This window comes from Cydia splendana, chromosome 13 (genome assembly GCF_910591565.1).
Source record: "Cydia splendana chromosome 13, ilCydSple1.2, whole genome shotgun sequence".
Taxonomy (NCBI): Eukaryota; Metazoa; Arthropoda; class Insecta; order Lepidoptera; family Tortricidae; genus Cydia; species Cydia splendana.
This window is the reverse complement of record NC_085972.1, coordinates 7,064,355-7,136,443: the sequence shown is the minus strand read 5'-3', so window position 1 is coordinate 7,136,443 and position 72,089 is coordinate 7,064,355. Positions and strand designations below refer to the sequence as shown.

The window sequence follows — 72,089 nt, the reverse complement described above, 5'->3', positions numbered from 1 at the left end:
TACATTACTTTTCATGCGGTTTTTCATGTATGTATGTATAAACTCTTTATTGTACAAAACAAAAAATTATGGCACAGGGTAGACAGTACAAAGGCGAACTTATCCCTTTAAGGGATTTCTTTCAGTTAACCTTTAAGTAGATGAGAATTGATGAAGAACGGAACGGAAACTTGAAATTAATTTGTCTCAATGTAAATTATCAAATCATTAAGTATGGGCTCGAAACTGCAAATCTTTATATCAATATCGTTCATGTAGCCCTGCGGTCGGCAACCTGCGGCCCGCGGGCCGCATGCGGCTCGTGAAACTGTCACTTGCGGCCTGCGAGCCTCTCTGGCTATGTAATATTGAGAAACGACAATGTCTGATAAAGTCATAAATATTAACAAAGTGCGGCCCGCGTCAACTTACTCATCGTTAACTACGCTACTAAAACTACGCAAAAAAAGGTTGCCGACCGCTGATGTAGCCAATGAAAGTTAAACAGGAATCGCAATGAAAAAAATTGAGAAGTCAAAATATCTTCTTTAGTTCTTTTGAAGCTCAAATAGTTGACATGACACTTCGGACAGGTAAGTAATCTCCTACTGAACGTTTTCTACAAAAAATTACATTTTAGTGTTTTTCCATCGACACGTGTTAAAATAGGCGCCAATATACATGGCCCCTTATCCAAACAACCAAAACCATTCGATATCAAAATAATCTAGTGTTAGCGCCGCTGACATCGGACACGTTTTTCGTTTCCAAACAAACCTGCCCTTTGAAATAATAATAGCGACCCTTATTTATGTTAGGGTAAGGTGTCGCTTTAAAAATTAACACGTAGTGATGTCAGGCTTCTAGCTTAACTTTTGTCTGGATATATTATTTCCAGTCTGATAAAAAAAGATAAAAAGGATGAATACATTTCATAGTAAAAACAATTTTATTCTTATTGACTAACCAACGTAGCCTTGTAGACATACTTATAGATTAATATACTCCTTTCCGTAAAGTAGGAGAAAGGAATAGTATTAAGAGAATAGTAGAATATTAAGAGAGGAGGATGAGTTTGTTAAGAACTATAGATAACAGAAGAGGAAAGATCCTTGGGCACCAGTTACGACACGACGAATTTATCAAAAACATCATAGAAGGGCAAAGGTCAGTTGGACGGAGAAGAAAACAAACGAAGAGGTTTTACGCATGGTAGGAGAGAAGAGGAGGAGTTTGTTGAGAACCATTGAAAACAGAAGAGGAATGATGCTTGGACACCTGATACGACACGACGAATTTATCAAAAATATCATTGAAGGGAGAGTTGAGGCAACGAGGTGGAGGGGGAGACCAAGGAGAACGTACATAAATCAAGTAAAGGAAAAGCTCAACGTCGTGTCGTATCAGGCTGTCAAGGAGAAGGCAGAGGACCGACATGCATGGAAATCGCTCCACCGACAAGAGTCTAACTCTTAAATAGATGATGATGATGATCATAGAAGGGAAAGTTGAAGCAAAGAGGAAGAAGGGATGACCAAGGAGAGCGTACATGAATCAAATAAAGGAAAAATTCAACGTCACCGCCAAACATGGGAATCGCTCCACCGACTGCCTTACTCTTAAATATAATTATGATGATAATGACCCATATAACCATTCCAGTCGCAGAATCACAAAGTGGTAACTAAATGTCAGATGTGTCGTAACAGAGTCCACACAATGTGTCTAGAATTGTTTCGAAACAAAGTGTCGTCGCCGTGTCTACACTTTTCCGTAACAAGGTGTCGACACATTTGTGTGCACTTTGCGTGCGGTTTGCGACTAAATCTGACAGCAAATTTGTGACAGCAAATGTCAATATAAAATACCTCTTGAAAACCAAGGTTTGTCAAACTACTATTAGTGTCTCGTGTGCTCGTAATTCTAGTAAGTCATCATGGGCAATGCAAATGATAATAATCGACCGAAACCATATAAACACAGAACACCCGTCAACCCTTTACAGAAAAGTTTTTAAAGAAATTCAATAAGCTACTTAGGTCAGGCAACGAATGCTCCAAAAGTTGTAGAGGGAAATGCTCGGAACACAATTTTTGACTCCGTAACTCGGTTTGACAAGTTAGGAGGTGAACATATCAAAAGTCCCCGGCCGTAGCCCTTGAGCGGGGGGGGGGGGGGGGGGGGGGCTTTGAAGGTCCCATTTTCCCGTTTTTCGATTATATCTCGGAAACTATGCATCTCAGCGACATGGCCACTTATACAAAATGAAAGTTAATTTCATTTGTTACAAGTTTATTCCGTCAATTTTTTCGATATGTTGAATAGTTTTTGAGATATCCGCTCTTGAAAGTTTATTTAGGGCTCTCAATTTTATCTTGATATATCTATATCAGTGAAGGTGCTAGGCCGTGTTTGGTATCGTTTTCATATAAATCTGGGGTGCTGAATCCATTTAAGATATCACATTGACACCATTCCACAAAATAAAAATAAATCTTTTTAGGGTTCCGTACCTCAAAAGGAAAAAACGGAACCCTTATAGGATCACTCGTGCGTCTGTATGTATGTCCGTCTGAATACACAAAATAGTTCTTTACCTATAGATGACAGGAAAACTTATTAGAAATGTGCAGTCAAGCGCGAGTCGGACTTAATGTACGGAACCCTTAATACGCGAGTCCGACTCGCACTTGGCCGGTTTTTTGAAACTCTTCTTGACGCTTAACCGCTGAACCGATTTCGTTGAAATTTGGTATAGAAATAGTTTGCGTCCCGGAACAGGACATAGGATAGATCTTATAACCAAAATCATCTTTTGAAGGTGTGAAAAGTGGCGTGGAAATTTTTACGGGAAATCAATAACCGCTGAACCGATTTATATGAAATTTGGGATGGTCTACATCTTTGATTTAGTTAAAAATGATGAAAAAACATGACTTCAAACCTAAACTTAAACAGTATTAACTTCAAGAAGTCAATTCTGAATTCCCCCCTACACCTCATTTCACACCTTTAAAGGATGATTTTTGAGATAACTTATTATATCCTGTCTCGGGACTCAAAATATATGTGTACCAAATTTAAATTAAAACTGTTCAGCAGTTTAAGAGTGAAGAAGAGTTTAAAAGAAAGTATTTTAATAAGTTTATATGTTTTTACTTCGGAATGGTGTCAATGTGATAAGTACCTTAACTAAATTTGGTACTGCGAATTAATACGAAAACGATACCAAACATGGCCTCGTAGCTTTACTGTTGCAGAAGTCAAAATAAAATTGAGAGCCCTAAATTCTTATTACTTGGCCAAACTTGTGTAGAAGGAAAAGGTAAAATAAAAGTCTTCGGCAGGAATATAAGACACAAATATTTTTTTTTTTGCGTTACTATTTCATTCATCAAATATAAACATACCTTGATTATACTATTCTAGTGAGATCCTCATAGATAAACAAAAACATTTACTTAAAAAATTACAAGGTCGAAATGTCACGGAACTTGTGAGAGTAATATGTGAAAAATATAAACTTTTATGACAAAAAAAATCTGGACACAATTTAAGAATCACCCAATTGCGTCGAGGAATCATCTGTATTTTTGCTTGTTTCATTACCTCCTCGCTTCTTTTTTGTCCTTTGTATTCTGTAGCAATTTGTTAGATCTGAAAATAAAGATAACTTGCGTCGTCACGGATGTCGATTTATAGGTTATAGGGAGTGCAGAATTCGAAAACGATGATCATTTTATAATCCAAGATGGCGGCTACGTCTTTTGTCATAAAAGTGGAATCCAAAATAGTCATCATTTTCGAAATCTGCGCCCCCTAAAACCTATAAAACGACATCCATGACGACTTTTATGACATAGTGCATGGCCGCCATCTTGGAATCCAAAATAGTCATCATTTTAGAAATCTGCGCCCCCTAAAACCTATAAAACGATATCCATGACGACTTTTATGACATAGTGCATTGCCGCCATTTTTAAATTGAAAATGTTATCATTTTCGAAATCTGCGCCCCCCAAAACCTATAAAACGACACCCATGACGACTTTTATGACATAGTGCATGGCCGCCATTTTGGATTCCAAAATGGTCATCATTTTCGAAAGCGGGGCCCCCTAAAACCTATAAAACGACACCCATGACCACTTTTATGGCATAGTGCATGGCCGCCATTTTGGATTCCAAAATGGTCATCATTTTCAAAATTGGGGCCCCCTAAAACGTATAAAACGACATCCATGACGACTTTTATGACACAGTGCATGGCCGCCATTTCGGATTCCAAAATGGTCATTATTTTGGAAATCGGCACTCCCTAAAACCTATAATATATCGACACCCATCTCGACTTTTATGACAAAGTGTTTTGCTACCATCTGCATGGAAGACATTTCTATTATTTTTACGTACAAAAATGGCCCCCTGTCAACTTTCAATCGAGATTTAATCGATAATTTATTCGATTAATATTCAGATTAATTCAATTTCAATCTATGTTAGGTCGACTAAACTAATCGCGATTAAAATTTGAGAATTAACTTTTTTTATTCCATTAATTAGTCGAATAAACAGTTAATCGATTAATGCCCATCTCTGACCACGGCATTTTTACACTTTGAGAATATCTGAAAACAAATCAACACAAGGAGCCATTTTGCAAATCCAGTAACATACCAGTAACTTTGTTATTACTTTTGACAGCGCGTGTCATGTGTCAACACAGAGTCGACACAAAGTCGAAACATTGCAACTACTTTGTGACTGCAATATTTTTCAGCCTTAAACCATATTTATACATCATAATTAACAAGTTTCGTAGTATGTAAAGCGTTATTTCTGTTATTTAAGTATAGTATACGCATCGAAGTACTAAAAATGCTTCAAATAATATAGTTATGAACACAGGCACTGAGAAGTAAACAATTTCATTTCCGGCTAAACTAAAACAATGTGGTGGCGCGTTGATTATATTACACTTAGTTTATCAAATCACTCGAGCAGTTTAATTCCCCATAATAATTTAAGTCATATTGTAATATAAATGCAAACAATATATAATTACGTCTTGTAATCCGTTTTAGAGATGGCGTATTAATGTCACTTATTTTTATTTAAGTATTTTTCCATCTGACAGTTTCCATTTGACAGGAACAAAATGAACGAATGAACGAATGATTTTGGCATAAAGTAGTCGCAAACCCGAAACAATGTGTGCACACGGCGACCACACTTTATGTCACTTTGTGTCATGTGTCGACCCTTCCCCATTTCTGGTAACTGTGTCGACACGGCGACGACTCTGCGACTGGAATTGTGACCGAAACAGACGGTGTCGACACAAGATGTGTCAACACCGCGTCGTAACGGCGACTGGAAATGGTTGTATGGGGAGTGTTCCAGATAGGATGAGACAGAATTAAAAATATTAATGCAAACTTTAGAATACAGTTCAATTAATAATATGTCCCCTATACAAACAGTTATAAAGAAAATATCGAAGAAGGAAATATTTGGAATTAAGTATAGTTATACATATATAGACATAAAAGTTAGATTAGAAGAAATTCATTTCTAGAATTCTTATCATTAAATAAATAAATAATAAATAAATAGATAAATATTAAAGGACATTCTTACACAGATTGACTAAGTCCCACAGTTAGCTCAAGAAGGCTTGTGTTGTGGGTACTCAGACAACGATATATATAATATGTATATAAATACTTAAATACATAGAAAACAACCATGACTCAGGAACATATATCTGTGTCATCACACAAATAAATGCCCTTACTGGGATTAGAACCCAGGACCATCAGCTTCACAGGCAGGGTCACTATCCACTAGGCCAGACCGGTCGTTATCATTATTTCTAAGGTTATAAATACATAAGTCAAAAAGTCAGAATAATTATTTTATTAACTAATTCAGGCTTGTAGCACGTTTATGAATAACGCCATTAGAAGTTATTACATATTACATTCTGGCGACAAAGTGTGTGGCGTGGTGTGATGGTGCCACTCTGACTTAAGTTCTGAATAAAATTTGTAAAATTAAAACGAAGGTCCAATTCATTTAAAAGTCAATTCTAGTTGATGATTAAAATAATTAATTGAAAATAAAGTTTCTTTCCCTTTTGCTTACTAAATAATGCGACACCAAATTTCTACGGAGTTTTCTCTTTCAGTAGGGATTTATTTCTTAAATATTTAATTGATTTTGATATTTATACACGAGTTTTTATCTATTTATTTCTGTGTCACTTGGACAGCATGAAGAGCCTTTACACCTTCATCTTATTAGTATTAGTACTCTGACATTGGGGAACTTTTATATCTCCAATAGGTACATGCCAATCCTTCATCTCATCATCACTCTCTCTGGCCAGTGTCGCTGAATCTGTAAACGTTTGGCCTTAATATATCAAAAGTATTTAAATGTCACACTGAAACAGAATAATAAAAGACTGTCACCTTCACTTTAAAGATGGGACCCTGGACAAACACTATATAAGGCTCGGGACACGTGTACTCATGAAAATTTAAAATGCATTAAGCTTAGTGGACACAGAGGCGACAAAATGTACGACACCCTGTGGGCCGAGCACATGATTGGCGTGACAGTATCTCGCGGCGGCGAGATAGACTACCCATCTTTTTCAAACTATGTTGATTAAAGATAGACGGGTAGTCTATCTCGCCGCGTGATACTGTCGCGCCAATCATGTGCTAGCCCGGCTGTATAAATATTTTAAATTTTACCTAATTCTTGTAAAGAAAAACTGCTCTAATAAGTTATTTGAATAACGCAGCGTACTACGTTATGGCTCCTCTACACGATGGGCCAACGTCGGCCAATCCAAGGGACGCATTTATACGTTAGAGGGAGCAAGTGATATTGCTATCTCATTCTACCGCATAGCTGCCTCCCTTGGATTGGCCGACGTTGGCGCATCATATAGAGGAGCCATTAGGCGAACAACACGCGAACGCGAAGCGAAGTGATGCGGCGCAGGGTGAATCAATCCTTTGATACCTATTATAGAAGTGTCCTATGTGGGCGATCACGTTGCGAACGCGAACGCCTTGGGCCCGCCGCGCCGCGACGCGTCGCGTTCGCGAGTTGTTCGCTTACGTAAGACGCAGCGTTACAAAAATACGGAAGAATAGTTAGGCTAATATGGACAAAGTTAAAGGTTTTTACTAAAGATTTTTACTTTGAAGCTAAATAATTTATATACCTAATAAATATCATTTAAGAAGTGAAAAGTTACTTACACGAAAATCCGTTCGTCCAAACAGCGCCTATCAATAAAGCTTCGACCGCTTCAGGCGTTGGCAACAAATATTCATTCAGCATTTAAAGCTCGTACCAATAGGGGCGTAAATTGGAGGTTATGAACGATACCTTTTACACCAATTACTAGGGTAGGTACCTTTTCCTCGTTCAGGATGATCAGTTTTGATTTCAAAACTTTTGAAATTAGACACGATATTTACAATCATCAGATTAGGTTACGACTATTGGCATGCAAGAAAAGGTTGTTTGGGATTGTAGAAACCTGTTAAGGATGAAAGTCTCGATAGACCGGGATTTCCATAGAAAGCGAAGCGCCGGAAGCTCCGACCCAGCCCGGGCCCGGTCTAGCGTGAGTCATCCTTTAATTGTGTGTGTCCACCGTACCGTGAATACTAAATACTGAGCCGAATGGAATGAATGAATTGTCAATCGATTTGTTTATGTGACTACACTTATAACGTCCAAAATAAATGGAGCTCTATTTGACCTGTAAGCATTACAGGAGTGAATATCCAGTATGTGGCCTCATATAATACTGATAGTAAACATGTAGTCACTTTACACTCTTTGTTTGTTGTGTTTATGGTTTATTTAGTTTAGTTTAGGTTTTAGTTTTTACAGAACTATCAGACAGCGTTTGAGCGGAAATACTGGATTTGGTATTCTTTGTGAAAAATTGCTAACATTATAATTTACAAATAATAAACGCGAGTTTTTTTTATTATTATTCAAGAATAATAGTTTTATTCATAAGAGCAAAGTTTAAAAAACCGGACAAGTGCGAGTCGGACTCGCCCACCGAGGGTTTCGTACTTTTTAGTACCTATTTGTTGTTATAGCGGCAACAGAAATATATATTACATAATCTATGAAAATTTCAACTGTGTAGCTATCATCGTTCATGAGATGCAGCCTGGTGACAGACAGACGGACAGTGGAGTATTAGTAGTAGGGTCCGGTTTTACCCTTAAAAAAACAGCAATACATTTTCAAGACATTCCTTAGGAATATTTTTTTATTTTACTTATTTGTTCTTAAGTTCAATTTACTATTATTTTGTTTTCACGTAAACCACATTGTTTTCACGTAAATCACTTTTGACATGAAGTCGTAGGTAGAAAAGGTTACAAACAGCGTAGCACTGCGTGTGAAATAAAAGCGACATTTTCCTCTGTTTATATTTCTCTATTGATTTGGCAAACCTATTATTCTTGTTTATTTGATAGGTACCTATCGCAGAATAGATTGTGGTAAATTTTATGAGGAATTATTATTTTTTGTTAAACGTTAGCAACGACAAACACACGGGCAATGTACTACCTATTTAATTTTATTTTCTGAATACAGTAAAATCTTATGACGATAAATTACGATAAGTAAGTAAACTTAAAGATAAAAATAAAAATATTTAAAATAAAAATCTGTCTAACTTGTTTTGGTACCTATTGTCTATGTCATGCCAATAGAGATAGAGAGAGAGAAGTAGATTTAAAGCGTATTATAGGTACGCGTATTGTTTGCCACCCTTTCAAAGGCAGCACGGTATAAGTATTGAGATTTATCATTAATTTTTGTTGCAAAGAGTTTAATGTCATATAAAGTTTGTCAAAGGACTGTCTCATTTCAATAATAGACAGAGATAATCATACTATCTTTGTCTTATACTAGTACTAGCACTAGGGTGGTTCAAAAAACATATTTTTTTATTTTCCTACGGGGCACCCCCTTATTTTGTTACACTTATTTTGCTGATAAAATACACCAAGTTTCGTAATTTTATCTCAACTACAAGGGGGTGCTACAACACTATGAAATTTTTCAAAGTTGTATGAAATCCAAAAAAAAAAGTTTTTATTATTCAGAATTTTATTTAAGTATCTGGTTTCACACTATTTGCACATGTGATTTATAAGTTTTTAAGTAGAAAAACATTTTTATTTCTATTTTTTATAATTTTTCAAAAGTAAGATTTTTTGAATTTCACCTAAAAAAATCATAAAAACTAGAAATAAAAAAATTTTTTTACTTAATAACTTTTAAATCACACTTTCAAATAATGTGAAAACCACTACTTACATAAAAATCTTAAAAAAAATAAAAATCTTACTTTTGAAACATTATAAAAAATAGAAATAAAAATGTTTTTCTACTCAAAAACTTATAAATCACATGTGCAAATAGTGTGAAACCAGATACTTAAATAAAATTCTGAATAATAAATACTTTTTTTTTTGGATTTCATACAACTTTGAAAAATTTCAAAGTGTTGTAGCACCCCCTTGTAGTTCAGATAAGATTACAAAACTTGGCGTATTTTGTCAACATAACAAGTGTAACAAAATGAGGGGGTGCCGCTTCTTCTAACTAGAGTTTGAATTTTTCCCATACAAACGTGAACCACCCTAACTAGCACCCAAAAGAAAAGGATGAGTAGGTATAGTTTTCCTGGTTCTTACTGACAGACAAATTGGTCTGACCAACTATAATAATAATTACAAGTGTATCACACAAAGCGCCTTTTACATCTTAGTCTCACAAATTATTATTTAATAACCTGGCGGGTAACGATAAAATGTTGTAACTGTTCTACTCTATGGCACCTTTTAGTATTCAAGTCGCGAGATGTATTAGGGTCCCTCCACTGAAGTCTGCACCAGTTCGGAGATAATAGAAACACTGGCGAATATCATAACTCAGGACACGACGGGGACGTGTGACACAATTACATAGTAACACGTCTTATATGTCCTCTGCCCTAGTCAATTCCCATGATAATATTATGTTCGAAACTTGAGGGACAAATATATAAAAGAAATAAAAATAGCATAAAATTAATTTATTTAGGACAATGGAATCCATATAATGTATAACTAGTTACACTGCCCTCCTAACGAAAAGTGCAATAACTAGAGTCAAGCTACTTTCGAGAAAAACGCGGTAATAGATTTTAAATTTGTTTAGTTGATATCTCCAATATTACACATCCTATTGACTTGAAACTTTGAAAAAAAAATAGATAATATTATTGAGTTTATTTGTATGTACCTAATAATTATTTATTTATTTATTAATACTATAAAAAATGAGCAAACGCACTTATACTTAGGATGGTCCAATACAGACATGATATAATTACAAGCCATAACTGCAATAAGTAGTCTACTTATCGCACTTATCGTAAGTAAATCAAGATATTACGATTATTTTAAGCAATTATAGTATGGTGCTGTACTGTATGCTTAAGTCTTAAGTACAATAAGTAATTTACTTATTGCAGTTTTAATTAGTAAGACAATGTGTTTAATTTTTTTTTTCTATTATGATTGTTGCAAAACCGTACGCTGACGACATTGCACTGACAGATGAGGACAAACAGAAACTGGAGCATAAAGTGAACCAATGGAAGGGTGCGCTAGAGAACGGCGGTCTGAAACTAAATGTTGCGAAGACCGAGTACATGGCATGTGGCGGCACGGACCCCGACCCCATAAAGGTAGGAGACGAATTTGTCGTGAAAACTAATAAATTCAAATACCTTGGGTCCGTGCTGCACGAATCGGGTGAAATCGATCACGACGTCTAAGCCCGAATTAGCGCTGCTTGGGCAAAATGGCGAGAAGTAACCGGTGTCCTCTGCGACCCCAGGATACCGGTGAAGCTAAAGGGCCTTGTGTACAAGAGCATCATCCGACCAGTACTACAATATGGTAGCGAACCCTGGCCTGTCCTCGGAAGGAATGTCCAGCAGCTTCACGTCACGGAGATGAAGATGTTGCGATGGATGTGTGGCGTTACGCGACTAGATCGCATACGTAACGAACACATGCGTGGCAGCCTCGGAATCCGTGACGTAGCGGATAAGCTGCAGGAAAGTCGCCTCCGATGGTATGGCCGTATACGCCGCAGACCGGTAGACTACGTCGGAAATAGATGCCTCAATATCACTGTCCAAGGCCCTAGATCACGCGGCCGCGGTAGGCCTAAGAACCGCTGGCTGTACGTCGTGACAGCGGACATGTGAGAGAACAATCTCACACCTGAGGATGCCGAAGACCGGGCAAAGTGGAGAAGACTGAGCAGGAAAGCGGACCCTGGCGCTAGGCCGGGAAAACGCTAGGTTTAAGAAGAAGAGGTTGTTGCAAAAGTGTATTTTATGACACTTGTACCATTGTTCTGTGTTTGAGCATTAACTTCCCGGACGCTTCGGGCCTTCGGCCCTACGCTGAGGTCGGCCTTCGGCCTTCGCATTTAGACACTTGTACCATTGTTCTTTGTTTGAGCACTAACCCGGATGCATCGGGCCTTCAGCCTTACGCGGAGCTCGGCCTTCAGCCTTCGCATTTAGACACTTATACTTTAGTTCTGTATTTGAGTATTGACTTTCCGGACGCTTCGGGCCATTGGCTCTACGCGGAACTCGGCCTTCGGCCTTCGCAATAAAGACACTCTTGTACCATTGTTCTGTGTTTGAGCACTAACCTTCCGGACGCTTCGGGCTTTCGGCCCTACGCGGAGGTCGGCCTTCGGCCTTCGCAATTAAGACACTTGTATCATTGACGACCGGTCTGGCCTAGTGGATAGTGACCCTGCCTACGAAGCCGATGGTCCTGGGTTCGAATCCCAGTAAGGGCATTTATTTGTGTGATGAACACTAATATTTGTTTCTGAGTCATGGGTGTTTTCTATGTATATAAGTATCTATTTATCTATATAAGTATGTATATCGTCGCCTAGCACCCATAGTACGAGCTTTGCTTAGTTTGGGGCTAGGTTGATCTGTGTAATGAATGATGTCCCCTAATATTTATATTTATTTATTGTTCTTTGTTGAGCACTAACGTCCCGGACGCTTCGGGCCATTGGCTCTACGCGGAACTCGGCCTTCGGCCTTCGCAATAAAGACACTTGTACCATTGTTCTGTGTTTGAGCACTAACCTTCCGGACGCTTCGGGCCTTCGGCCCTACGCGGAGGTCGGCCTTCGGCCTTCGCAATTAAGACACTTGTACCATTGTTCTTTGTTTGAGCACTAACGTCCCGGACGCTTCGGGCCTTCGGCCCTACACGGAGCTCGGCCCTCGGCCTTCGCATTTAGTCACTTATACTATAGTACTGTGTTGAGTATTCACCTCCCGGACGCTTCAGGGCTTCGGCCTTCAGACACTTGTACTATTGTTCTGTGTTTGAGTAATAACCTTCCGGACGCTTAGGGCCTTCGGCCCTACGCGGAGCTCGGCCTTCGCAATTAAGACACTTGTACCATTGTTCTGTGTCTGAGCACTAACCTTCCGGACGCTTCGGGCCTTCGGCCCTACACGCAGCTCCGCCCTCGGCCTTCGCATTTAGACACTTATACTATAGTTCTGTGTTGAGTATTCACCTCCCGGACGCTTCAGGGCTTCGGCCTTCAGACACTTGTACTATTGTTCTGTGTTTGAGTAATAACCTTCCGGACGCTTAGGGCCTTCTGCCCTACGCGGAGCTCGGCCTCCGCAATTAAGACACTTGTACCATTGTTCTGTGTCTGAGCACTAACCTTCCGGACGCTTCGGGCCTTCGGCCCTACGCGGAGCTCGGCCTTCAGCCTTCGCATCTAGACACTGGTACTATTGTTTTTTGTGTTGGCGCACTAACCTCCCGGACGCTTCGGGCCTTTGACCTTACGCGGAACTGATATAATTATATATGTTGCAGTCAAAAGTGTGAACTGGTCAAAAGAACTTTTAACCGACAAAAACAGGCAAAACTGCTTTTGACTGAGCATGTTGGTCAAAAGTAGTTTTACCTGAAAATCATACCTATTTCTGGCAGCAGTTTCGTTTTTTGGGCGTAGCAAAAAAAAATAACCCTAACCTACCTATCTCTGGGAACAGTTTCATTTTTAGGGCGTAGCAAAAAAAAAATAACCCTAACCTACCTATTTCTGCGAGTACTTTTGACTGATAGTAACAGTCACAATTACTATTAACCAATGATTTTCAGGTAAAACTACTTTTGACCAACATGCTCAGTCAAAAGCAGTTTTGCCTGTTTTTGTCGGTTAAAAGTTCTTTTGACCAGTTCACACTTTTGACTGCGACATATATACTGATACAGCCTAACCCCATTTTTTTCCACCACACCACCGCCAAGAAAATACTAACTGTAAATCAAATCCGATTTTGCCCCCTAGTAAGATAAATAACTATTGTCATCTTGCAGCGGGGGCGCAATCTAATATGTTTATTAACTCGTAATGCTACTAAAGTAAAAATTTAAAAATAAAATTAAGTAAAACAGTTTTATTTTAATCAGAAAGTGTACCAAAAACTAGCAAATAAAAATTATTATACTAATCGGAATCCTATATACTTCCTATGCTCCTTTCTCGACAGTAATCATGCAAGACGGGTAGCATAGCAATGTAGTCTTCTCGAGTCGGATTCTAAACGCCACTTTTCGACACTATGTCAGTGATTTAAGTATTAATCGTTTTTTTTTCTCAGACTAAATTAAAAACGTGGGGCGTTAGTATTTAAAAATGTTGAGAAAGATCTAAAAATATAAGAATATACAATGCAACGTGGAGTTTTAGTTAAGATTTTCTTTTACAAATATATAAATGTATTATATTTTCCTTCTAACGCCGCACGTTTTTATTTTAGTCTGACAAAAAAAAATCGATACATAGTGTCGAAAAGTGGCGTTTAGGACTCCGATTAGTATAATTATTTTTATTTTCTAGTTTTTGGTACACTTTCTGATTAAAATAAAACCATTTAACTTAAAACTTTTTTACTTATTATATTATGCTCTATTTTATACTACTCATAAATGCGATAACTTGACATCATATTGCACCGTGATTGGTAAAACTATACTGTCTGTGCCCCATCGTCCTAAACATAAGTGCAGTAACTTAGTTGTATTGCCTTGTTATTAAGTAAACTTATCATTAAAATTTCGACAATCCTAAACATAAGTGTAACAACTTCACTTATTGCGTTTATGATTAGTTATTGGACTAACATTTGTTATCACAATTTTACTAAGCATAAGAGCGATAACTATTCTTATTACACTTTTTACTAGTAACATGCTAATAAAAATAATATGCCCTACCAATCATATTCGTAATAACTATATTTATTGCAGTTTTTGTAAGTAAGTGATATTGAAGTATTTTATTAATCCTACTTACTAAAAGTGTAATATCTATAGTTATTGCGGATATTGTTAGTAATGTTGCTTAAAAGTATTACTAATCCAAGAATAACTACAGTTATGGCGTTCTTCATAAGTAAATCACAAGTCGTTGCCTCAGATATTGCAGTATTGATTAATAAAAAACATGTTTACGTTACAGATACCTTAAAACTGTCTAAGAAGAAAATATAGAACTCGTTATGCTCAATCCAAATATGTATATAACTCAATTTGACCCAAAACTCGTGTTATTGCACTTTTCGTTAGGAGGGCAGTACAATCTTATAATTAAAGTACATTAAATTTAAAATTAATAGCTATTTTCCTTCATTTTGTAACGGAAAAACACAAATCCTAATTGATTGTTAAATTTCCAGGCCCCATTCGTGGTAGGTATTATCGATTCGATATATGTAATCGTGTTACCTAGATATTGAAAAACTATTTCGGAACAACAACTAAAAATAATTATAAGTACCTATGTATTTTTTTCTAACAAAAATACACAAAAGTACAGTAAATATAAAATAAGTTTTTTCTGTTGGGTGTTTTATTGCCTCTTTGGCGTACTACTAGTAAACTAGCCGGTTAAATATGAAGATAAATGCAGCCTTTACATAGTTTATGTCCTTCGTATCTTAACGGTCAAGTCTATATTTCAACCAGAGCTTAAATGTAATGCAAAAATATAGCGCTTTACAAAGTGCAGTTACTTTAACAGAAAACGTTGTAAGCGCCGTGATATTCGTATTACTACAAGACATTTTGTGCTGCGCCGCACGCATAGAGCAATGGCGAAGTGCAAACTTGTGTCCTTGCTGTATATTCCCGTTGGTTATTTAGCTCGGAGAGTCCCACCAAGGATTAATATATATACAGAGAAACCTCAAGCCTCCTTGCGTCCAAGCCGTTGTTGGCATCATTGGCTTATATATTACTTCGCAAAAGACGGACCTTACGGGCACTAAGAATGGTGCCAGACTGCCAGTACCTACAGCGGTGCCACGCACACGAATTCGAGCTAATCGCACGCAAACGCAAACGCGATTGATTGACATCATATTATTAAGGCCTGTCTTTATATATAAGTCAATGTTGGCATTTCACGATAATTTAGTGAGGCTGTGACCGAGATTCTAATAAAACCTACCCCTGTATTTCCGAGCATTTGAATCTTAAAACTCCTGTGAAACTCGAACGGGTCTCTATTGTTTCCCATAAAGTTTTAAGTCATAATTTGTATTGTTTGTCCGCATTTTCGTTCGTGACATTCGTTTTTTTTTCAGAAACGCGTAAATTTTTAGGATTTGTATAAAACAAATCTAACCTAATCTAACCTATCGATGAGATAATCTTACGAAAATCCTGGAAAGTTAACGGTTTGAGAATTAGGACTAATGATAATATGGCAAAAAATACAATGTGATATTAAACATTATGTCAAACAAAGGGACCCCCACTTGAACATAATATTAAAATTATTTTAAACGTGTTACTATTCACGTATTATTAAGCCGAATAAACGTTCGACATTTTTATTCGTGATTCTTCTGATTTTATTATATCTGTTTTTGTTAATCGGGGCACAGACGATAAATTGTTTCGCACCTAATGTTTAGAATACTTTGAAAAACGCGTCCTCCCTTATTTCATGGACCTTATCAGCATTATATTATTATATGAAAAGGATAACCCTATTTGTCCCCGAAGGGACAAGTACAGTTTGCTTTTAACGGCTAAACCAGCATTATTTTTGGCAGCTAAATTGACATGTGTTCTATTTTAAAAATATACGTATAACCAGACAAGTGAATTAATCCGGATATTTTACGTTCATATTAAGACATGAATATGAAGAATTCGGATGTTTCCTCCTCTTAAAATAAATTATTTCACACCATGCACAAAATAAAGCACCAGATCAGTGGTGGGCAAAGTACGGCCCTCGGGCCAGCTCCGGCCCGCGAATGGATGTTATCCGGCCCGCCGCCGGTCCTATGAAATAATTATTGTAGGCATTGACCCACGATTATCGTAAATAAAATAAATGTTGGCTACAATTCTGGCCCTCCACTTAAATTTCCTAAACTTTCTGGCCCCCCGTGAAGAAAGTTTGCCCACCACTGCACCAGATAATTATTAGAAAAACATAGATAGCAGTTATTTTTAAACACAATTTAATAAAAATAAATCGGATTGAGATATAAAATAGTAGGTGAGTTGATCGTGACGGCACTATTCTCGTTTTAATATAAATTCCATACTAGTAAATCGTTTTGACAGTTCTAAAAATTAAGCTGATTAGGCAAGTAGAAAAGTATATAAGTATACTCGAATTCAGCGCGTTGCTTGCTATATAGCCAGCAAATCACTCAAAGGGATTCCACTTGAGACGGTCATTAGGCGTAAACAACACGAGTAGTGACAACAAAAGCTACCCGGTATACTTTTTTGTCACCACATGCTGACTTTGAAGAGCAGAGCTCGTAAATCAATTGTTAAACAATAGATCAACATTATGGTTCTCTTTGTAGGTACAGTTTTAATTGGAATCCCGTCATGGTAAATGAAATGGGGTAGGTATAACGCTGCGTCTTACGTAAGCGAACAACTCGCGAACGCGACGCGGCGAGCGCGGCGGGCCCAAGGCGTTCGCGTTCGCAACGAGATCGCTCACGTAGGACACTTCTATCTAGGTATCAAAGGATTGATTCACCCCGCGCCGCATCGCTTCGCTTCGCGTTCGCGTGTTGTTTGCCTACGTAAGTAGTACGCTGCGTAACTGACTCATCTGTACCTTCCCGCTTCGGAGGTCACCCGTTCTATATCGCGAACCATTTGCTTGTAAGACCCTTTCCGTCGTCGCCACAAAGCTATTGTGGTACCCTTAGGAATCTATTACCAGTACTAAACCTACTCTGATTCATAAAGTCCGTTTGGTGAAAAGATCAAAAGTGGCGATAAAAAATATATTCATTTCTGCGTTTTCAATGCGGCCTGGCGCGTTTTATTGTTATTTCTTTTTTTATGAACTATAAAAGGTTATCGAATGGTCAGAATTTTAAAGCGATGCCTATTGAGTTTTATATTTTTGTACCTACATGAGAGTTAGGACAGTTTGTAATGTTGATCATATTTTTGTCACCTTCCGACATGTGCGATATCTGATATGTGCGAGAGGTTGGCAAATTAATAAAACCCACTAAAAATACGCCAGCAGGTTTAACTCCTATAAATCGGGTCCAAATCGTAAATATGGCTGGAGGTGAAAGCCATAAATCAGTGCTTTAGTATAGAAAATATGCGCGAAATTTGATAAATGTGCAGTTTATGCATCTCCAGCAGAGTTATATCGTAATTTCTTTTTTAATTACTCGTATAAAAGCTTCATGAAGAACCAAATTTCATTACTCGGAACACCAGGGTGCCTCTTATTTGTAAATTCGGGCTGTGAATTAATTTCATAAATTGAAATTAATTTTGAAGTTAAATAAAACGTAGAAATTAGTCAACACACGTCACGTAAGGGTACGTTATCTCATTTGTAGTTTTAAATGTAGGTATATACATTATATTCAAATCGGGTGACTTTGAGTTCGAAAATTTAAAATAAGCATCAACATTATAGTTACCTACAATTGGTAAGGAATCCACCATTAGATAGGTACTGGATATAATTATGATTTTTAGTTGTTAAGAGTATAACGTAGATATGTGTGTACTAATAGTCGCTAGATTAGCATAATGGAAACTGCCTTTACTACCATAACAGCAAATACTAATTACATAAAAGCATTTATTTTATTTTAGTAGTGTGTGGTCCAGAAACTGTGAAGTCTATTTATACGTACAATATCCCATCACTGTGTACAGCTTACTGTAAGTATCCAGAAATAAAATTAAACTGTAATAAGTATACCTACTTTAAAAGCTTGAGTCGGTCCACCAAAAAAATATTTTAAAATAGTTGCTAAACGGGCGAGGTGTTAAAACCGGACAAGTGCGAGTCGGACTCGCCCACCGAGGGTTCCGTACTTTTTAGTATTTGTTGTTATAGCGGCAACAGAAATACATCATCTGTGAAAATTTCAACTGTCTAGCTATCACGGTTCGTGAAATACAGCCTGGTGACAGACGGACGGACGGACAGTGGAGTCTTAGTAATAGGGTCCCGTTTTACCCTTTGGGTACGGAACCCTAAAAAGAAGTAGGTAGTGTGACGACTGACGAGTCTCGTAAACCGTCGATGCGTGGGCCTGTGCATGTGCATTGTTAGGGTTCCGTACCTCAAAAAGAAAAAACGGAACCCTTATAGGATCACTCGTGCGTCTGTCTGTCTGTCCGCCTGTCACAGGCTATTTTCTCGGAAACTACTGGATCAATTAAGTTGAAATTTGGTACATATATGTAAATGAGTGACCCAAAAGATGGACATGTTTTTTTATAATTTTAAAATACATAGGTTCGACGTTATTTAAGAAAATAGCCAAAAAATGACCTTCCCCCCCCCCCTTTATCTCCGAAACTTGGTCTAAAATTTTGAAAAAAATACACAAAATAGTTCTTTACCTATAGATGACAGGAAAACCTATTACAAATTTGCAATCAAGCGTGAGTCGGACTTATGTACGGAACCCTAGAAACGCGAGTCCGACTCGCACTTGGCCGGTTTTTTTTTTATAGTCGCAATTTTCTAAATCAGTTCTAACAATATTTACGGACGCTTATAACGCATATATATTTATGAACGCGATATATCGCTTTCCTTTAGTATTGAACCGCTATAATCGACCCCTCGTTGGGTTTTATAACATCGCCGTGATTCCAACCCCGTTCAGGGTTCCTTTGTGCAAAATTATCTTAACCTAGGGCACAGAGGAATGTTATATCGCTCAAATCTGGAGCAGCTTAACTGGGAAAGTACCTCCACTCTTTGCCTGCCTCTGTAATTTCTAAAAGAGTCTTTGTATTGGCCTAGTAGGAATTCAAATTATTCCATTAACTAGGTACTTCACTATTTCTTACTAGTTGTACGTACGTAAGCTTCCTCACTTAAATTGATATTAAGTACCATTAAACTTAAAATGCTTTGTTTCTCATGGACTCAGCCTTAGGTAATGTGTCTATTTTCGATGAGTTCAGCATCAGAAAAGGCCATCTATTGTTTGCATCCAACGTCACCTAAGCATATCAGATCTGGACTAAACAGCCTGAGGGCCTATCGCGAACCACGTTCGACGTGTTGCCTCTCTGTCACACTTGTAAATTCGAACGTAAGTGTACCAGGGAGGCCCTTTGGTTAAAAAGTCTGCCCACAGTCATCACTGGCCGGAAACATTAGGATACGATAAAGAAAAATAATTACCTACTTATTGACTACAGCAAGGTATGTAAGTAAGCTCTCTGAATTCATGGTCCGTTCCTGGGGGCCTACCGCGAAAACCGAAATTCGCAAATTGCGAGCATCTTTCTCTTTTACTCCAATTAGAAGGCGTAATTAAAGTGTCAGAGAAAGATTCCCGGACGTTGTTAGGGCCGAGGACGTTAGCCGATAACGACATAACATCGGCAATCATTTATTCAAACGCGTGCGGCAGCGGACTTCAAATGATTCCAGAGTACCTACGTTCGACGTGTTGCCTCCCTGTCATACTTACGTACGAATTTACAAGTGCGACAGAAATGCAACACGTCAACCGAGTTCGCGGTAGGCCCTCAGGATTGGAACATAAATAAAAAGTCGGAAGGTGTCGAGCCCTATGGACGTCCATTAGATATACTCGTATAAACGTGATATCACTATTTTGGCGGAACACAACCATATTATGACCTGCCTGATCTTTCTGGAGACTAGGTATCCTATGGATGCATGCCAAGTCAAATGGCTGACGATACATTTATACACAATTAGCATTGGAAGATTAAATTGAATACGAGACAATTTATTAGTAAGATTGTATTGCTTTTGATTACTTGTCATTTTTGCTATCTGATTATCTAAGGGCCGCTCTAAGGAGCTCAGAATCTGCTTAGCCACTTAATCCCAATAATTGGATTTTTACGAAAGAGCCTGCCATCTGACCTTCCGACTCTGATGGAAAAGTAAGTCTTATTGGGATTAGTCTTCACTATGTTTTCCTTCACTACATCCACCACAAGACACCTTTTTTCCTTATAAATATATTATATACAGCTGCGGTACGTAGATATATGTTTAAGTCAAATTTAATTGTTTAAGTAATTTATTCAAAGGGTCGTTTAAGTTATAATAATGTGACCTTGACATGACGCAGCAAAGATTTAATGCTAAATATTTTACGAAAACAATCCGATCAACTTAAAAAAAATAGGTACCACATTAAAAGGCAACAAGTATAAATTAGATATAAAATGGTAGGTACCATCGCCATCAGATATATGGGAGCGGCTAAGGCGCTCACAAATATCTGAACTCACCTTTATTTTTAGGGCGTTAGAGTGCGTGTTCCTAGTGTTTTCAATTTTTCTCTACGGCTCGGAGTCAAGGTCAATACGGGCAATAGACAGGAAATAGTAGTTTGTGTTACAAGGGATCAAAATGATATATTTCCGTCAAGGGCGTACATTGAATCCTGAGCGTAATGAGGGATTCAAGTGTTAACGCCCAAGACGAAATAATTTGGATACCGTGTGACACATACTGCTTTTCACATCAACTATGAGGAAAATAAAAAAATATTAGTGTTGACACAATCTGATGCTTAAACAGATTATTTAAGCTAAAAAAATAATGTGCAAAAAAATGTAAAAATAGTGTGCTAGAACAGAAAAGTGCTACTTTGATCCCTCCTAGCAGGGAGGAAAAGTGCCACTTTGATCCCTCCTAGCAGGGAAGAAAAACCTCTTTTCCGATAAGTGGTGTGAAAAGAATTGAGGCATTTGAGATGTGGTGTTGGAGGAGAATGTTGCGCATACCGTGGACAGCAAAACGAACCAACAAATCCATTCTCAACCAACTCAGGATCAAATCTAGACTATCCACAATCTGTTACCAACGAGTCCTCGGCTATTTTGGACATATTGCTCGAAGGCAGCCAGATAACCTAGAAAAACTGGTTGTTGTTGGAAAAGTGGATGGCAAGAGGCCGAGAGGACGGTCACCCACCCGTTGGTCCGATCAAGTAAGGAACATTACAGGACTTACTGTCACTACTGCCCTTAGACAAGCCGAAGACAGGGTGAAATGGAAGCAGCTCGTCGAGGCCTCGGTGAAGGCATTTCAAGACAGGCACGACCTTCAGTAATGAAGAATACGAGGAAGAAGAAGAAGAGAGTGCGTGTTCAGATATTGTGAACACCTAGGCTGCTCCGATATATCTGATGGCGACTGTACAGTCACAATAAAAATATGTTTATCAATAAGGTAACTCTAGTTTTTATGTGTTATATTATTTTCCTTAAGTTGCCTCATACTAATAATCGTTTGTTTTGTAAATATTATGTTGAAGATGATAAGTTAAACGTCCAAATATTTACCTACTCGACATGCTAAGGCGCAATACCTTAACTTTTTTAAACATTGCCCACCATGACAAACATTGCCTGGCTTGAAAAAACAGTGATTCCCCATCAAATAGCTGTGTCATATTCCCTTTTCCAGGCATAGTACGATTTATCGACCACATACGCGCCAACAGAATTTTCACTTTATCATTCTGATTTAAGTTTCAAATTAGATTGCACTTTCGGGAAATGTGACTTGACTTCGAATGTATCATCAAAGCTGGATTAATTGGAAAATATTTGGAATTTTTGGCAAAACCTTATTGATTGGTGATTTGGTGCGGCCTTGAAAAGAGTTAACGGTCACACTTTTCCCATTATTAGAAATTATAGATATCTATTGTAGATAGAGCATCACTATTTATCAAGCCAGATAATCTTTGGCGTGGTAGGCAATGTTGAAGAAATGTATGGTATGACCCCCTGCTGTCACCTCTGTTGAAAATAACCTAAGTTTAAAGATGACATGTATGCACTGGGACAGTGAAGAAAAAGCAATTGGATGTCCACCTTGTATCCAGAATATAAAAAATAGGTACAATCTCCCTTCGGGCCTTTAGGGCGATACTCGTTTGAACGCTTTGCAGGTAACCGGTAGTAAGGATAAGGCAAATTTTCTTAACTGGAACACCGCGAGTGCAGGCGAGTTTACATCTAAAAAAAAGTATAAAATAACAATGATTATTCTAGGTACGTGACAAAACAGAGTCAGTGAAAGCAGCAATGCAACGCTCGTTAATTTTCAGACCGTCTTTTATTTAATAATCCTTATTAATGAGACTTTACGGGTTTACCACACTTATGATTATGACTAAACTATGAAATTTTATTATTATTTCATTTCATTTACTACATCATTGTGAAGTCATGTAAAGCCTGACGAGTTGACAGTTCAGTATAGTATGAAAAAATTAGTTCCAGTGAAATTCCGCATCATGGCGCGTGAATATATAATTCCTGGTTAGGTTTTATGTTAAATACTCACACTACACTAATAATAATTGCTCATGATGTTGGGTGTTTATTGTTGCACATGTGAACGGGTTCCAGCAGGCGTTCTACATGACATTAGAGCTCTACAAAGGCCTTATACGTGTTGGATCTATATCCCAACGCAAGCCTATAAAAAGACCGGGATTTATAGGCCCGTAAAAGCCGAAATGGGATTACTTATGATGTTATAAGTAGTAGAAAAGTAGAAAACCCGCTACTCTAAAGACGTTGATGCATCGCTTATAAAATACCCCATGACAAAAACGCCACGCCAGTATAAAACACGTTACCTAGGTACTGCGTGTACTGTACGTTGGGCACATGCGGCGTCAACTTTTGGTGTAGTCGGCTCCTTTTTTCCAACATAATCTTAGTAGTTTTTTGAAGTGTATATGTACTTGTTATTAGATTTTTTTTATACATAATTACATACTTTGTACAGTTAGTTAAATGTCCATTAAAACAAAAAGTGGTTTAAATCAGAAGAAGAATCCAATTTCGTGGACTACTGCCTTTTGAACAAAGAAATAACGACTTTTAAAAATAAACAAGCGACATGATCAAACAAACAAAAAAATAAACATTTAAAAAAATATGGAAATCATAACCGGGGAACTCTAAATAACATGTTCTTTCACCGAAAAACAACAAGAAAATGACATGTGATATTTCGTAGTCAACAATACATAAATATTGGTACCTACAATCAATGGTATGAACTCACTCAAGTCACACACCTTATCACCCAGCGCTTTGATAAATCAAATAGCGCTGTAAGGTAAAACCTATCATATTTTACCGCCTAATTAATAATCATCGCAGGTATTGGCAGTTTCCTCTCGTTATCCTTCAACAGCCATACATTAGGTCACAGGATAACAGGCAGGAAAATATTAGGATTGACATTGTTTTACTTCCTGCCCTCGTTGTCTTCCTCGCCTAGCAATGACTAGAATTATGGTATGTACAGGTAATTTGAACCATTTAATTGGGCAAATTCAATTTTTTCTCACAGTTTTTGTCCCGTAAATTAGAATTTAGTGCTATTATTTGGGATTACTATGTATATTTTTTTTACATTGTTTTTCAGCTGTTACTTACTTGTAGTTATTCTGTCAGTTAGGGGATTCATAAATCTGGTTAGAAAAAAACTAATATGTATTGCACAAAAAAAGAAAATTATGTGTATAAATGTGAAATGGCATTTTCTACCATTACCAGTCAAATAGGCAAATGTCAGATAAGTACCTACTTATAAGGAATTTATTAATATTGGAAATAAAAGCCTATTAGGTACCTCATCATAATTTTAAGAGCCTTGTTGTTGGAATACCTAGTCGCCATTCAGTTCTCGTCTCTGCCACTGTTTTGAGTTCCCCTACTTATTAAAAAAAAAAAACAAATTGTTATGGATGTACTTGTATATAGTTTTGATACTATTTACATTATTAGTCTAGTTTAAATTTCTTTTTCTACTATTCGATTTTTAAATACTGAAGTATTTGTCTATTTTATGTTTTTACGTCAGTGCGCAATAATATCTTGCATTCAACAATTCAACTGCTTGAGTTATTAATTTTCCACTCTTATCTATCGAAGCCCCTCCTTTATACAAATCGATGCTCAAATCCCCTCTTATGTGCTATTTATAAACTTGAGTAGGTATGTAATAAACCAAAATTATAATATTGAATAATTGGAGATACGTGAGATAGGACAGATTAGGTATACATATCAGAAGCCAGGCCATGCGCTCAGGGGCCCATATCTCAAAAGCTTGTAACTTGTAATACAAGCGGATGTCACTTTTTGACAGCTTGTGTTAGAAAGGGACTTCCACTTGTATTACAAGTTACAAGCTTTTGAGAAACGGTCCCCAGAAAGCGTTGAGAATAGCATGCCGGCCCTTTTCAAGATGGCCCTCTTGTATAATTGGGAGTAATTAAGTTTGCTAAAACAAAATTTAGTGATAAACGTCTTTACCTAGCCGTTCGGGGCTCGGCTGAGCCTGAACTCACATACAACCCTAGTAGCATTTTCGTTGGGGCCCACGGTGCCAACGGTAGGGAAAACGTTGGGATGAGGTTCGTTCCGTAGCCAACATTAATTTTGTATTGGCCCACCATCGCATTTACCAACATTCGCTGTGGCACAGATGCCCAACAATGGGCCTTTGTGTATTTTGGTACCGTTGGCTATTTAAACAACGATAATATTCGTTGGCCCAATGATGACATATATCGCATTTACCAACATTGGCAGTGGCAGTGATGCCCAACAATGGGCCTTTGTGTATTTTGCTACCGTTCGCTAAACAACGATAACATTCGTTGGCCCAATGGTGACGAATACCGCATTTACCAACATTGGCTGTGGCACGGATGCCCAACAATGGGCCTTTGTGTATTTTGGTAACGTTGGCTAGTCAAGGATATCATCCGATGGCCCAATGATGACAAATATCGCATTTACCAACATTGGCTGTGGCAATGATACCCAACAATGGGCCTTTGTTTATTTTGGTAACGTTGGCTAATCGACGATATCATCCGATGGCCCAATGACGACAAATATCGCATTTACCAACATTGGCTGTAGCATTGATGCCCAACAATGGGCCTTTGTGTATTTTGGTAACGTTGGCTAATCAACGATATCATCCGATGGCCCAATGATGACAAAAATCGCATTTACCAACATTGGCTGTGGCACTGATGCCCAACAATGGGCCTTTGTTTATTTTGGTAACGTTGGCTAATCAACGATATCATCCGATGGCCCAATGACGACAAATATCACATTTACCAACATTGGCTGTAGCATTGATGCCCAACAACGGGCCTTTGTTTATTTTGGTAACGTTGGCTAATCAACGATATCATCCGATGGCGACAAATATCGCATTTACCAACATTGACTGTAGCATTGATGCCCAACAATGGGCCTTTGTGTATTTTGGTAACGTTGGTTAATCAACTATATCATCCGATGGCCCAATGATGACAAATATCGCATTTACCAACATTGACTGTGGCACTGATGCCCAACAATGGGCCTTTGTTTATTTTGGTAACGTTGGCTAATCAACGATATCATACGATGGCCCAATGACGACAAATATCGCATTTACCAACATTGGCTGTAGCATTGAGGCCTAAAAATGGGCCTTTGTGTATTTTGCTACCGTTCGCTAAACAACGATAACATTCGTTGGCCCAATGGTGACGAATACCGCATTTACCAACATTGGCTGTGGCACGGATGCCCAACAATGGGCCTTTGTGTATTTTGGTAACGTTGGCTAGTCAAAGATATCATCCGATGGCCCAATGATGACAAATATCGTACTTACCAACATTGGCTGTGGCACTGACGCCTAACAATGGGCCTTTGTGTATTTTGGTACCGGTGGCTAAACAACGATAACATTCGTTGGCCCAGTGAGCACAAATATCGCATTTACCAACATTGGCTGTGGTACTGATGCCCAACAATACCAGTTGAGTTTGCTTGTGGCGTCACTAGATGGCGTTACTGTCTCCAAACATCGAAGTTATAGTTATTTTCTCGATTATTCCGGATATAATCATAATATTTTTTTAAAGTAACTTATAAATCTAATAGCTATAACTATAAAATTTATACATAAATTTAAAAAATTGTATTTTACCAACATTTTCTCAATTTAAATCTCAACAAACATAAATCTCGCTTACGAAGTTTCGAAGTGCGGTTAGTATATATACAAATTAGAGTGTATAGTAAGTGTACTTGCTTCGGCAGTACATATACTAAAATTGGAACGATACAGAGAAGATTAACAACAACTGCTGCCTAGCCTAGGGCCTTCATGTGGATACAACCAATGCCTACCGTAGTGTAATTGTAATATTTATCAGCAAAGGCCCAACGTCGTATTACACAACCACTTACTTAACGTAGGGTAACTGTAGGACTCGTAAACAAAAGCCCATTACATAATTAGACTGTAGGCACACTATAAATTACACAACTATTTACCTACGGTAGTATTGTAAGAATCCTACACAAGGCCCAACGTTAAAGTTACAATGTTGGCCCTTTGTGGGACACGCTGTGTTGGGCCTTCAACCTGGTGCACGACTACCTACCGACCTACCTGACTTGCCGTTGGGTAATTGTTGAATTTGCAAACAGAAGCACAACGAAAAAATTGCCCTTTTTATTTTTTTGCAGTTGGCCCTACAGCAAGCCATACGGCCAAATGTAACAATTAACCAACCATCAAACAAATGTGTATAGGCCCAACCACGGCCCAACCAAAACCACCACCGTTGAATAATTGTATGATTTATTTAAATAGGCCCAACGAAAAAAATACTCTAATGGCCCTCTGTTGGGAATCTTCGGGAGGGCCTTTGTCGAGGGCCCTCCAGCAAATCGTACGGCCAAATGTAACAATTAACCAACCATCAAACAAATGTGTATAGGCCCAACCACGGCCCAACCAAAACCACCACCGTTGAATAATTGTATGATTTATTTAAATAGGCCCAACGAAAAAATTACTCTTATGGCCCTCTGTTGGGAATCTTCGGGAGGGCCTTTGTCGAGGGCCCTCCAGCAAATCGTACGGCCAAATATAACGGTTGCCCAACTAATACGTAAACAAAGGCCCAACAAAATCCCTACAAGAAAATGCTATTAGGGAAAGCAAACGTTGATTTAGGTTCTAAATCTTCCATCCAGGATCAGGAGCGGTGACGAGGCGTCGGCAGTATACAGACATTTAGGTAGGTTTTAAAAGGCGCATCAGTTACAACTATGATGCACGTGGTATGTTGTAGAGATTATCAGTTTCCTATATTTAATAGGCTTTTTTGTAATAAGTAAGTACCTAAGTATAAAAATCGTAAATGCTCTTTGCCACATAATTTACACCAATACATTTCGGCCTTGCCGCGCATTTTTGAGAGAAATAATAAAAAAACATTAACTACCGTTTATTATAACATTTATAACAAATAATTGATCTCCTACAATTGTATAAGGAATCGTGGCTTGTGACAGCTCTTGAACACTTGGCGCCTGAAGTCTAGAATTTTGTCTTAGGATTTAAGTGAGTAAAATTAATAGGCCTCTTAAGATTTACATAGTTAGCGAAGTTTTGCTAACAAATTATCAGTAAAAAATGTTCTCAGATTAGTAGCATTAAAATTTATACTGGCTAAGGATTTTAGTACCTACGTATTTTAAAATTAAGTAACTTAATATTAATTCACAAACAAAATTTTTATAAAATACAAAGTACCTAATCTGATGTTAAAATGTACGCAACTAATCTTAACTAATCCTAAAATAAACAAGAAGATTCTATTAATCTAGTTTTTAACAAGGTTTTACTTAATTTAGGATTCTAGCTAATTTTATTTAATATTTTGGTAGGTACATTGAGCTTCTTTTGCCATAACAGTTTTTCATTTTCGGTTGCACTAGCTTTTTCTCTCTTACACTCCTAGTATAATACAAAACAATACAAATACTCTTTATTGCACATCTCATTACAGAAAACAATACTAAGAATACAGATAAGGGGAGGTTAGGTAAACAACAGGGGTCATATTGCTAACAAGCGATCACTTCTAGACAACCTTTAGGTAGCGGAAATTAATAAATGTATGTCATGTCAGTAGGTGTTCCAGGTGCAATTTATAAAAGAATTCTAGCACAGAAAAAAAACAAACACAAAACAATATACCATACATATAAAAATAAAATAAAATACATATTTATTGTTATTAATTCAAAATTTGTAAATTATGTATTATATTTATTGTTAATTAATAATTTGTACATTTCACTATAAGGTACCTATGTGATTTTATTATCAAATAAAATTCTATTATTCAAATTGTCTTCACTCAAGTTTTTCTTGTCACTCGTTGCCATGGTTACGGTCGCCTGGGTCACTCCTAAACCCTTGTTTTGTGGTATTTAAAATGACTAAACATACATTTATATGGCAGTTATATATATGCCTTTTCCATAATGGGTCATCCACTTAGCATATAAGTACCTATAGCGTACATACTAAGTAAGCATAACATTGGAAAGACTAGCTCATAATATTACGTCATCACCAAAAAAAATTTTGAGAAACTAACGTTAGCTAGATAACAATTATTGTAAAATGCAGCTTTGTAAGCAGATAAGCATGTCTTATATCATGTAGTGCCCGGTCACAGATAATTTACCTTCTAGGTGAAACAGATACTTACAAACTTAATACGCGGACCATCGGCGCGGCGGCAGCAATTCATGGTAATTATGTAATTTTAAACCGCAAAATGCATCAGTCGCTCGTTTTAAATGCATTTGTGTTAACGACTTGTACTTATAATAAACCGCAAAATATCAATACAAAATATCAGTAATAACGATGGTCTGGTGATGAATACTGCGTTTTGATACTAAAATACTTAACAGTTAAACGAGGTTTGCCCAATCTGTAACTGTCATTTTAGTACTACAGCAGACAAATTGTAAGTAAATTGGCTACCCAAATAGATTTTTAGTATCTTGGATATTAAAACACAGTTATGACTTTGTTGGGGACCTTTTACATCTCCAAATTTAATGTATTAATGTAACCATACAGACTATACAAATTTATGTTATATTGTAGTATTTTTAAGATTTTATAATGTGATGTTTACCCCAGGTATTGACCGTTGTATTTTTTAATGTTGATTTGTAATTTTTCATGTCACTATATACCAATGTAAATATTTTATTGACTTGTGAAAGAGCCCTTGAGTTGAGGCCTACAGAATACATTTGAATTTTATTTATAAGCGCTGATGCGGTGTCTGTTAAAACACTCTGCGTGTCCGGTAAAACCGTGCAGATTCGCCTGGCCCGCGCATATCAGTCAGCGCTCACAACTCGTTCACTATATAAAAACAGTTTCAATAGTAACCAGCGCAAACGCAAGCTTCCTGCTCACCCGGCAATGCCTTGAGCGAATGCAAAACCGAACCGACCGCGATGCAGTGCAGTTAATGAATTTAAATCGATGAATATTGTTGTCGAAAAAAAATTGTGTTTCATAATTCCAATTTGAATTTTCAAATTGTATGAATTGAAAATATTTTTTTTATTGTTGAGTGTTTGTGTTTTTGATTTTTCAAAATGGTGGCAGTATCGGAACAGGATCGGGCGCCAAAACCAGGTAAGGGTGAAAAATTAAGCAATAATTAGTTATTATTATGAACTGTTAGCAATAATTTGTTATTATTATGAACTGTTATACCTATGCCATTGCCAGTATGTTATTCGTAATTTAATCACACAATGTTTGATTTGCAATAATTTCACCTTAATACAAAAATAAATAAATAGACTTCAAACAACTTTCAAACAAAAACAATTTAAATTACTACCTATCGATATTTATAAACAGAAATAAAAGAAATTCACAGATACGCATGTAGAACTCAGAGTAAACAACCTTCTGCGTCGTGAATTAAAAAAAAAATCAAAACTTATAGAAACGTGTTCGAGCTAATTTGGTTAAGGTTTTTACACCATACATCTCATTTAAACTAATTTGATCATGTAGCAACATCTTTCAAAAAACTGTACATCGAATCAGAAGTTATGTCAAAATTGAAATATGGAACGTCAGACTGGTACTTACTTCTATGTCACTTCATTCTATCTAAGTTTTAGTTTAGTTTTTTTAACCGTAGGTAAGATAATAGTTCGTTTTTTTAGCATTAGAAAAAGACTACGCGATCTTGACGTGCCTTTTAACCGAAAACGCTTTTTAAAAGTCAGTAACTATTAAGTATGAAAGCAAAAGAATGTAAATAATCGTATATGATTCATAATTGTTACATATTTGCCGTGACTTATTTTTCAAAAGTGTTTTTCAATAAAAAGACACGTCAAGATTGTTTACCTTTTATCTAATGCTAAAAAAACGAACTGTAAATGGGGTAAGAAAGAACATTGATTATTTAACTCAAGGCAAGACGCGAACACTGACGATAGTGTTCTTTTTGTCCTGGTGTTAGACTTATCTCATCTCACTTTACCTTATTTTTATAAACGCCCTTCACTACGCCCTAAGCATAAATGTATAGATTTGCATTTGCTAATATAACCATTACCAATATAGTAATCCAGATTCCAGGGTTCACGTTAAGTTTTTACGCCAAGTAGTAGTCATGTACGTATGGCACTCCCATACATTGTTACGGACTTACTGCTTACTGCTAGCCTTTCTCCGCAGACGAGACGTTTTATTTGGTTGCCCTTGGCATAGGCCTCTCCCATATTCCTCCATGCGTCCCTGTCCAGAGCCTGTCTTCTCCACAAGGCTTCAGTCACCTGCCTGAACACGTTACGGACTAGTCGGTGCAAATTCAGTGTAGAAATACTCTCTCTAAATACATTCGTCTTGTGTATGTGATTATACTGACCGTATATTATGGACACTTTGTCAACACCTAAGGGCAAACTCACAAAATCATTGGTGCACTGTAGGCGGACCGGACTAGTTTAACTCTGGCCTCCAGAGTGCATAGTTGTTGTGCATAATGATAGAGTCCGTAGGTCACTTTCGTCTTAACATGTCCCATATTCTGTGACAAATATTAAAATAATACTGCTATAGTATGCAGGGTAACGTATATAATTGAAACTTAATGAAAATTTGACATGTTTTAATGTTTTTTTTTTCTGTCGAGACAACTTTTATCTTTTAAGGTTTTGCGGAGACGCCATGTCTATAATTTTCGGTACAAAATAGTCTGCCGTTTTTTGCGGGGGAGGGGCACATCAAATTTATAGGTAACGTAAACATAGCCATGTCAGATAAACGTCAGTCCATACATGTGGTTGACATGTCGTTGACCATTGGCCGCCTATTTTCGACAGAGGGGAACGCCTGTTAATGACCACTCCGTTGGTTATATTCTCTAACGTTTTGGTTGGAGTTTGCCTATACAAACACAACCTAGTTATTTTTTTTTTTCGGGATTAGCACGTGTAAAGAAAGATTCAATATAAAAAAAAACTAGGTACAATTTTGCTTTAGCCCACTCTTATGTGTAACAAATACCTTGTGCCACTGCGTATTGTGATACCTAATGTATAATCCAAGTACAGTTATTTTTATGTTGATTTATGTTCGGTTTTGTGTATATATATTTATGTTGGTTTATCTTTTATGTTTATGTCATGTTTCACTCTGGTCTCGCAGTAATTATATACTTGATAGGACAGTGACAGATGATAAACAATAAAAGTGCGCTAATACTACCTCTGTATTTAACTAATAATTACAAAATATAAACCCCGCATATCATCGGTCAGTTTCCCCTCTACAAGAGCGACATTTCATAACAACCATTTAATCAGCCGTTCCATATTGGTATACCTTTTGAAACAGCTGACCAAACAATCGGCCGGCAGGGTAATAAAAACTAATAAAACTAGTAAGGCCGAGATTATGTCGCCCGATTAGATACGATATCCAAATCGGTGGCAGATTTACTGAACCGACGTCACTCGCTGTCATTGTTTGTGACAGTTGTGATATACTAAAGGGGTCCACAGATTATCAGTTCGCCGGACGATATCAGCATGTCAGTCGCGAACAACTGACAGGTTGATATCGTCCGGCGAACTGGTAATCTGTGGGCTCCTTAACGAACACTCTTAACTGATCATGAGTTGGGGCCTTTGCAAACCAATATTTTAGATGTGAAATAGGTTACTTAGATACTAGATAACTGAAAAATTTAATGTAAATTGAGAGCTTAATTTTAAGGACGAGTTCTAACACGTTTTGTTCAACACAGCGACACACAGTTACCTAACTTTAAAAATAAATTAAAAATAAGGCTCCACTTTTATTACCCTTAGTTTAATTCTCTATCGGTCTCTGTTACTTTGCTTATAAAATTCAACGAAAATTTTATTGAGAGACTGGGCGTCAAAAAAAGAACAATATGGTTGCAAATTAAGGAAATGATGCGCCTAGAATACTTGGTAAGAATCACAATGTTAAAGGAAAATTGCCCTAAGTAATTACATTGCGGTTTATGGTTTAAGCAATGATTAGGTTTAGAATTTTACCTGTTAATAAAATCCCCTTTTGCTGTCATACAAACTTTATATGCTGCATCATTACCACAATAGTTTTTATAGATTTAACTATCTAATGAGTTGAGTATAATTGAAGATGATTATAGATCAAACTGATTTCTACGATATTTAAATGATAACAAGAGAGTTAGACCAAGATAGGTCTGCAACGATTTTGATAACGCACGCAGTGTAAAAGTGTTATTTTAAACGTCAAACTTCTATGAAAATATGACGTATATGTTACTGTAAAAGCCCGAAGTACGGCAAAACCTAGGATTTACCGATAGGATTAGGAAACCTAGGATTAGGATTTTACCCGGGGGTTTTTTCGGGTAAAATCCCGAAATACATGACATTCGCACTGCGAGTGCTCTCAAAATCGTTGCAGACTTGTCTTGGTCTAACTCTAACACAATATTTAACAAGATTTCATATTAACTAAAAATCACTAACATACATAACAGGAAAATCCGATGACTCTACATAATGATCTGACGATTATGTTTACAAAACAAGAAACACGTTTTAAACACGGACGGCGGAATTCCTGTTGTTGCAGAGAAAATTGGGAAAAATGTTTTAAATCAATAATGTAATAAATAAAGTACGTATAATGCCTTATTTGAGCGCTATTCAAATTTGCACTAGACATTTCTCACAAGCCGTAAAGGGGCCCGGAGATTACCAGTTCGCCGGACGATATCAGCCTGTCAGTTGTTCGGAGCTGTCAAATCTTGCGTTTAACTGACAGGCCGATATCGTCCGGCGGACTGGTAATCAGTGGGCCTCTTTAGTACGGCTAGCACCAGCTTGACACTGACATATTCGCTAGCGTGTGCGTAACTTACTTTCTATGCGTCTCGCTCGCACTAGCATATTATTGCTAAGGCAGTCGTGTCGTGGGTCCGTGGTAAGGCTATAGGTGAAATAAGACTGACGAGTAAGTAATGTAGTATGACACTTGCTGACTAACGAGGTATTTTTAAGACGTCAATATGACAATAAAAACCACAACGATGTGTCAATGTATTTAACATTTCAGCTTTCAATACACGTAATACCCCATATTCAATAGGCACAAGTGCCTCTACAATCGAGTACGTAAACATTACGTTTAGGTATAGGTACTTGATCTATACTCAAACCAAGGTTGATCCATCAGATGACAAGAGTACGCGATACGGTAGATTAAATGTATTGAATTGTTGAAGTGTACCTACTATGGGGATCTATAGTTAAGTAGGTTAACATTTAACTCTACATACATATGTACAGATATAATCATGTACTGTAGGATCATTGTGGCTACCACCAGTTTGGCACTAACATAAATGCTATCGAGAACGTAGCAGTGTATGTAACTGTACATAATTAGGCATTAAAACATTCGTGTGATTCTATTATGAAACGAAAGATGCGATAAACGCACACTCGAGTTTTAATGCCTTTCATTATGTAGCAGTCACATAAACTACTATTATTGACGTATATTTATGCATTCGCTTATTGGAAATCCTGTATTACTGTAAACAGGTTCAATATCATGTCTACATAATATCGAGCCTCTAGGTAGAAAACTTTAATACTTACCGTCACTTTAGTGTAAGTGCCCCGAGTTAGCACAGGTATGCTTGTAACCATTCACCTACGGGCTATTTTTTAACGATGACACTCAGCAATACACGGGTACCTTTTTTCCAGTGATTTTATTTTACAGTGCCATATTTTTAAAAATAGCACAACTAGAAACTTGAAATTTTATACACTGAAACAAAAATATTTTATAGTCCTTCTTATATAAATAACTGCATTTTTTTACTTAATTAAGGTCGCCTAGATATCCGAATTTTGACACTAATAACACTAGTTTTTTATGCTTACTCGTGTTACTAGAAAAACACAAAGTTGATTATCGAAAGCAAAAAACACGACACAAAAAAAATATACCACCGTCATAAAAAATAGTGATGTGGGTTAAAAGTTTTAGTCTATATCGTAAGTCGACACATTCAAGGCGCCTTTTGTTTAATTAGCTTACTAGCAACAAAAACCGGCCAAGTGCGAGTCGGACTCGCGCACGAAGGGTTCCGTATCATTACGCAAAAACGGCAAAAAATCACGTTTGTTGTATGGGAGCCCCAGTTAAATATTTGTTGTTTTTAGTATTTGTTGCTATAGCGGCAATAGAAATATATCATCTGTGAAAATTTCAACTACCTAGCTGTCACGGTTCATGAGATACAGCCTGGTGACAGACAGACAGACGGACAGCGAAATCTTAGTAATAGGGTCCCGTTTTTACCCTTTGGGTACAGAACCCTAAAAAGCGTTCCATATGCTTTTAGTTATATTACTTTACATTTTTTTTAGCCTTTTGTCATACAGGAAAAAAATAAATTAGAACGTAAGTGGGATCAAGATTGTTTTCACCACACCAGCTTGGAAAGGCTTACTTTGCACTTCAAAAACGGATAGCAAAGTTGCACTTTGCCATCAGTAATTCACATGTGAGGCAAAGCAATCAAATGCAAATTTCGAGTTGTTTTCTTATGTTTGCTGGTAGAATTGACTTTTAAATGATGATTTTGGATGATAAATATTTGTTCATATCAATTTCATTTTGTTTGATATTTTACATTTAATATTTGCTTCGGGTTGGTATGGTGAAAAATTTTGTGTTTCACTTGGGGGCAAATTTTCTTTAACCCTCGTGCTTTGAAACCCTCGCAACACTCAAGATTCCATTTATCGAACTTTTGGAATATTTCGCTTGCTCGGGTATCAATATCAGCACGAGCGGTTAAACAACAACTTTGCCCCCTTGTAAAACAAATAACTATTTCATAGCTCAAGTAGCAAGTACGCTTTAAGTAGAACGGGTGTTAATAGTGTTATCATTATCAATTAATGCCACTCCGCCACTGCTAAATAATCGTGATTATTTAAAATTAACGCCAGGTATTTAAAAAAGCGGCCAAGTGCGAGTCGGACTCGCCCATGAAGGGTTCCGTAGCAGCAAGTAACATAATAAAATTGCGTGTTACGATTTATGACGTATTAAAAAAAACGGCTGCTATTTAACTGATCACCAGATTTAGTAAAATGTAATACCAAAAAAATCTATTTTACCACCCTAAAATCATGAATGATCACCAAAACTATAACACCATTTTAATGTGAAATGATTACCAATTTTATTACATTTCACTATCCTTTTAAAGGAAATGACACCAAACTAATCATTATTAACCCAAAAATAGTCAATGATTACCAAATTTCAAACCCCATTTTAATGTGAACTGATAACCAAATTTTTACATCTTGCTATCCTATTAAAGAAAATGACACCAAAATAATCATTGTAAACCCAAAAATAGTAAATGACCACCAAAATAAAAACTCTATTATAATGTAAAATGATAACCAAATTTTTAAATCTTGCTATCCTACTAAAGCAAATGACTCCAAAATAATCATTGTTAACGCAAAAATAGTAAATGATCACAAAAATTGTAACCATATTTTAATTAAAAATGTGCAAATATTTAATATATCGTTATCCTATTAAATTAATTAATCCACTTCGTCACCTTTTTCTAGTAGCATTTTATTTCTGTAACAGTCGCAGTTCTAACCTAAGCTAACCCACTTTTCTAGTAGCATTTTGTTTCTGTAAGGGTCGCAGTTCAAACCTAACCTAACCCACTTTTCTAGTAGCATTTCTTTTCTGCAAGGGTCGCAGTTCAAACCTAACCTAACCCACTTTTCTAGTAGCATTTCGTTTCTGTATGGGTCGCAGTTCAAACCTAACCTAACCCACTTTTCTAGTAGCATTTCTTTTCTGTAAGGGTCGCAGTTCAAACCTAACCTAACCCACTTTTCTAGTAGCGTTTCGTATCTGTATGGGTAGCAGTTGAAACTTAACCTAACCTACTTTTCTAGTACCATTTCGTTTCTGTAAGGGTCGCAGTGCTAACCTAACCCACTTAACTGATAGCAGTTTAACTTGCTTTTCTAGTAGCATAACGAAATGCTACTAGAAAAGTAGATTAGGTTAGGTAGGTATGCGGTGCGAGATACGGGGGGTTGAGCGGGAGGGGCTAGTAATTTTGGCATCAGATTACTTTATTTGGTAATATGTATACATTTGGTAATCATGGTGGTTTATTTAGGTGAAAATATCGCATTAATTTGGTCTTCAAGATTTGGTGATCATTAATGATTTTTGGTGATCATTCAATATATTTGGTATTTGAATATAATTTGAAGTGCAGTCGTAATTAAAATGGTGGTACTTTTGTATTTTTAGGCCTTATTTTTTTGTTTGGTGTTCAGTATTTTTTTTTAGTAAGCATGATTTTTTTATTTAGGGTACCAAAGTATTTTTTGGTGGTCATCATATTTGTAGCCAAAAAAAACTACTTACTAGATCTTGATCAAACCAATTTTCGGTGGAAGTTTGCATGGTAATGTAAATGTACATCATATTTTTTTTTAGTTTAATCATTCTCTTATTTTAGAAGTTACAGGGGGGGGGGGACACATTTTACCACTTTAGACGTGTCTGTAACGCGCAAACTATTCAGTTTAGAAAAAAATGATATTAGAAACCTCAATATCATTTTTGAAGACCTATCCATACATACCCCACATGTATGGGTTTGATGAAAAAAATTTTTTGAGTTTCAGTTCTAAAGTATGAGGAACCCCCAAAATTTATTGTTATTTTTCTATATTTGTGTGAAAATCTTAATGCGGTTCACAGAATACATCTACTTACCAAGTTTCAACAGTATAGTTCTTATAGTTTCGGAAAAAAGTGGCTGTGACATACGGACGGACAGACAGACAGACAGACATGAAGAATCCATAAGGGTTCCGTTGTTTGCCATTTGGCTACGGAACCCTAAAAAGGGGGCCGCTATGTACTGTAGTGTGTATTTAAGTACCTTTTGAATACATCAAACTAGTTTTTATGTTGCTGGATTAGTGGATTCGTCGAAATAGGACCACAAAACAAAAACGGCCGTTTTAACTTTGGACGCATAGATTGTCGAATCCAGCAACATAAAAACTAGTTTACATAATTCAGTACGTAGGGACCCCCTTTTTTAAATACCTGTCGTTCACTTTAAATAATCACGATTAATTAGCAGTGGCGCTAGTGTGCCCGTTGATGGGCTCTTAAGTACTACGAGAATGGAGTACCGAGACAAACCATTCTGAATTACTGAATAATCATGTAAACAATTAATCATATTTCTATATCTTACTGTTGACAAATTAAACCACTTAACGAACATCGTAGTAAATATTTGGGGGCGTATAAACTTACCTATTTAATATTTTTGGAATTTTTTAGTATTGTTATTGGGTGATGTTGTTTCGGTGCCAGATTAAAGTTTTTTGATATCTGTTATATGTACGGAATTATAGCAGGTAAATACTTAACGATTACAGCCTGTATTATTAGGTCCTTACCTATGAAATTGGCGTTTTTGTTCATAGATATAAGTCTGATCCTAGTTTTTTTTTTTTTTACAAAAGTACATACACAATTACAATAAAACTACAGTGCACTCAATAAACAACGATTTTACATACAATTAATTGTTATTTTTTATTGTTAAGTGTTCAGAATTAAGCCTTGAAAATAGGTCTTTTCATGTGCTGTCGGTTCGAGTATTAAAATTACTTATATTTTTCTAATGGTACCAATTTTCAAGAAATGGAGATATTGAAAACATACCTTAAAGGTGTCAAAAATTACTGGAAAAATTTTGTTTGGTTTGAATTAGCCATCAAAAAAATATCCGCAAAATTAATTGTATGGAAATTCGTGTTTCGTTGAAATTCTCCGTACAAAACGCCAATTTCATAGGTAATGACCTAATATTTATCTCTATTATCTCTATAAGGTTTGTCCTTTTTTAGGGTTCCGTACCTCAAAAGGAAAAAACGGAACCCTTATAAGATCACTCGTGCGTCTGTCTGTCCGTCTGTCACAGCCTATTTTCTCGAAAATTACTGAACCAATTAAGTTGAAATTTGAAACACATATGTAAATTTGTGACCCAAAGATGGACATGTACCGTAAACAAATGAATTTTAAACATGGGGGCCACTCTTGGGGGGTAAATGAGAAAGTTAAAAAATAAAGTTATACAAACTGTAATCGTGTTATATGTACATCTAAATAAAAGAGCTCATCTTGAGAATTTCAAATGTATTTTTTTATTTTTTTTTTATTACATAGGTTAGAAGTTATTTAAGAAAATAACCAAAAAATTACCATTCCTCCCCCCCCCCCCCATTCTTTATCTCCGAACCTACTGGGTCTAAAAGTTTGAAAAAAAAGACACAAAATAGTTCTTTACCTATAGATAACAGGAAAACCTATTAGAAATGTGCAGTCAAGCGTGAGTCGGACTTAATGTACGGAACCCTTGAAACGCGAGTCCGTCTCGCACTTGGCCGGTTTTTTCCATTAAAGCCCATACAAAGGCATTCTTCACTTTTTCACAGGTGCGTCCCATCGCATTGTCCGACATCAAGGTTACGAATTGTTAATCACGACTCGCTCTTTTTTCTGTGCATCGACAATTACGTGCATTTTCAACGTTTTTTCCTATCGGATAAGTAGCGATAGCGATCTGAACTATGTACAGATGTAGTTCATAATGAATGAATCTTGAATACATATAAAAAGGATCAGTCAACATAGACGTTCGTGACTCGGCTTGTAAATTAAGGGTTTGTAGGATAAGTGAAATATACCCATTTAGTCTACACAAACATACATAATAATACCTAGTATTTCCAAAGGAAATATCTTTTTTTTTATAGGTTTAACTAGGTATTAAATCCGATTAATAAAACACTAAGTTTAGATTTTACGGCGCTGTTAATTAATAACATAATAGGTATTTATATTTATAGGCCCGTGAAATCCAAGGAGATACAAATAACATAATTAATTAATTATTATTCCCCGAAGCATGAAAATATGTACATTAAGCAGAAATATTCTATTTTGTATATTTCTGCAATGCTCTAAAACATGAAAATGCCTACCTAAAGCTATTATATTTAATTCTCCAGAAAGATTCATTCTTACTATTACTCTACAAACTTAAACACATATTTATTGATATTTATTACTTTCCAACTGATCTTCTTATTCGACTTCAATAACTTCATTGAATAATAAATTACTTAATGATAATGATAAATATATTTATTTGTGCGCTTTCAAGAAACAAATTTGAAGTACCTATAATGTTTTAAGTATGACTTACGCTAGACCGGGCCGAGGCCGGGCCGGAGCTTCCGGCGCTTCGTTTTCTATGGAAAGCGCCACGTGATCACCGATCAGCCGTCATAGAAAATGACATCTCGGACGCCTCGGTCCGGGCCCGGCCCGATCTAACGTGAGTCATCCTTTATTTAAATACTTCCGACAAAATGTTTGCTTTGAACTTCTCTTAAAAAAATTATGTAGGTAGGTCCGGTGTGCTCTGGCCTATATATTCTATCGTTTTCCTCAAATAGGCAGGCATGTAGAATCCGAAAACATTGAAGCATTCGTTTGCTATAAGTAATTGAGAATATGTAAAAGCAAACATATTATTCATTTCACATTTCTCAGTGAAACCGCTCATTCCCGCAACGTGTCTGAATTCGATTTTGGAGTAATTGGTATCTCAAGCACCCTCTCGGCGGTACAATCAAGGTTCGGTCGATGGATTTTGGTGTGAAGCCCTAAAGACTATCAAAAGGGTCAAGTCAATCTTCAATATTGAATCCTAAGGGCCTTCAAAATGACAGTTTAGTTAACAAAGGTCGTCAATTGCATTGCCTCCTCTGAGATTTGTATAGGCGGAGGTTACAAAAAATGTATAAGTTTGTATGTAACAAGATTTGGGTATAATTTGACTTGTATCCCCGGGTAACATTTCCCCGGATAAAATTTCCTAAGGAATTGAAATGAATGAAAAGATTGAAAAGTACTAAAAGGCTATCGCGGCGTAGAGGTAGAACGGTCAGTTGAATGAGGACTTCTACGTACTTAAAGAGGAAGTCGCGGGTAGAGATTAGTCAAAGGCACAGCACAAAAAGATAATAAATAGTACGAGTAGTCACATGATTAGGTATTATCTTTTTCTGTAAGTTGGAGGAAATTAGGTACTTACTTTCCTAGAAGAATGGGGTGATTTTCAGTGACTCTCAAAACCTTACCTTAGTTCTCTTTTAATTTTCACTGACCAAACCACACACATAAAGTGGGTTAAAGTGTAACACTGTCTATTAATATTCATCAACATTTAGAATAATTAATGGTTCAGTCTAAAGCAAGTCATTACCTTAAAGGTAGCTCAAAGAAATGTGGGTCTTCGTAATCTGGTCCATCTGATGCTTGCGAGAACGACTATTTTAACTAGAGCCTCATCAATCTGGCTCAGCGTTGACTCAGCAAATCCGTACCACTTTAAGTGTGACGTCAGCAAATTAGATATAAAACGATCAATCAGAGAATGTAATTCCACTTTCTGTTAAGACGAAATACGCTCAAACTTTTAAGTATTTTAATCAAAAGTATGGACTGGAAACTTCAACTTCCTTATCTAAATATGATAAAAATAAGTAAAATAAATAATGCAAGAAAACAAGAAATAACAATGCATGAATTGTAAGAAAGTATAGATTCTAGTAGTTTTTTTTTCTGAGGAAGCAAATGAATCGATCAGTGCATGGTATAATAATATACTCCGCCTGGTACTCCATTCCCGTCTTTTCTAGGTCACCTAACTGACACGCGCCTACGTCATCATGCGACAGCGCTATATGATAATATGCGATGGCGCTATACATAGCGGCCATGTTGTTGTGACGTAGGCCCGTGTCACTCTGGGAATGGAAGACCATGTTTTATTAGACTATGGATCAGTGTATCGTAGGTATTGTAGAATTGCTGCTAAATTTATGTTATGCACTTACATAATAGCAAGGAGGCTAATACAAAGTTGTACATGTCAATAAACGCACATACACCTATAAGTATGTAAGTAGTATACGTTGACAAGGATGTTGGCGATGGATGTCATAAATTACTGAAAACAATTTACATTTTCATAAACTCATGTCATTTTTATGTATTAGGTATATCCTATTTGCTGCTCAAAATGTAAAATGCCTTATGATGAAATGTGATGACGAATGCCTTATATAAAAAAGACTTACCTAAATATACTTATTCGAAATGATAATGACGTAGGCAACGACCAGTGTAATTGTCTTCGTCAGGAGAAATAATTTTCTGTACAGTCAGCAGCAGAAGTTGCTAAGCGGGCGAGGTGTTCAAACTTACCTTGACACGCTCTTATTCTCTTAACAAATAAAGTCGCGTGAAAGTAATTTTGAACACCTGGCCCGCTTAGCAACTTCCGCTGCTGACTGTACCTATGATAATAGTACTATCACATACAGATTTTGTTGTTGTTCTATATTAACGGTGGAGGGCGTATTGTTTTGTCTATCCCATCAAAGCCTTTTGTTCAAAAAGCAGTGAGGCTAAATAAAACATCGGATTGACTCTCGCATTTTTAGCACACATATTTTCCCCGCTCCTATTATCCTAAGTCAGTCAATCATAAAAACCAAAGCGTAAAACGAAGGAAAAAAAATGAAACTACAACGCAGTGCCATTTCCAGACTAGACTGTGAGGATTACACCGGATTTTACGGTATACAGGATGATAACTTAAATAGTACTTATTGATTTTTTCCTATTAAAATTCACTTACAATATATTTTATTTTATACATTAGGTACTGTGACCTAATAATGTAAATTTATGGGCTAAACCAAAATTATGTTAAGCGGTTCAGACATCTGTCGCGTAAATGGAGGACGCTGGTTCGATTCCTGCCCCGGGCATTGGAGGCTTTGGTATTCTTTTCCTTTGTATGTGACATTATTCCTTTTATAGTTTAAATAGTAGCGTCAAGTAGTCAGAGTAGTTGAAATAGTAGGTAGTAAAACACATAATTAAATACTCATATGAAAGTAATTCAATTTGTTGTTACAATCTACAATTACATTATACATTAAATTGCTTACGTACCTATTAGGACGTACTCCGAATGACGGTACCTTTTAATTTTAACTGAAAGCATGGTGGCGCGTCCCCCTCGAGAATACTGTACCCTGTGTGTACCTAACATTACTGTGTTTTTCTATAGCATGGGCCTCATCGTGTTGAAAGTAATGATGTGTCACTCTTCAGTTGACATGACATAGGATTTGCACAAAACATTTTATCTCACATTTACAGGGTCGCGGGAAAGGCGAATCAAATGTAAGACAATATTATGTATACCTACGTACAAGTTTTGAACGCCGCGCTCGTAATTTCCATACTCAAATCGGTCACATAGTGCCCGGCGCGGCAGCGTAAGGCTTAAGTACTTTAAGTAGTAGTAGGTAAGTATACAAGTGCTTAACAAGTGGCGGTAAAAATATTTGAACTAGGATTTGGCTAAACTACTTAGCTGAATAATTGTAACACTTTTTTTTTAATTGGGTGTAAGTTACCTAGTATACCTAGTATACCTAGACAATACAATACGAGTACAATACAATTACTCTTTAAGTATTGCACACCTCACATAATTTACAATTAATGTATGTACATGAACATAAACAAAGACAATCTCTATATCTATCTAACAAATCTGTTACACACCTATTTTACATTAAACAAATCATAATTTATGAATATTATGAAAACCGGGCAAGTGCGAGTCGGACTCGCGCACAAAGGGTTCCGTACCATAATGAAAAAAAAACGGAAAAATGCAAAAAAAAAACGGTCACCCATCCAAGTACTGACCACGCCCGACGTTGCTTAACTTTGGTCAAAAATCACGTTTGTTGTATGGGAGCCCCATTTAAATCTTTATTTTATTCTGTTTTTAGTATTTGTTGTTATAGCGGCAACAGAAATACATCATCTGTGAAAATTTCAACTGTCACGGTTCGTGAGATACAGCCTGGTGACAGACAGACGGACGGACGGACGGACAGCGAAGTCTTAGTAATAGGGTCCCGTTTTACCTTTTGGGTACGGAACCCTAACAACGTATAATTTAAAAAAATATGTTTTGAAACGATTATGATACCGGAAAATGCATGGGCAACTGAAACCGTTTCCGTGTAAGATTTTTCCAAAAAATCGATTTTACGGCATTAACTTTTATTTAAACCTTTAACAACATTTGAAACGCCAGTGTTTATTTATCACATTTATCACTAGTAAGTACCTACTTTAAGTCCCACTACAGAGCCTCTACCATCAGTTTTAACATTGACATAACGCTCACGTCTACGTAATTTACTTTCTGTACATCTCGCTTGCACTATTGCTCGCATATGCGAGTACGAGCGAGATGCATAGAAAGTAAGTTACGTAGACGTGAGCGTATATGTCAATGTCAAAACTGATGGTAGACGTACAGGGTCTAAAACTCATCTCAGTGTAAACATAAAGCGTTTGACGAATAGGGGCCTAAATTTACAGTTTCGACTCACTTGTATTAAGTCACTCGCCCGACATGTTTCGGAGACTTAATACCAGTACGGCTACCACCAGTTTTGACATTGACATAACGCTCACGTTTACGTAAATTACTTTCTATGCATCTCGCTCGTACTGGCATATTAGTGCAAGCGAGATGTACAGAAAGTAAATTACGTAGACGTGAGCGTTATGTCAATGTCAAAACTGATGGTAGAGACTCAAGTGTCTCACAACAGTTTAAATTCGAGGGGCCTAAATCTCACAAGGCTCTAACGACTGATTTCTGTCGATCCGATCCTAATTAAATGGTTTTGATGGTATAGTTAAGAACGAGTCACATTAAAAAAAACCATAATAATGTGAATCAGCAAACTCTCACAATTCCGTGTTACGTTTTTATAAATATAGCGTATCTAATAGGCGTAACAACAATGTTTTCAAACGTATAAAAACATTTCCGGCGGTAAATGGACATCGTAGCGTGACCGATCGAGATGACACTCAACCGGACGTGAGCCTTGAACTTGTACTTTATTCACTGATTTATCTCGGATCAATGCAGTTTATAGTTTATATTTAGGTATTCTTCTATTAATAGTATGAAGAAATGACCAAGTCCCACGTAAACTAAAGGCTTGTGTTTTGGATAATAGACGATGATATAAAAAACAGATAGATAAAGACAAATACATAGTATTAACACATCGTGTAATACACAGAAAACATAAATCTAATTTGTGATAAACATGACTTTAAATATTAAAACTGTCCTTACCCGAATTGGAGCCCACGACCTCCAGCATTGTACAATGCCTAATAATAAAATTTTGAAAATTTTTAATTTTTTGAACGAACAACATAATCTCAGATTCCTGATTCAACATGGATAAAATATTGTATTTATATTTATTTTACATGTTCCTGAAAACTAGTCTGAATATTAATATTAAAATAATATAGAGATGCTAAACAAAATAATCGAGGTATCATTTGTAGAACAAAAAGTTCTTACGAGTTTTCACGCACATGCACAACATCGCCTAAAATTTATAAATGAGCAGTTTTACCGATGACCAATGTCAGTTAAATAAATAGATACGAGTAAATATAAATAGACCATTTTAATTCCACATCGTTTACAACAAATTTCAAGAGAAAATTATACGAATCCGTTATTTAATTTAAAATGTATCCAATTATCCTTTTAACAATACAATTACGTGTCAATCCAAATTAAATTCCATTCGATCTCATTCTACATGCCACGGCATCGTCACTCCGGGCGCTCCGTAATTAATTTAAATTGAATTGCGAATTTGGTCGAGCACTTACTTGACCTTGTACTAAACTAGTTGCTTTCGAGCGCTTGACCGAGTACACTCGCGTGGGATTGAAATGCACATGCTTAGCACTTCATTTGATGATGATGATGATGATGATGATGATGATGATGATGATGATGATGATGATGATGATGATGATGATGCAGTGCAGAACAAACAACATGATTTCGAGGAGCAACGTAAAGTTGACCTTGACACTAAACGCGACGACTTGAAAACATGCCAGCCTGCTCCCATCAGTGGCGTAGCTAGGCGTGGGCGAAGTGGGCCCTCGCCAACGGCCTCGCGCCCCAAGGGGGGCCTCGCGCGAGACCCCTTCGGGCAAAGTGAAAGAAAAGGGCCTCGCAGATGCGACTTCGCTAGATTAGTTCACGCTATGCCACTATCTCCCATACGCTACCACTAAGTGGCTGGTGTCCTCATGTGCTCTCAATGTGCGCGGGGGTTCACCTCGAAGATCGGCTACGTCAGCCAGCTTCGGGCGCACGAGCGCCGAGCTAACAGGAGTCAAAGTGGTCGCCATGGCCGAAATCAGCCGGAAGGATCATCATCATCATGGTTTAAAATATTACTTATATACGACATTTACTTGCTTCAGACTCTTGGCCTGCGCAAATCTCGTCTCATTAATTTCCATTTTTGTGCTTTATACCTAAAAGGTTAAAACTTTCAAAAGAGCGTAATCCCATCTCAAAGGTTGTAGGAGGTAAAGATGAACGAATAAGGGGGTTAATCCACAACTTTTGATATTTTTGTATTGATGAATACCACTAAAACACACTAGAGCTTTCAAATTTACTTAGTAATTTTCGTGCTACCTATGCCTTATATTTAACAATAGGATAGCGTTAATGATTATAACGATTAATTTGTAATCGTAGTAATACAAAACAAAAGATTATCTTTGTACTTATTAGCTTTTTAGAAAGACATAACTAAAGTAGATATATCGCTATGATAACAAAATTTCTTATTTACATATTTGTCTCCTAAAATCCTTTATGAATACCATGACATACGTTAAAACCTTTAGGCTAAAACTTTGCATTTGTTAACAAAGAGCTTGTGTAAAAACGAATGAACTCGCGCTTGCAAAAAGGACAACCTCATTAGTTTTTTTTATGAATTTTGTACAGTAAAAAGTTTGCAGAGTTAAACAAATAGCCTAACCGACTGTACTAGAGAAGGTCAGTGACATTGATTGCTTATTAATTCGAAATTAAGGAATAGAGAGGTCCGCATTTCGTTTCTGCAAGGTCGCAAGTTGAAATACATGCGGAACTTATAAGAGAGATCCAAACAGCGCACCCTGTGGCATTTCAATATCTGGATGCATGTGGAAGAGGCATCCCAGCCGCAATATAAGACGCCACAGAGCTTGAACGGACAGAGTAACATATCCCGATAACCGTCCATTTGTGATACACTGGTTAAAGGATGACTCACGTTAGACCGGGCCGTGTCCGAGCCGGAGCTACCGGGGCTTACTTTTCTATGACATGACAGGTAATCACGTGATGCTTTCCATAGAAAACGATGCGCCGGAAGCTCCGGGTCGGACACGGCCCGGTCTAACGTGAGTCATCCTTAACCTGCTGAAAGCTACGGTGATATTTGGAATTTGACTGATAAATGTGTCGCTTGATTTCAGACTCGGATAAATCCATTCGACCCTCTCAGCAAATATCTAGCTGTATTTACCCGAGTTTGAAGTTAAGTGACTCAAATTTGCGAGACGAAATAGAAAGAATTTGAGACGTTTGTGACAGTGTAGTTTTAATGCGATTGCCTCGAAAGAACAAATATTAATGAAAGTTACTTTAATTTTATAAATATGAAATAGTTTTTAACTAATTAAAGAATGACTCATGCTAGACCGGGCCGTGCCCGGGCCGAAGCGTCCGACATGTCATTTTCTATGACGGCTCATCATCACCGATGAGCCGTGGTGTTTTCCATAGAAAACGAAGCACCGGAAGCTCAGCAGCGGAGTCATCCTTAATCCTGGGTTCCACTTTTACAAAGAACTTTGCTAAACTTACTAGTTGTTCTGTTAGTTGACATATCTGTGACGGAGGATGCTGTTTCCCATAAACGTAGGCACTCTTCCATCTTCAGTCGGCGCATCAGGCCGTCAAATTCGCAATAAACTGAATGCCTACCGCGAGCCACGTTCGACGTGTTGCCTCTCTGTCGCACTTGTTAATTCGTACATAAATGTGACAAGGAGGTAACACGTCGAACGTTTGCAGTCGGCCCTCAGTTTATTGCGAATTTAAGGGCTTATTGGCCTAGTAGGTAGTGACCCTGCCTACGAAACAGGAGGCCTCGGGTTCGAATCCTGCCTGGTAAGGCCATTTATTTGAGTGTTTATCAGATGTATCATAATCTGTTCCTGAGTTATGGCTGTTTTCTATGGATTTAAGTATTTATCTATTTATTATGTAGGTATACCTAGCGTCGTCTACAATCCACAAACAAGCTTCATTGAGCTTACTACTAGTTCGGTTTAAGTATGTAAAGTTGTCCAAAATGGTGTTGTTGTGTTGTTGTGTTGTTCTTTATGTTTCTCTGTTTAGTATAAGTTTTTATTTTGTGTTTGTGCTTACGAATAAAATTATTTCTATTCTATTCTATTCAAAATGTAATATGTACATATTATTATTTAAAAAAGCGATACCAATATGCAATGTTTTACTTTCGCTCTTTCTGGTTTTTATTTACCCCTACGAGTAGTTATATTGAGACCCGCTCAAGCAATATCAAGAATATCAAGTGGTACAATACGTGAAATCTTGAGCGTTGCGAGGGTTTCAATATGCGGCAGGTGAACTAACTTTGCTGTCGAGTGGAACACCGCATTTTTCACCAAATCAACGCGAGGAAAATACTATCTGTAAAACATTACAACTCTGCTATGATATATGTAGTAATTATTTAACATCACTTATCTTTATCACTTAAAATTGCTTATCCAATCATCACTTAAAATCCCATTCTAAAACTCAAAACTTGCATCTAATTACTTTGCACTCAAGAAATAAAATGCAACTGTTCCTACTTATTAGAAAGAATACCTCACCTATTAAGAATGGGAGAGAATCGGGCGAGTAGGGTGGCCACTTTTGAACTTATGAATTCGGGGAAATTAGCAGTGGTGCAAAGATAATTTTCCCGGATTCATAAGTTCAAAAGAGTAGCCACCCTACTCGCCTGATCTAAATCCAGTGGATTATAGTTTGCGGTCAATCTTAGACACAAGGGCTTGTGCGACTAAACACAAAAGTGTAAACGCTCTAAAAGCAACACTTACCAAAGAATGGGACAAAATATGCTTGGAGGAGCTGCGGCATTTCGTTGAAAATTTTAACAAACGTTTGCGTTTGTGTATCAAAGCGTAGTGCAAAAAAGAGTGTAGTTTTAATTATTAACTTATTTTGTACTATATACTTAGTTACGTAAGTACTTAATAAAATAATTAGAAAAAACGTTGTCAACGTACTTTTGGGCCACCCAGTATAAAAACAAATTAAATTATTTTCAGAAAATATTGCACCCAAATGCCCATAATATTCGCCGAATGGCACAGGCACCTGCCGCGATAGCAGAGGACGCTGGTTCGATTCCAGCCTGGGGCACCGGAGGCCTTGGTCACTTTTTCTTAGCATATGACATTTATTTCAGTTTATAAGTTGCGAAGATAACACCACTTTATTTGAAGTCACGTGACGTCATAGAGGTGTTATCCTAGGCGTGTTTGGAATTTACGTTTCTATCATGAAAGGCTTAGGAAAACGGGTGATATCATTATATAATTCCTTGAAAAACTACTTACCTATTGGGAAAAGTTTGAGTGCTTCAGAAGCAAATAATTATAATCCTTGAGATAAAATAGGACAGCTCGTGTCTGATGATATCTTAAGTGCTGGGATTCCAATATCAATGATAATATCAATCTGTAACGTTGTCAATGAGTTCGAGTGTTTTGAAGTAGGCGTTTGTTTTATTATTAGGGTTTCGTGTCCAAAGGATGACAAACCCTATTACTACCTTTCTGTCTGACAGAACTTTTTTCTTATGTATATTTTTATTTGTTATAAATTCCAGTTGATGTATCTCAACAATTGTAATAAATAAAGATGTTGATATATCTCAACAATTGTAATAAATAAACAACTGGAATTTATAACAAATAATAAAAATATACCTAAGAATAAAATTTAAATTATGGGGTGTTTCCATACATGAAACATAATTATATTCTTTCTTATCTATAGAAAACTTAGGTTGTTGTTATGCTGCCTATTATTATAAACGTAAAAAAAATACTATTTCTACGTATCATTGAAAAAACTATGTAACATGTGCACACAATTGTGTAAACTTTTTGTGAAAGTAAGATGGGCTTAGTTTAAGGATGACTCACGCTAGACCGGGCCGGGGCCGCGCCAAAGCTGTCATAGCTTCGTTTTCTATGGAAAGCACCACGTGCTCATCGGTCAGCCGTCATATAAAATGACATGTCGAACGCGCCCCGGCCCGGGCCCGGCCCAATCTTGCGCGAGTCATCCTTAAAGGATAAAATTATAAAATGTTATGTTGTTAATAGAAATGAATTAATTTGACCACCCTTCCGCAACTGACGTACTTGACCCGAAAAAAAGTACCTATTACAAAAATTATTTATTTTTTTGACGACCGGTCTGGCCTAGTGAGTAGTGACCCTGCCTGTGAAGCCGATGGTCCTGGGTTCGAATCTCAGTAAGGGCATTTATTTGTGTGATGACACAGATATTTGTTCCTGAGTCATGGTTGTTTTCTATGTATTTAAGTATTTATATATTATATATATCGTTGTCTGAGTACCCTCAACACAAGCCTTCTAAAGTCCTATAATATTTATTTATTTTATTTTATTTTATCTAATCAATATTTGCATTTCAAATGCACGCGTCCTACATAATGTCAACGACTTAATCTCAGTCTCTCACACTTACGTATCTGATTTACCTAATGGCGCAAAATTGATCTTTAAGTCATTGATCGTTAAGTAAGAAATTCGATGATTTACTTATCAAGTAAAAGGTGTCTTGTATCGACAACCAATACTTTGTGTATTTGATAAATCATATCTGTTGAAGTATTTTGTTTATTCAATGTCGGGGGCCGTACTTGTGATATTTATATGGCAGATCGTAATAAGTATATTTAAGATGGCTCACTTTAGAACGCCCCGGGTTCAGGCCGATGCATCCGACACTTCGTTTTTATAAAAAGCATCACGTGATCACATGTCATAGAAAATGAAGCGTCGGTTGCCCCGGCGCGGACCCTGGCCGGTCTAGCGTGACTCATCCTTTATGTACCTGGTAAAGCGAACACCGAAAAAGTCGACACAAAATATGCAAGTAGATAGAAAAGAATTTGTGTGTTGCGAACCTTTTATAGGGATACGAGGAATTGAGGAATCACGATAAGGATATCAAAGCTGTACGGATATGATGGTCGTTCTTGTCTACGTGACAGCGTGATAAAACAGTGTCCGTCACTTTTTATCCCGTGGTGCTAAAAAGTGACAGTTATTTTATCACGTGGATAAAACCATCCATAATACGCCGTCTGAAGATGATAGTGGGTCAGCGAACTTTTTGTTATAAATGATATGGACGCTCATTAAGGGGGCTGTGCATAAAATACGAGTAGCACAAAGAACCATGGAGCGCACCATGTTCGGTATTAAGCTGCAAGACTGAGTGAGGAATGTCGAGATCCAACGCCGTACCAAGGTGCGAGACGTGGGTGACGTCATAACCAAGCTTAAATGGAGTTGGGCGGGACATGTTGCTAGGCAGAGTGATGGCAGGTGGGCCAAAATGTTGGCCGCTTTCGGATGAAAGATTCGCCTGTCGTCCATTGGCTTGTTGGGTGGATGACATTCGAAAAATGGCGGGGCACTTTTGGACGGGACTAGCCCAGCACCGGGATAAGTGGCGTACACGAAGAGAGGCCTATGCTCAGCAGTGGGCGACTGAAGGCTAAAATTATGATGTAGATGATGAAATATAATTATGAAAAACATGAATGCCACTCCACACAAGTAGTTAATTCGTGATTCGAGCCACAGGTGATTTAAATCATCAAATATGCACGTTTGGCTTGAATGAATAAGTACTAAAACATAATTCTTAAACGTGGCCCTAATATAGATTAATCAGGAAGAGGGCCAAGCATACTACTCAGGAAAAAAGGCAAAATGCCAAAAAAATTAAGTTAGTGTCACTCATAATTTATATAAGCTATGAGTTGTTCATAAAAAAATATTATAAGCACCTTTCATACCTACATAATATAAAATATGCGTCACAAGGTGTGCTGTTATTAGTTTTCGTACCTATCATATTTATGTCAAGTGAAAATAACTATACTTACATTATATATGCACTAACACCTAGGAAACGGGTATGATTTATTGTAATACATTTTTGCCTGTCTAATAAACGACTACGCCTATTATTTCTTATATTTACGACTAGGCATAAGTTCCCGTGCAAACATATTATGTGTCTGTAATCAATAGACCGAATATAATTTAAAATAATCTAATAGAATACAAAATGTTCCAAAGCGTCAACTTTGTAAGATCTAAGTTTAATTCAATTACTTATAATAGATTGTGTCACAAATTGTGGCCTACATTGAATCTTGAATGAAGCAATGGATTCTATAATATAATTCAGAGCATATCGAGGGACTCTACAATAGAATCCTAAGCTTAGTGAGGGATTCAAGAGTTAACGCCCAAGGAGGAAGTAATTTTGCTATTATGTGACACACACAATGCTTTTCATATCACATACGAGGAAACATTTTTCGTGTTCGCGTTTTGTATTCTTCATTTCCTGAGCTTACCGTGGGATTTAGTCAATTTGTGTAAAAATGTCCTATTTATTTATTATTATTATTTATACGGACTCACTTCCCGGTTTCCAATGAAGCTGAAATTTTTGTACATCTGTAAGTCGGGTCATACAATGCAATATTATTGTACAGTCGGTTTCCTAATATAAGTATCCACTTTTCTGTTCAATTAGTATGGCAACTTGGGTCCGTAAGTTGGGGCACCGACACCGACCGTACCATCGAGCTGATCTGATGATGCAGACAGAGGGTGGCCATAGGAACTCTGTGGTGAAACAACGCAACCTAATTGTGTTGTGGGTTGTAAAAATTGTCTCCATGAGTAGGTATTAGTTGCCCGTGGAAATAAAAGTACAGTCAGCGATAAAAGCTTGTACAAGAAATTAAATATATGCCGAAACTAATTTTTTAATTTTCTCTTGTATTAATAAATATTTCGTTTAGGTACCTACCGCCGCCTGCGAATTATATTACTAAAACATTAACTTATATGGCAACACTTACACATTCAAGTTGTGTTTAATGATCGTGATAGATAGCCTTGTCACGTACTCAATGAGCCATTACTTGTAAGGACCATCAAAATTGGTTAAATGTGCCCATTCTTATGAAGAATGGATAGATTCTGTGTATTGTTTTTTTAAGTGTGGTAGCACCTGCATAACGCTTACATGTCCAGGTAATATTCTTGCAATTTTTTTCTTTTTTTACTTACTCAACTTACGTACTAAAGTAACTTAATTACTTAACGTACTTTAAATAATTTATTTGAAATGTAGGACTTATAGGCGTGAAAAAAATGAAAACTATGTGATTTTATTTATTTTAGATATTTCTGATAGGGTTGTGTTGAATATCGTACGTAGTAATGTAGGTATGTTTCCTTTCCTGGCATGCTTTGCAGCTCAAATGACTAACGATTAATAATTTTATGTTGGCCAGCTCCAAAAATCTAGTAAATGCTAAAACAAATTTTATCTAATGTTAATAAAAGTCTAGTTACATATTTTGTTACATGTAGGTATTTCTTTAATTTTGGCCCCAATTTTGGTTAGCCATATCTGCGTATTTTGGTAAACGTGAAGATTTGTTTAATTTTATACATATTTTCATTAGAAAAAAAACAAGCATCCTTAAAAACTAAACTTGTTAAAGATCCCTTTTAGAATTACAAACTGAGTTTATGTAACCTGTAAACCTATGAAACTAAGGAAAATGTACCCGGCTGGTTACATAATACCTAGGGATGTAATAAAGGAAAGAAAATACAAGAGTCCACTTGATAGCTGTTTTATTTCTTCTTTCAAAACTCCTACATACCCTAAAATTACAACTTCCAGCTCAGACTGCTAACGGTAGAGCTGTTAGTTCATTAATATCTGTATTATTACATTTTAGGATAAACCACCAGCAAACTAGTTGTTTAATTAAATTTTATTCAGGTAATTATAACACGGAAAGTTACACGTAAGCATTAAATTTGGCAAGTAACACTGTCCATTAGATCACAGTAAACCTTGGTTATGATATTAAAGTTATTCATTATAAATGTGACAAAAGCAAAAGGTTACCGATCTATGACAATAACAAAACTTGAACTTTAAGTAAATTATGAGCTTACTAAGGGCTACCTAAGGGCCAACACATACCTGCTGCCACAGACGATGTTAATTCCTCCAAGTTAACTCCTCTGCATTCCGCCAGACGAACGAGACAGACGATAGAAAAGTCTGCAGTGGTCAAGAATAGCATTTGGGTCGGAACTAGTGACAATGGCCATGAAGGCGTCCCGATCTTGAGAAGACCCGTCTCTTACATCAGCTAATAAATAAATAAAGTTTAATTTACTTGTATCTCTCCAAAGTAATGTAAATTGCCGCTTTCTTCTACGAGTTTGCAACGTCTAGCACAGTAAAAAATAACAGCAAGCTCGTACCTATTTACTATTTACTTTTATTTATTTATCGTATGGCAATTTACTGGTGACAAAACATTAATAATATTTTGTGATTCTGAAAAGAGTGCACCATTTAACAATACAGATATTTTATATTATTCAGCTAAAGTTAAATAATGAATTAATAACTTATAACACCGTTTCCCTGACGCATAATAATACTTTTGTTCCTTAGTAGGGTTGTGAAACTGAAAAATCAGTAAAATGTCAGAGCCATCCTTGGGACTGATAGTAGTTTCTCGTAAAAATTCGAATAACAATATAATATTTGGGAATTCAATTCAATGTATACCCGTTTTTACTCGCTGACATCGAAAAAGTAGGTACCTATAGTAATGGGCTAAATATTAATTGCAAAAAAAAAACACTTTTAGGACGTATTCGCCAAATTTAAATATATAGGTACCTATGGCATAAAAACGCTTCTTTAAAAACGGATGTTCCCACGATCACAGAATAAATAATCGCACTAGGTACAGAAGACTCACTCTCTAACAAAACGCGTCTGTTACGATCAGCACAGATATGGCCGCTAGGTGACGACAGCGCCACGCGCAGCTTATGGCTTTCGCCAAAATTGGGGCGGAACGGATGTACTTTTAGCTACCTGTAGGAAAGCGACGAAATCGCGGAGTGACCCACGCCTGCCACGATCAAGATTTCAAGTTATTATAATTCTCGAGAATTGTTAGTATAACAGTTTGTGAGCAAAAAATAGCGTTTATTCTTCCTGGCAGGCCAACGTTTTATTTTTCAACAGCACGCTAATAAGGTAATAAGTTTGATGCCAATTACCTCCACAGAATTTGTACGACTTTACCATACCTTTATAAAACCAAGCTTATAATGAAAAATATAACTACTGGTATTTATTTACTATTGTTGTGTGGGTTTACATTACATTCCTCGCGCAGATTTAGAATTGTCTCAAGGGCTACATGGACGTGATTTAGTTATCCAACATCTTATGACATTTCGCGAGTACAAAGTCAGGGTGACATTTGAACAGATAATGTATGTTTACTTACATCATTTATTTCTGAAAAAACTCTGAATAAAGGTATAACTACTTGACTTAATAATCTTAGTTATAAAATACTTATTTTAATTTTTAACAAGCAGAACCCACCCATATAGTGGAAAGATTGGCTTGCTATGGATGAGGTCTTGGTGGCTCAGATGGCAGAGCGCTGGAGTATCGATCCAGAGGCCGTGAGTTCAAGTCTCAACCAAGACAGTAATTTTTCCACTTTAAAATTTATAAAGTACTTCTCCCAAAATGTCAGTAGGAATCACGGCGACAAATCGACAATAGGTATATACCTACCTACGCCTTTGCAGATTGTACCACCATATTCAAACAAACAAAAGTAGGTAAGCTCTTGGTTTCTAACCATCTTACAATCAAACATTATATATATATATATATATATATATATAAATATATATTGCTAACTCGGGGCACGACTTATTAATGTATATTTATGCATTTGCTCATTGGAAATCCTCTATTACAGTAAAGAGGTTCGATATCATGTCTAATAACGAGCCCCTAAAGGCAAGGTAATAAACTTTATTAAATAACATCACTTCACGTGCCCCGAGTTAAGACACGTATGCCTATTATATTAGTACTTATCGAAAGAGCCCGTTATTCTGAATAGAATTAACATAAACATTCCCAAATTGGACAATAATCATTAATATACAGGAGTGTGTCTGCAAGCTTGTTGAAATCTTACTTTAAGTATCAGTGAAAAACATACAATAACAACATTACAAATTAACAATACTACAATAAACGAATCACCTAAAATTTTAAATAAAATAACCCTTCTACAAAAACAACTTCTACAATATCGCTATCAAACTTGCAACAGTTTTTAGGGTTCCGTACCCAAAAGGTAAAACGGGACCCTATTACTAAGACTTCGCTGTCCGTCCGTCTGTCCGTCCGTCCGTCCGTCCGTCCGTCCGTCTGTCTGTCACCAGGCTGTATCTCACGAACCGTGATAGCTAGACAGTTGAAATTTTCACAGATGATGTATTTCTGTTGCCGCTATAACAACAAATACTAAAAACAGAATAAAATAAAGATTTAAATGGGGCTCCCATACAACAAACGTGATTTTTGACCAAAGTTAAGCAACGTCGGGCGTGGTCAGTACTTGGATGGGTGACCGTTTTTTTTTTGCATTTTTTTCCGTTTTTTTTTCATTATGGTACGGAACCCTTCGTGCGCGAGTCCGACTCGCACTTGACCGGTTTTTTATTTCCTCACTGTAAAATACTACAATAAACGAATCACCGAAAATTAAAAAAAAAACCGGGCAATCGCGAGTCGTACTCGCGCACGAAGGGTTCCGTACCATAATGCAAAAAAAAAACGAAAAAATAAGCAAAAAAAAACGGTCACCCATCCAAGTACTGACCACTCCCGACGTTGCTTAACTTTGGTCAAAAATCACGTTTGTTTTATGGGAGCCCCATTTAAATCTTTATTTTATTCTGTTTTTAGTATTTGTTGTTATAGCGGCAACAGAAATACATCATCTGTGAAAATTTCAACTGTCTAGCTATCACGGTTCGTGAGATACAGCCTGGTGACAGACAGATGGACGGACGGACGGACTGACGGACGGACGGACGGACGGACAGCGAAGTCTTAGTAATAGGGTCCCGTTTTACCCTTTGGGTACGGAACCCTAAAAACAACATCGCTATCAAACTTGCAACAACTCTTATTTCCTCACTGTAACATACTGTTAAATCTAAGGTAGGCGCATTATCATGATAAAGGTCAAGCAATATCTCTAATGGAGTAGTAAGCTGAATTGGATTAGACGCGAGCATGTACCGTTTGGATTACTATTACATTTAATCCACATATACATTAAAGTTATTAAAAAGCTTTTCCTTGTTATTTTTTCTACCTGAGATTTGTCGGAGAGACGAGTAGAGAATAGACATGAGGAATTTATCGAACTATCAAGTGAAAAAAAAAACGCGAATGTGTGCATTTTTGCAGAATTTATTTTCGTTGCTAATAATATTTGGGAAGATTTATAATAAATCGGACATCACAATCACTAAAAAAATACTAAATAACACAAGTAAAAAAAGCTTATAACGACGCTTACCGAATCGTACTTATTGTTGTTTCAAAAGTGGTCGCATTTTGACGCAAACTGAAATTTAATAAACAGCTACTTAGGTAGGTATTTGAGATTCTGACTGTTCCTTTTTTACAACTCAGCGGACTGAAAATTCAGATTAATTATATTACATACTTTATATTTATTCATGTGCAAATTTAAGCTTACGCGATACAGCCCCGTTTTAGTTTAATATAACCCTTCAGTGCCGAATAACATTTTTAAGTTTTTGTAAATTAGTTTTTAACATACATTTCAGAATTGATCGATTCAATCACATTTCTTTTCCAGATGCGATGTTCGGAATGCGACACGTCATGGTTCTTCTGCTGTTCCTATCCACAACTGTCGCCTACGCAACACGAGTTAGCATGAGCATGGCCATCGTGGCCATGACCAGTTCCAACGACTATGGTTACCCAGTGAGTCAAATTTGTATTGGCTATGAAACGAAAAGAAATCTTTATTTTCAGGCAACTATTGGCACATAGATTAGATATATAAGTACCTACCTAAATACCTTACAACTAGCATACATATTTTACAATTATCTTAAAAACTACACACACTTTAACTGCGATGCGTTTCGTAACCCTGCTGTGTCAGGTAGAGATGGGTAACTTACCCGGTAAATACCCGATATTTACCTACCCGCTGGTAAATACGCGGGTATTTTCGTTTTTCTTCTTTAATTTGATGTGTTTAATGGTATGTGAGTATAAATAAGATTAATTTAAGTATTTTTTTATAATGTTACATAAAATGTATGATCAAACTAATTACGAAAAGGTTGCTATGAGGTGAAGTTCGATTTTAACATATCAGTCCAATTATGAAAATCGTGTAAAATCATTCCATGGCTTCCGGAAATGTTTTAAAACGCTTTTAAATACATTAGAAGGATGAAAATAAGAACTATGGGTTAATTATTTAAAAAAAAATGTGCAGTATCACAACTTGGGAAGCTCATAAGTCAAATACAATTTAGTTTTAGGACAAAAATGTATATAACCTTTTTTGTAGAAAATTATTTCTACTTTAGTTTGTACATACAACACTTTTCGATATTTTAATAACAAAACTTCCGTGAGACACAGACATATTAAATAGCATAATATTAAGAGCGAGCGTTTTTCGACTTAAAATACGTGAGTGACCCGTTTTTAATATAACTTTTCGATATTAATGACAGATTCCAAGAAATATTAAAAAGGTCAGTTTTACCCCCATCCCCCAACCACACCCTCCGCCGACCGAAGTTGAAATGTGTATTATCAACGTATAAGTACGATAATTTACTCAAATCTAAAAAAAATCTCTTATGACGGCCTTTTTTAAATATTTATCAAAATTGTACTAAAAATTCCTTAGTTACAACTACAGGTTTCACTAAACCATTTCATTTTAAATGACACACAATAATTACAACCATTAACTCGGTTTATATCTCCACTGTAACACAAATCGACATGTGCAACAAGAAATGAATCTACCCGTCCATTTGGGTAGATACGGGTAAATACCGGGTAGATGGGTATTTACCGGGTATTAACATACATTAACCTACCTTCCTATTACCTGGGTGGGTAAATTGGGTAAATACCCGCGACCCATCCCTAGTGTCAGTCTGCCGGCCGCGGAACCGCCGCGCAGTTACCTATCTCATTATTCCAGAGATTCACATAAACATTCTATATTTCAATAATAAACATACATGTTCAAATTTCCGCGTCATATTATTTGTTATGGTGTTTACAGAGTAAATATCGAGTTTAGAAAGCAAAATGTTTTATAAAAATGCCAGATATTTCTACGAAAATGAATGACAAAAGGTCACTCAAATGAATAACACGTGTATCAGGCGGTTCGAAAATAGGAATAAGTACATAAAGAGAACAATCTTTCCTCAGACAGCGAGTGAAAACAGATTTTCTTTGAGTGTATTAAATATCATCATTCACTTGCGCAGCATGTTTTATTTTATGTTATATATTATAGGACATTCTTACACAGATTGACTAAGTCCCACAGTAAGCTCAAGAAGGCTTGTGTTGTGGGTACTCAGACAACGATATACAGACTGATTCAGGAGACGTGAGCAGGACTAACACTGCGCATTTCGTAAATTATAAGCAACTGTTTCGTATCATTATTAGTGAGGTTAACGTTAATTTTCTAGTCGTGTTGAAAAAAAAAGTTATTAATTTATTTACGACATGCACGGTCACCCTAAAATTAGAATACTAAACTACCGATATTCTGTGTCAAATTGAATGTCATCACTGTCATCACGGTCTGGTTACTTTTGAAAACTCGTATCTCACTCAAGTTTGACAGTTTATTTTCTTCGTAATCAAAACTGCTGTCATTACATTAAGGTTTTGTTTATTAATTAGGTCTTGTAGCGTGACCATGATTGTAGAGAATTAAATTTGCCCTCACCAAAAAGTTAAAAAATAGGAAAATTGTGGTTGTTTCACCTAAATACGACGGTGATCGATCAAATATCAGTTACTGAGTGTGCAGGATTAGTCCTGCTCACGTCTCATGAATCACCGTGTATATAATGTATAAATACTTAAATACATAGGAAACAACCATGACTTAGGAACAAATATCTGTGTCATCACACAAATAATATCACACAAAGGGATTCGAACCCAGGACCATCGGCTTCACATGCAGGGTCAGCGGAAGGTGCTGGGCTTAAAATACGGCGTTGCGTGAACAAGAGATTTCCTTTGGCAGGATTGGTCCTTAGGACCCAAGGATGGATTTAAGAAGTGGAACCACCGAGATTTTTGATGTAAATTCTAGGGGGGGGGGGGGGGCTCTCAAGTTTGTCTTGATATCTATATTATTTAAGCTACTAGGCCACGTTTGGTATCGTTTTCGTATAAATCGGGGATGCCGAATTTATTTATGATATCATAATGACACCATTCCGAAGTAAAAACACATAAAATATGAAAAAATACTTTTTTTATATTCCTCTTCACGCTTAAACCGCTAAACCAATTTAGTTAAAATTTGGTACAGAGATAGATCGAGTCCCAGGGAATAACATAGCATACTTTTAATCTCAAAAATCATCCCTTAAGGGTGTGAAAAGGGAGGTGGAAATTTGTATGGGGATTCAAGAACCGCTGAACCGATTTAAATAATATTTGGTATAGATATATTTTGAGTTCCGGGGAAGAACATAGGATAGTTTTTACTAAAAAAAATATCTTAAAAGTGAAAAGGAAGGTGTAGGATTGTATGGGGAATCAATAACGGCTGCACCGATTTAGATGTAATCTATGTCCGCATCTTTGATTTAGTTGAAAATAATACTAAACTTGACATAGAACCTAAACTTAAAAAAATATTAACCTCAGACGTCGCCGACGCTTAAAACCCCCACCTGCTTCAAAAATCTGGGTGCCTCCACTGCTTAAATACATTTTAGGAACACAAAGATTAATTCTGCCAAAGGAAATTTCTTATTCAGTGAACGCCGTAGTTGACCTTTTTATGGCCTGTGCACATTCGACTACTAGGCCAGACCGGTCGACAATGTTTTTCTCTTCCATACCTCTCTGTCGCCCGTCATCTCATTATTCACATCATTTCTCACACAGTCCATCCACCTTTTCCTCGTACCTCCCTCCACATTCATTCTTTCAGTGTATTATTTTCAGTGTATCAAATTCTTTGAGTGTATTATGGCTCCTCTACACGATGGGCCAACGCCGGCCACTCCAAGGGACGCATTTATGCGTTAGAGGGAGCAAGTGATATTGCTATCTCATTCTACCGCATGGCTGCGTTCCTTGGAGTGGCCAGCGCAGGCCCATCGTGCAGAGGAGCCAATAAATATAAGCTATATGACTAGTGGCTCTGTGAGCTGTAGACCTCGCGAGCAGAGCTTGAAATAACATGGTGCTAAGAGCTTTAAATACACCGTGTTTTTTTTTGATTTCCGTTAATTTCAAGGGTGCATTCCTGAGCTTAAATCAAGTAACTTTCTCAAAGACACCGATGTTCTAATTAAGTCCATTTCGGAGATAATCCATAATTTATTTTTTTACTATAAGGCCTCTACAAGCGTGTACACTTGCCTTAGGGCCGGCTTACATATTGATTAGTGTTTAGAATGAGTTCATACATTTGCTACTAAACTTAAGTACAATCTCGGTCGATTGATGTACGAAATGACATTGATATGTCACAGATTTAAATTGTTTGGTTGAGTTAAATGTAATGCCCGTGTTACAACAACGCTATATGCTACATTTAATTACTTTTTAAACAAAAAAAAAAAACAAAAAAGAAAACAAAAAGAAAACAAAAAAAATTTTTTTTTTTGAAAATTAACTATGCCATTTAGTTCTTATAAACGTACTTAACTATACCCCGAAGTTAACGGAATTCAATAAAAACACGGTGTATAGTAAATTAAAGAAAAACAATACGAAATTTATGTGTAAAAAAATACAAAAAGTTATAATACTTATAATATCCCAGCATACAATTACTGGGGATCGAACCCAGACCCTCTGTGCAAACAGAAAAAGCGAACGTTTACAAACTGAGCCAAATAGTTCTTAGATGGGTTGACGAAATTTAGCTACTCCTTCTCAAATTAAAATTAGTTAAAATTAAATATCTAAATACCGCCTAAACCAGCGATAATTTTTTTCTGCATTTTTTGCTATTAACTCTGTAAACATGTCTCAAAAAGAAAAAAGTCTTATGATATCGATACGACTATTTGTTTAGGCGCCAGGTATCACGACTCCGCCATTTTTAAAAATTTCCAAAAACCGGATTGACAAAAAATTTTTATTTAGTCATAAAATTCGGTCACAAAATTTCACGAGAATCGGTTAAGAATTGCGACCTGTAGAGGAGAACATCCGGACATACGAAAGCAAAATGCCCGAGTCAAAACGTAGACCTTCGCTTCGCTTCGGTCAATTATAATAATAACACTAAAAAAAGTAAACCCTGACTTTTCCTAGGTTTTCGAGTGGGAGCGCAGCATCCAAGACCTGATCCTGTCATCATTCTTCTGGGGCTACATAGTGCTGCAGATTCCGGCGGGCATGATAGCCGGAAAGTTCGGGGGCAAGAACCTCATTCTGACTGCGATGCTGTCCAACGGTCTCGTCAATCTGTTCGTGCCGTATGCTGCTCAAAAGGTATTGGAACAAGCTAAACTCATGCTCACAGCAACATTGTTTAGTTAGGAGTGATTGCTATTGGTGCGCTGGTGCGCTTAATGGAGTTCCTCATTATACAGGATGGCTTTGAATAGCCCGACGTTATGCTTAAAGGATGACTCACGCTAGACCGGGCCGTGTCCGGGCCGGGGCGTCCGACATGTAGTTTTCTATGACGGTGGACGGTGATCACGTGGTGCTTTCCATAGAAAACGAAGCTCCGGAAGCTTCGGCCCGGACACAGCCGGGTCTGACGAGAGCCATCCTTTATTGGACAACGCGTATTCCTGGCGAAAATGTAAGATAATATATGTGAGTACCTATTAATACAATACATACTCGTACAGTGAAGAAAATTCTTAGCGGTTACTGAAGTCCAAAATCCAAGTAGAGACTTATTTCCCAGCAGTGGGAAGTAAATATGCTGATGATGATGATGATGAAAATAGCCAATGTACAAATCTTAAAATGTATCCTAAGTAATTAATTATTCATTAATTACTTGTATCCAAGACAACGTTTAATAAAGGAGTAATCACCGAATCAATCTTGACTTAACTTGCGGGCGAAAACAAATGACAGCAATTTGTTAAAAGAAACCCCTCCAAAAGAAATGTACTAAAACAATTTTGCCGCCGGCAGTATTCGAAAATCAATGAAAACATTTCAAATTTGACTCTTAAGTCATGGGAATAAGTTTCAATAGAAGTTGACGAATATTTTTCGAGATACAAATTATTCGTTGCTTTTTCAACATTCCTGAGATGAATTGGAAGAGGTCTATCACAGTTTATAAGGAGGCGACATTTCTAGGAGATTAGTGCTTGTTGTTGGATATAATTGTATATAATCAGATTGTATTGTATTTTGCGGCGGCGTCGTTCCCATTGACTTTTTTGACAAAAATTTTGGATTATATTTTGATAAATCTTTCATTCGGCATAACGACTTATAACCAAAGATTTTTAGGTTAGTTATATATAATTATATTGCTAGCATGAATTACTCGAAAAGCGATGAATATATTTGAATATATTAAAAAAAATCATCGGCAATTAAAATTTACTAGATCAAAACTAGTGATGGTACCGGAAACTTGGACAAAGTTCTGGTAATGGACCATCCGTTACCAGACTTGGTCCCTGTTTCCGGACGTAAATGTTGACAATATAGTAGGTTTATCTTCTTCGACCTAGCGTTTTCCCGGCCTAGCGCCAGGGTCCGCTTTCCTGCTCAGTCTTCTCCACTTTCCCGCCCTTTGACTTTGCCCGGTCTTCGGCATCTTCGGGTGTGAGATTGTTCTCTCCCATGTCCGCTGTTACGACGTCCAGCCAGCGCTTCTTAGGCCTACCGCGTGATCTAGGGCCTTGGACAGTGAGATTGAGGCATCTATTTCCGATATATATCTATATGTAAATTAAATTAGTGTAAACTTGAGTAAAATTGCTACCGAAATTATCTAATATCTCAAAAATTGGCGGACTTATTTACACAATGTTGAGCTCTATTTTGAAAATTTAATACCTATTGTTATTAGCGGAAGGTGCTGGGGGTGGGATACGGCGTTGCGTGAACAAGATATTTCCTTTGGTAAGATTGGTCCTTAGGACCCAAGGATGGATTTAAGAAGTGGGGCCACCGAGATTTTTGATGTAAATTTTTAGGGGGAGGGCTCTCAACTTGATCTTGATATCTATGTCATTTAAATTACTAGGCCAAGTTTAGTATCGTTTTCGTATAAATCGGGGATGCCGAATTCATTTATGATATCATAATGACACCATTCCGAAGTAAAAACAAATAAAATATAAAAAAAATACTTTTTTTTTAATTCCTCTTCACGCCTAAACCGCTAAACCAATTTAGTTAAAATTTGGTACAGAGATAGTTTCAGTCCCAGGAAATAACATAGCATACTTTTAATCTCAAAAATCATCCCTTAAGGGTGTGAAAAGGGAGGTGGAAATTTGTATGGGGATCCAATAACCGCTGAACCGATTTAGATAAAATTTGGTATAGAGATATTTTGAGTCCCGGGAAGAACATAGGATAGTTTTTATTCAAAAAAAAATCTCTCAAAAGTGAAAAGGAAGGTGTAAGATTGTATGGGAAATCAATAACGGCTGAACCGATTGAGATGTAATCTATGTCTACATCTTTGATTTAGTTGAAAATGATACTAAACTTGACATAGAAACTATACTTAAAAAAATATTAACCTCAGACGTCACCGACCCTTAAAACCCCCCCAACCCTCACCTGCATCAAAAATCTGGGTGGCTCCACTTCTTAAATACATTTTAGGAACACAAAGATTGATTCTACCAAAGGAAATCTCTTATACAGTGAACGCCGTATTTGACCTTTTTATGACTTGAGCACACTCCACTATATCGTGCCTACAATTTTATTCGTATTCGCAAAAACGGTTACTAACAACGTTTCTGTTTGGATGGTAAACAGATTCAGGAGCTCCATCAATTACAGGTGTATGTTGACTATATTATATTATATGGCTTGCTTGGATTGCTGGGCGAAAGTTACTAGGACAATAGTTATCATTGCGGTATTTTTCACTACGAAATATTTTCGGGAAACAAACATTTCCATTGGTACATCACTAGTTCCACCAGCGCCGGCAGGGTTTGCCATTTTCAAATTCAGTTTTGTTTTTTCAGGGTGGATGGGTAGCGGTTTGCGTTTGCCGTATTCTCATGGGTCTTACTCAGGGTCTGCTGTATCCGAGTCTACACGGTTTGCTCGGCCAATGGTCACCAGTGTCTGAAAGAAGTCGTATGGGGACCATAGTATATGCAGGTAACTTACGAATGTATGATATAATTATTTATTTATTTTATTTTATTTTTTATTTGTTAGCCTGTTGTGCCCCACTGCTGGGCAAAGGCCTCCCTCTCTTTCTTCCACGCGTCTCGTTCTATGGCAATATTAGGCCAATCTTTCCGAAAGACGTCGAGATCGTGCCGCCACCTCCTTCTAGGTCTGCCGTGCCGCCGCACTATGTTTGGTGTCCACTCGGTAGTTTTCTTGGCCCACAAGTCGTTTGGCATACGGCAGATGTGTCCGGCCCAGTCCCATTTAAGCTTGGCGGCTGTCAGGGCTACGTCGGCTACTTTGGTTTGGTTTATATAATTATAGAAACTATTAAATTCCAAGACTATAGAGTTGCTTATATGCGTATTGCATAGGTATTTCTAGTTGAAAGCGGCTTCATTAAACATTATCAAATATTAATTAGGTACCTAAGTAAGTACTTAATTAAATCCATTCAATTGATGATACTTAAGCAAATTAGGTAGGAAATGATAGTTACACGAAAACATACAATCCATACTAGTCATCATCCAAGAGAGAGTCCGGTCCATAATTCTTATATATAAGTAAATATTTTAGGACGAAATATCTTTGTACTTAACTCCTTTTCCTGAAAAAATACTCGCAATGCAAGATCTTCAGAAATCCTGACGTATTGTAAACTGACTGCATTTTGTTGTTTTTTTATAATATACAAATATTACGTGCAAGGCTAGTTACCATAATCTAATAAAATTAATTACCTAATATTGTGCTGTTAATAATGATGATGTTTGATTAATACAATGCTATTAAAATCCTTAGTCGACGTCGTCCTCCTGAACAAGCTGTTCTGAGTGTTCTGTGACCACATCGCATTTTTGGTTTTCGGCACAATTATTTTATTTACAAAAGAATGGCCAATCAGCTATAACCGACCATTTTTTTTTCAGGAGCTCAACTAGGCACTATAATCGAGATGATGTCAGCCGGAGTGCTCTCAGCAAGCAGGTGGGGCTGGCCTTCGGTTTACTACGTCACGGGCATCTCCTGCCTGGGCTGGTCTCTTTTGTGGATCATCTTCGGAGCCTCTACGCCGGGTATGAGCCGATGGATTTCGAAGGAGGAGAGAAAGTATATCGAGACAAATACTGCTTCGGCCGACATTAGTGAAGCCAAGGTAAAAAAAATTGTTCATACTTAGATTTCTAAGATTAATAACAAACTTCCATGAGACACAGATATAATTATTATATATTGAGAACGCGTCACTCACGTATTTTAAGTCGAAAAACGCCATGTTTTACTCCGTACCGAGGAGTGTCATCAGGAGCTTGCGTTGACGGTGACGGACCGGCGCAGACTGCGGACCGACATGTCGAGCGTTTTTCGGCTTAAAATACGTGACGTGAGTGACCCGTTCTCAATATATTTGATATTTCTAAGATATCTAAAAATAAGCAAGATTCCTGGCAGCATGCGATTGCTGGTGTTAATTTTTGAACTTTCAAAAAATATTATTCGTACGAATAAATAATCACTTTAAACACTCGCGTTTTGTACACATAATTAATTACACAAACGGGTCTACCGCGATACAATTTCATTGTTTTTACCTTTAATTCTGACGTTTCAGCTGAGTTGCACCAGCTGTGGTCACGGAAAGACTGACGTCCCAACAAATGTCAACGGAGATATTAATAAAACACCACTAAACTACCCGAAATTAGTTTATAAAAATGAATTGTTGTTGTTGTTGTATGTTTAGGAATTAAAGGTAAAAACAATGAAATTATATCGCGGTAGACCCGTTTGTGTAATTAAATATATGAATAAATTATCATTATCAGGTGCATGCAATTAAGTTAAATAGTGGTAAAAACATTTATTTACATACAAGATATATACAGTGATGAAATTACTAACTACTAACTACTACTAATAAATGAAATTAATAACTAGCTTAAATCTAAAATAGGCCCTTGAGTCATTGTATCAAGGATGCTGGCGACATTTCCTCGCTGTATCACAAAGCTGATACGTTGTGCGAGAAAGCTTCCAGGCCAGCTCTTACCAGCTTCCAGGTCACCAGATACGTCAACTAGACGCTTCGCGATTATAGTTAGATTTAAAGATACGGATAAATATAACAGGATTATTATAGTTGTATAAATAAATAAGAAGAAAGAAACAAATAAAATAAGTTTTAACAAGACAAGTCTTTTTTTTAGAAAATGGTGACCCCATGGAAGAGCATTTGGAGTTCACTTCCATTCTGGGCTATCCTACTCGCTCACAGCGGACAGAGTCTTGGTTTCTGGACGCTCCTTACTGAAATGCCTTCCTACATGGCAAAGGTTCTTGGGGTCGACATTAAAAGCGTGAGTTTCTTAAATGTGTATCAATTAAAAAATATATATTTCGTGATAAATTTAGTTATTGTTGATTATTATCCAAGTTGTTTTTTTTATTACAAATGCCAAAATAGTTTCTTCTTAATTTAATTTTTAAAATGTTTGCTTTTCAGAATGGAATCTTGTCTGCGCTTCCCTATGTTGCGATGTACATCCTCAGTTTCATCTTCAGCTGGTCGGCGGACTTCCTTATCAACAGAAACATTTGTTCAGTTTCCACTACACGAAAAATCTTTAATACTATTGGTATGATTAATTAATAGTTAACATTACTACACTTGATTATGTACTATTTTTTAATTAGAATAAGGTAAGCCTTTGACACCAATCTCACCTGCTGGTAAGTGCCGAATGCAGTCTACCTACTACTAGATACTTTAAAGCAAATGGATGAATCCCGATATATTATTCGAAAAATTTTGTAACATTGAAAAATAAACTTTGTATTTGCAAAACCGATGTATCTCTTTAGAATAAATGTGATTTTTTTTCCAGCATTCTGGGGGCCTGCAGCTGCATTGCTGATCCTCTCCTATCTTCCGGCAGGACACTTGACACTCGCGGTTGTAATTCTGACTTTCACTGTTGGATTAAACGGCGCTCACTACGTCGGTTTCTTAGTAAGGATAATATTCCAATTGTTGCATCTAGTAAACTTTCTAAAAATTGTGTAACCATTTCAGCTTCATTCTTCTCACTGACCTGTGTTTCTCTAAGTTGATCGTTAAGACTAGTTGTAAATATATTTCTATTGTTTTCCAGATCACACATATTGATATATCACCGAACTTTGCCAGTACCTTGATGGGTATTACAAATGGCGTTGGAAACATTTTCTCCATTCTAGCGCCTCTTAGTGTCTCAGCTGTTGTCAAAGATGAGGTAAATGCATAATTGCTACTTATGATGTGATCCTGCCCAAGGTTCCATAAAATAAATTAACTTATTTTTTAACAAACTAAAAGCTAAGAAAAATTACAGGGTCTCTTAATTCGAAAGGTAATTCTTACACATTGGGCTATTTCAATAGCTTGGGAATAAAGGTATTTTATAAATGATTATAAAAATAAATCTGCCGAGATTAAAAGTAAAATTTAATACTTACACAATCAGTTAATTTGGATCAATAGTTGCTTTAGCTCAATAGATACAATTGATCACTAAAGTATTAAGTATACAAAAGATACTAGGGTACATTGCTTCAAAAAAGGGAAAGGTAATGTTTAAACATTTCCATTTGAATTTAGTGCGTATGTGTTTATTGAAATTTGTTATTTTTAACGATTAAATGCATTTTGGAATACATAAATATAATATTTTATTATTTTTTAGACAAGCGCTTCGGAATGGCGGAAGGTATTCTTCATATCCATTGGTTTCTACTTCCTCAGTAATATGTTTTATGTCCTCTTCATGTCTGGCAACGTTCAACCATGGAATGAACCTATTACTGAAAATAATAGTTTGGGTAAGTTCACAATTTCAAAGTTAATAAAACAGTTCTTATAACAGGTATCAATAGCCAGTTTTCATTCATTGTGGTCTAAATTTTTCGTTTGGATAACTTATAGACTTTTGTATTTGATGCAGATTACTGAATCTGGTCCAATCGATTTGGTTTAACTTACAAAGTTATAAATGTTGTAGTATTTATTAAAAACAACACCTAGAGGAACCAATACAATGAACACAAGAAAAACCAACACACTATACGAGTAAGAATTTTCATTAAAATGATGTTTTTTTTTCACAGAAAAGGGAGTGAAAACTAAAGAAGATAAACCAGGAAAAAAGAATAGCAGTTCAAACTACGGAGAAGAGAAGTTTTAGAAATGTAGAGTTGTGTGAGTGTTAACTTATTTGTTAGCTGTGCTAGCTAGTCATGTTGTTTAATTGAATGTGAGAACCAATAGCTCAAAAATATCTATAAGCAAAAAGTGACAATAATATTTAAAAACCAAAAATATATCTGAATATTCTTTTATTAAATAACGTCAGTATAATTCACAAATCATTATTTTTTTCACATACTACAGTTGTTTCATATATCATTACATTATAGGTAATGATAACATTTACTGTAAATTATTAGTTTAATATTTTCCGTTAACAAACTTTTATAAAAAATTCGAAGGCGAAATAAGTAGTTTACAATAGGGTATTATACTGTATTTAAAATAAATTAGTTTACACCATGCATGAAATAAAGCACCAGATAATTATTAGAAAAACACAGATAGTAGTTATTTTTGAACACAAGTTCTATTTAATAAATCGGATAGAAATATAAAAAGCAGGTGAGTTGACCGTGACGTCACGATGTAATGTTTCATATAAATTCCATATTAGCAAATCATTTTGACAGTTATAAAAAAGTAACTGATTTGACTACTAGGAAAATACCCTATAATAAATAATCCTAAGTTTAGTACAAAGCTTACAATGCAAGCATAATAATATGATGTAATATGTATATATAAATCGAAGTAGATAACGAGCCACGTTAGTACAAAGTAGTACAAGATTTGTGTGCCATATGGCCTCGACATGTGTATCCTGCCTATCCTTACCTACGGCGCCCAAACATGGTCTCAAACTGAAACTGAAAAGTCCAGACTCAAGGTTTGCCAGAGAGCAATGGAACGCAGCATACTGGGTGTTCGTAGAACCGACCGTATTAGAAACACCGAACTGCGTTCCAAAACTGGCATTGTGGATGTGGGCATGAAGGCCGCAAAGCTGAAATGGGACTGGGCAGGGCACATCTGCCGAATGCACCCAGAACGCTGGGCTAAAGTATCCACGGACTGGATCCCACAGGATGGATCTCGGGGCAGAGGAAGACCCAAACGGAGATGGCGGGACAACCTAGATACATTCTGTGTGGAGTGGCGGGAGTGTGCATTAGACAGAGACAAGTGGCGGGAAAGAGGGGAGGCCTTTGCCCAGCAGTGGGACACACTAATAGGCTAAAGAAAAAAAAAAAAAAAAAAAAATGGCTAAATGAAGTGATACTGTTACCTAAGGTCGATGTGGTCAAATTCATCGGAGAGAAATTCAATACAATACGAATTATCACCTTTTTCTAATACCTAGACCACATACTCGACGAATGGCATGGGAAGTAGGCAGAGACGTAGTAAAATGTGGCCGCGCTACTCGTCGTCGGCCGCCATACTTCCCTCACTACTTCCCATACCACTCGTCGAGGCCGGGGTATACAAATACACTATTGTTAACTTCAATGATAAAATTTAACGTTTGCTTTTAGTAGGTATCAGCAGCCTAAAGCAGACGGATTTGGCCGCATTGACATGACATGTTTTAAATCTTTCAGTATGTTAAAAATTAAAGTACTGGATCTACGTTGCACAAATAAAACAAAGGTAACTCTTGATTTTAACATTTTTAAGAATGCTGCTGACACGGCTCCCTTTATTGAAAAGATAAACCAATTCCAAATGTATGTATTATATTGAAGTCACAATAGACATACTGTACAGCAAATTTTGTCATTTGGCTACGTTACAAGAGATGATTACCAACGCCACGTTTTTGGCGAGCCTTTG

The 72,089-nt window shown here is 36.7% G+C and overlaps 1 protein-coding gene across 1 annotated transcript; it reads left to right on the top strand.

The window, feature by feature from the left end:
• Nucleotides 1-29,841: 29,841 nt before the first annotated feature.
• Nucleotides 29,842-70,997, top strand: LOC134796367 (putative inorganic phosphate cotransporter). The gene is made up of 11 exons (XM_063768539.1): nucleotides 29,842-30,210; nucleotides 58,380-58,510; nucleotides 63,095-63,274; nucleotides 65,974-66,112; nucleotides 67,060-67,286; nucleotides 68,338-68,487; nucleotides 68,634-68,766; nucleotides 69,016-69,140; nucleotides 69,283-69,402; nucleotides 69,853-69,988; nucleotides 70,274-70,997. The coding sequence occupies exons 1-11, from the start codon at nucleotides 30,171-30,173 to the stop codon at nucleotides 70,348-70,350; spliced, it is 1,458 nt and encodes a 485-aa protein (XP_063624609.1). The 5' UTR covers nucleotides 29,842-30,170; the 3' UTR covers nucleotides 70,351-70,997.
• Nucleotides 70,998-72,089: the final 1,092 nt, after the last annotated feature.

Coding starts and splice junctions, on each gene's coding strand:
- LOC134796367 (XM_063768539.1), top strand. CDS start 30,171: ATGGTGGCAGTATCGGAACAGGATCGGGCGCCAAAACCAG. Junction 58,511..63,094: donor CCAACGACTATGGTTACCCA/GTGAGTCAAATT, acceptor GACTTTTCCTAG/GTTTTCGAGTGGGAGCGCAG. Junction 63,275..65,973: donor TGCCGTATGCTGCTCAAAAG/GTATTGGAACAA, acceptor TTGTTTTTTCAG/GGTGGATGGGTAGCGGTTTG.